At 34.6% G+C, this 72,089-nt stretch overlaps 4 protein-coding genes across 5 annotated transcripts in view; 1 reads left to right on the top strand and 3 right to left on the bottom strand.

Annotated features, from left to right (window-relative positions):
- Positions 1-16,022: 16,022 nt before the first annotated feature.
- On the bottom strand, positions 16,023-28,952 carry LOC128212441 (N-acetyl-D-glucosamine kinase-like). The gene is made up of 9 exons (XM_052917903.1): positions 28,864-28,952; positions 26,731-26,815; positions 25,499-25,597; positions 24,370-24,511; positions 23,278-23,501; positions 22,245-22,332; positions 20,754-20,851; positions 19,149-19,227; positions 16,023-18,480 (listed from the first exon to the last, which is right to left on the bottom strand). The coding sequence occupies exons 1-9, from the start codon at positions 28,896-28,898 to the stop codon at positions 18,302-18,304; spliced, it is 1,029 nt and encodes a 342-aa protein (XP_052773863.1). The 5' UTR covers positions 28,899-28,952; the 3' UTR covers positions 16,023-18,301.
- Positions 28,953-30,359: 1,407 nt separating this feature from the next.
- LOC128211685 (galactocerebrosidase-like) lies at positions 30,360-47,586 on the top strand. The gene is made up of 18 exons (XM_052916700.1): positions 30,360-30,506; positions 34,741-34,809; positions 35,164-35,227; positions 36,657-36,745; positions 37,642-37,809; positions 38,353-38,391; positions 38,598-38,737; positions 39,577-39,694; positions 40,043-40,080; positions 40,719-40,843; positions 41,096-41,235; positions 41,795-41,884; positions 43,031-43,120; positions 43,382-43,523; positions 43,973-44,147; positions 44,936-45,105; positions 45,765-45,844; positions 46,646-47,586. Exons 1-18 carry the CDS (start codon positions 30,378-30,380, stop codon positions 46,784-46,786), a joined length of 2,007 nt encoding a protein of 668 aa, XP_052772660.1. The 5' UTR covers positions 30,360-30,377; the 3' UTR covers positions 46,787-47,586.
- A 2,102-nt stretch (positions 47,587-49,688) lies between these two features.
- On the bottom strand, positions 49,689-63,754 carry LOC128212353 (uncharacterized). 2 transcript variants are annotated; one of them, XM_052917759.1, is made up of 7 exons: positions 63,700-63,754; positions 60,487-60,592; positions 59,593-59,752; positions 58,338-58,403; positions 56,717-57,692; positions 54,148-55,867; positions 49,689-53,064 (listed from the first exon to the last, which is right to left on the bottom strand). In XM_052917759.1, the coding sequence occupies exons 2-6, from the start codon at positions 60,568-60,570 to the stop codon at positions 54,163-54,165; spliced, it is 2,991 nt and encodes a 996-aa protein (XP_052773719.1). In that variant the 5' UTR covers positions 60,571-60,592; positions 63,700-63,754; the 3' UTR covers positions 49,689-53,064; positions 54,148-54,162. The 2 variants fall into 2 exon arrangements, with proteins under 2 accessions (XP_052773719.1, XP_052773720.1); XM_052917760.1 differs by lacking the exon at positions 58,338-58,403.
- A 1,519-nt stretch (positions 63,755-65,273) lies between these two features.
- The window catches only part of LOC128210328 (uncharacterized), a 13,267-nt gene continuing 6,451 nt past the window's right edge, over positions 65,274-72,089 (bottom strand). Inside the window, exons 6-8 of the mRNA XM_052914605.1 lie at positions 69,605-69,813; positions 69,180-69,363; positions 65,274-68,924 (exon numbers count right to left, since the gene is read on the bottom strand). Of these exons, the coding sequence (XP_052770565.1) occupies positions 65,918-68,924; positions 69,180-69,363; positions 69,605-69,813 (3,400 nt within the window). The 3' untranslated portion in view covers positions 65,274-65,917. The remainder of the gene's footprint in view (positions 68,925-69,179; positions 69,364-69,604; positions 69,814-72,089) is intronic.

The raw sequence follows: 72,089 nt of genomic DNA, 5'->3' as shown, positions 1-72,089 counted from the left end.
CCCCATCTGGAATATAATATTATATCTATTGAAATACATGAAACCAAAATAAACATTTTCTACTACCCAGGTTTGGTTAAAGAGATCTTGGGAACAATGCTGGTGCCTTTAGCATTTTCACTGTAAGATTTCAGAAACCAACAGAAAGTGCCTATTCATTTCAGTGTATTTCTTTAAAAAAATGACTTATTAATGTAAAGCAGATGTTCGGACTTTCAACAAACTCTAAAAAAAAACGAACAAAAAGAAACATATCTTTGTTGATGTTTTGGTTCTCGAAGCAGACGAATCAAAATCGTCTCCTATTGGAGCTCCTTTCCTTGCATGCTGCCAACCTGAGTAAATTAGAATAATTAACGTTAAGTGGGCAGAACTTGGAAAAGATCAAAGAATCGATTAATCAGCCTTTTTGCAATGTCAATATATTTCATGGCCAAGTAAGCAATCTTCTTCTTCTTCTTCTTTTTCTTTTTGTTCTTCTTCTTCTTTCTCTTCTTTATTATTATTATCTTGCACCATCAACTTTCTTCTTCTTCTTCTTCTTCTTCTTCTTCTTCTTCTTCTTCTTCTTCTTCTTCTTCTTCTTCTTCTTCTTCTTCTTCTACCTGTCACCATCACCTTCCTCTTCTTCTTCATTATCGTCTTCCCTTCTTCTTTTCTTCTTCATCTTTATCCTCATCTTCATCCTCATCAGCCACTTCATCATCATCGTCATTTAAATGCAAGCTTATAATCACCACCCATTACGTATTTAACTCTTGAACAAACACTAACTGGACGCGTTTTTCTCAGTATCATTATCATTATTCATGTATTACCAATTTACATATGGCTTCTAGCACTATTCTAACCAAAATCCTTTCCCGCTATGAGCCATTACCTCAGTGGTGGGTTGCCATCAAAAGTCAGCTCCAATGCAAGCGGCATCTCTTTGGGCGGAACGTTGGACCCCCTTCCGGTACGCCCCATTCCGGTAGGTGGACACTGAAACAATTGAACAGAAACATCAGCACATGTTCTTATATAAAGTTTATATATTCATTAAATCAAGTACCAATATGCTACAACAGAATATTTAACATATGAATAAGAGTCTAAAAATCTCAAATCTAAAACTATGAAGCCCCATCTGGAATATAATATTATATCTATTGAAATACATGAAACCAAAATAAACATTTTCTACTACCCAGGTTTGGTTAAAGAGATCTTGGGAACAATGCTGGTGCCCTTTAGCATTTTCACTGTAAGATTTCAGAAACCAACAGAAAGTGCCTATTCATTTCAGTGTATTTCTTTAAAAAAATGACTTATTAAGTAAAGCAGATGTTCGGACTTTCAACAAACTCTAAAAAAAAACGAACAAAAAGAAACATATCTTTGTTAATGTTTTGGTTCTCGAAGCAGACGAATCAAAATCGTCTCCTATTGGAGCTCCTTTCCTTGCATGCTGCCAACCTGAGTAAATTAGAATAATTAACGTTAAGTGGGCAGAACTTGGAAAAGATCAAAGAATCGATTAATCAGCCTTTTTGCAATGTCAATATATTTCATGGCCAAGTAAGCAATCTTCTTCTTCTTCTTCTTTTTCTTTTTGTTCTTCTTCTTCTTTCTCTTCTTTATTATTATTATCTTGCACCATCAACTTTCTTCTTCTTCTTCTTCTTCTTCTTCTTCTTCTTCTTCTTCTTCTTCTTCTTCTTCTTCTTCTTCTTCTTCTTCTACCTGTCACCATCACCTTCCTCTTCTTCTTCATTATCGTCTTCCCTTCTTCTTTTCTTCTTCATCTTTATCCTCATCTTCATCCTCATCAGCCACTTCATCATCATCGTCATTTAAATGCAAGCTTATAATCACCACCCATTACGTATTTAACTCTTGAACAAACACTAACTGGACGCGTTTTTCTCAGTATCATTATCATTATTCATGTATTACCAATTTACATATGGCTTCTAGCACTATTCTAACCAAAATCCTTTCCCGCTATGAGCCATTACCTCAGTGGTGGGTTGCCATCAAAAGTCAGCTCCAATGCAAGCGGCATCTCTTTGGGCGGAACGTTGGACCCCCTTCCGGTACGCCCCCTTCCGGTAGGTGGACACTGAAACAATTGAACAGAAACATCAGCACATGTTCTTATATAAAGTTTATATATTCATTAAATCAAGTACCAATATGCTACAACAGAATATTTAACATATGAATAAGAGTCTAAAAATCTCAAATCTAAAACTATGAAGCCCCATCTGGAATATAATATTATATCTATTGAAATACATGAAACCAAAATAAACATTTTCTACTACCCAGGTTTGGTTAAAGAGATCTTGGGAACAATGCTGGTGCCCTTTAGCATTTTCACTGTAAGATTTCAGAAACCAACAGAAAGTGCCTATTCATTTCAGTGTATTTCTTTAAAAAAATGACTTATTATGTAAAGCAGATGTTCGGACTTTCAACAAACTCTAAAAAAAAAACGAACAAAAAGAAACATATCTTTGTTGAATGTTTTGGTTCTCGAAGCAGACGAATCAAAATCGTCTCCTATTGGAGCTCCTTTCCTTGCATGCTGCCAACCTGAGTAAATTAGAATAATTAACGTTAAGTGGGCAGAACTTGGAAAAGATCAAAGAATCGATTAATCAGCCTTTTTGCAATGTCAATATATTTCATGGCCAAGTAAGCAATCTTCTTCTTCTTCTTCTTTTTCTTTTTGTTCTTCTTCTTCTTTCTCTTCTTTATTATTATTATCTTGCACCATCAACTTTCTTCTTCTTCTTCTTCTTCTTCTTCTTCTTCTTCTTCTTCTTCTTCTTCTTCTTCTTCTTCTTCTTCTTCTTCTTCTACCTGTCACCATCACCTTCTCTTCTTCTTCATTATCGTCTTCCCTTCTTCTTTTCTTCTTCATCTTTATCCTCATCTTCATCCTCATCAGCCACTTCATCATCATCGTCATTTAAATGCAAGCTTATAATCACCACCCATTACGTATTTAACTCTTGAACAAACACTAACTGGACGCGTTTTTCTCAGTATCATTATCATTATTCATGTATTACCAATTTACATATGGCTTCTAGCACTATTCTAACCAAAATCCTTTCCCGCTATGAGCCATTACCTCAGTGGTGGGTTGCCATCAAAAGTCAGCTCCAATGCAAGCGGCATCTCTTTGGGCGGAACGTTGGACCCCCTTCCGGTACGCCCCCTTCCGGTAGGTGGACACTGAAACAATTGAACAGAAACATCAGCACATGTTCTTATATAAAGTTTATATATTCATTAAATCAAGTACCAATATGCTACAACAGAATATTTAACATATGAATAAGAGTCTAAAAATCTCAAATCTAAAACTATGAAGCCCCATCTGGAATATAATATTATATCTATTGAAATACATGAAACCAAAATAAACATTTTCTACTACCCAGGTTTGGTTAAAGAGATCTTGGGAACAATGCTGGTGCCCTTTAGCATTTTCACTGTAAGATTTCAGAAACCAACAGAAAGTGCCTATTCATTTCAGTGTATTTCTTTAAAAAAATGACTTATTAAGTAAAGCAGATGTTCGGACTTTCAACAAACTCTAAAAAAAAAACGAACAAAAAGAAACATATCTTTGTTGATGTTTTGGTTCTCGAAGCAGACGAATCAAAATCGTCTCCTATTGGAGCTCCTTTCCTTGCATGCTGCCAACCTGAGTAAATTAGAATACTTAACGTTAAGTGGGCAGAACTTGGAAAAGATCAAAGAATCGATTAATCAGCCTTTTTGCAATGTCAATATATTTCATGGCCAAGTAAGCAATCTTCTTCTTCTTCTTCTTTTTGTTCTTCTTCTTCTTTCTCTTCTTTATTATTATTATCTTGCACCATCAACTTTCTTCTTCTTCTTCTTCTTCTTCTTCTTCTTCTTCTTCTTCTTCTTCTTCTTCTTCTTCTTGTTCTTCTTCTTCTTCTTCTTCTACCTGTCACCATCACCTTCCTCTTCTTCTTCATTATCGTCTTCCCTTCTTCTTTTCTTCTTCATCTTTATCCTCATCTTCATCCTCATCAGCCACTTCATCATCATCGTCATTTAAATGCAAGCTTATAATCACCACCCATTACGTATTTAACTCTTGAACAAACACTAACTGGACGCGTTTTTCTCAGTATCATTATCATTATTCATGTATTACCAATTTACATATGGCTTCTAGCACTATTCTAACCAAAATCCTTTCCCGCTATGAGCCATTACCTCAGTGGTGGGTTGCCATCAAAAGTCAGCTCCAATGCAAGCGGCATCTCTTTGGGCGGAACGTTGGACCCCCTTCCGGTACGCCCCCTTCCGGTAGGTGGACACTGAAACAATTGAACAGAAACATCAGCACATGTTCTTATATAAAGTGTATATATTCATTAAATCAAGTACCAATATGCTACAACATAATATTTAACATATGAATAAGAGTCTAAAAATCTCAAATCTAAAACTATGAAGCCCCATCTGGAATATAATATTATATCTATTGAAATACATGAAACCAAAATAAACATTTTCTACTACCCAGGTTTGGTTAAAGAAATCTTGGGAACAATGCTGGTGCCTTTTAGCATTTTCACTGTAAGATTTCAGAAACCAACAGAAAGTGCCTATTCATTTCAGTGTATTTCTTTAAAAAAATGACTTATTAAGTAAAGCAGATGTTCGGACTTTCAACAAACTCTAAAAAAAAACGAACAAAAAGAAACATATCTTTGTTGATGTTTTGGTTCTCGAAGCAGACGAATCAAAATCGTCTCCTATTGGAGCTCCTTTCCTTGCATGCTGCCAACCTGAGTAAATTAGAATAATTAACGTTAAGTGGGCAGAACTTGGAAAAGATCAAAGAATCGATTAATCAGCCTTTTTGCAATGTCAATATATTTCATGGCCAAGTAAGCAATCTTCTTCTTCTTCTTCTTTTTCTTTTTGTTCTTCTTCTTCTTTCTCTTCTTTATTATTATTATCTTGCACCATCAACTTTCTTCTTCTTCTTCTTCTTCTTCTTCTTCTTCTTCTTCTTCTTCTTCTTCTTCTTCTTCTTCTTCTACCTGTCACCATCACCTTCCTCTTCTTCTTCATTATCGTCTTCCCTTCTTCTTTTCTTCTTCATCTTTATCCTCATCTTCATCCTCATCAGCCACTTCATCATCATCGTCATTTAAATGCAAGCTTATAATCACCACCCATTACGTATTTAACTCTTGAACAAACACTAACTGGACGCGTTTTTCTCAGTATCATTATCATTATTCATGTATTACCAATTTACATATGGCTTCTAGCACTATTCTAACCAAAATCCTTTCCCGCTATGAGCCATTACCTCAGTGGTGGGTTGCCATCAAAAGTCAGCTCCAATGCAAGCGGCATCTCTTTGGGCGGAACGTTGGACCCCCTTCCGGTACGCCCCCTTCCGGTAGGTGGACACTGAAACAATTGAACAGAAACATCAGCACATGTTCTTATATAAAGTTTATATATTCATTAAATCAAGTACCAATATGCTACAACAGAATATTTAACATATGAATAAGAGTCTAAAAATCTCAAATCTAAAACTATGAAGCCCCATCTGGAATATAATATTATATCTATTGAAATACATGAAACCAAAATAAACATTTTCTACTACCCAGGTTTGGTTAAAGAGATCTTGGGAACAATGCTGGTGCCCTTTAGCATTTTCACTGTAAGATTTCAGAAACCAACAGAAAGTGCCTATTCATTTCAGTGTATTTCTTTAAAAAAATGACTTTTTATGTAAAGCAGATGTTCGGACTTTCAACAAACTCTAAAAAAAAACGAACAAAAAGAAACATATCTTTGTTAATGTTTTGGTTCTCGAAGCAGACGAATCAAAATCGTCTCCTATTGGAGCTCCTTTCCTTGCATGCTGCCAACCTGAGTAAATTAGAATAATTAACGTTAAGTGGGCAGAACTTGGAAAAGATCAAAGAATCGATTAATCAGCCTTTTTGCAATGTCAATATATTTCATGGCCAAGTAAGCAATCTTCTTCTTCTTCTTCTTTTTCTTTTTGTTCTTCTTCTTCTTTCTCTTCTTTATTATTATTATCTTGCACCATCAACTTTCTTCTTCTTCTTCTTCTTCTTCTTCTTCTTCTTCTTCTTCTTCTTCTTCTTCTTCTTCTTCTACCTGTCACCATCACCTTCCTCTTCTTCTTCATTATCGTCTTCCCTTCTTCTTTTCTTCTTCATCTTTATCCTCATCTTCATCCTCATCAGCCACTTCATCATCATCGTCATTTAAATGCAAGCTTATAATCACCACCCATTACGTATTTAACTCTTGAACAAACACTAACTGGACGCGTTTTTCTCAGTATCATTATCATTATTCATGTATTACCAATTTACATATGGCTTCTAGCACTATTCTAACCAAAATCCTTTCCCGCTATGAGCCATTACCTCAGTGGTGGGTTGCCATCAAAAGTCAGCTCCAATGCAAGCGGCATCTCTTTGGGCGGAACGTTGGACCCCCTTCCGGTACGCCCCCTTCCGGTAGGTGGACACTGAAACAATTGAACAGAAACATCAGCACATGTTCTTATATAAAGTGTATATATTCATTAAATCAAGTACCAATATGCTACAACATAATATTTAACATATGAATAAGAGTCTAAAAATCTCAAATCTAAAACTATGAAGCCCCATCTGGAATATAATATTATATCTATTGAAATACATGAAACCAAAATAAACATTTTCTACTACCCAGGTTTGGTTAAAGAGATCTTGGGAACAATGCTGGTGCCTTTTAGCATTTTCACTGTAAGATTTCAGAAACCAACAGAAAGTGCCTATTCATTTCAGTGTATTTCTTTAAAAAAATGACTTATTAAGTAAAGCAGATGTTCGGACTTTCAACAAACTCTAAAAAAAAACGAACAAAAAGAAACATATCTTTGTTGATGTTTTGGTTCTCGAAGCAGACGAATCAAAATCGTCTCCTATTGGAGCTCCTTTCCTTGCATGCTGCCAACCTGAGTAAATTAGAATAATTAACGTTAAGTGGGCAGAACTTGGAAAAGATCAAAGAATCGATTAATCAGCCTTTTTGCAATGTCAATATATTTCATGGCCAAGTAAGCAATCTTCTTCTTCTTCTTCTTTTTCTTTTTGTTCTTCTTCTTCTTTCTCTTCTTTATTATTATTATCTTGCACCATCAACTTTCTTCTTCTTCTTCTTCTTCTTCTTCTTCTTCTTCTTCTTCTTCTTCTTCTTCTTCTTCTTCTACCTGTCACCATCACCTTCCTCTTCTTCTTCATTATCGTCTTCCCTTCTTCTTTTCTTCTTCATCTTTATCCTCATCTTCATCCTCATCAGCCACTTCATCATCATCGTCATTTAAATGCAAGCTTATAATCACTACCCATTACGTATTTAACTCTTGAACAAACACTAACTGGACGCGTTTGTCTCAGTATCATTATCATTATTCATGTATTACCAATTTACATATGGCTTCTAGCACTATTCTAACCAAAATCCTTTCCCGCTATGAGCCATTACCTCAGTGGTAGGTTGCCATCAAAAGCCAGCTCCAATGCAAGCGGCATCTCTTTGGGCGGAACGTTGGACCCCCTTCCGGTACGCCCCCTTCCGGTAGGTGGACACTGAAACAATTGAACAGAAACATCAGCACATGTTCTTATATAAAGTTTATATATTCATTAAATCAAGTACCAATATGCTACAACATAATATTTAACATATGAATAAGAGTCTAAAAATCTCAAATCTAAAACTATGAAGCCCCATCTGGAATATAATATTATATCTATTGAAATACATGAAACCAAAATAAACATTTTCTACTACCCAGGTTTGGTTAAAGAGATCTTGGGAACAATGCTGGTGCCTTTTAGCATTTTCACTGTAAGATTTCAGAAACCAGCAGAAAGTGCCTATTCATTTCAGTGTATTTCTTTGAAAAAATGACTTATTAAGTAAAGCAGATGTTCGGACTTTCAACAAACTCTAAAAAAAAACGAACAAAAAGAAACATATTTTTGTTGATGTTTTGGTTCTCGAAGCAGACGAATCAAAATCGTCTCCTATTGGAGCTCCTTTCCTTGCATGCTGCCAACCTGAGTAAATTAGAATAATTAACGTTAAGTGGGCAGAACTTGGAAAAGATCAAAGAATCGATTAATCAGCCTTTATGCAATGTCAATATATTTCATGGCCAAGTAAGCAATCTTCTTCTTCTTCTTTTTCTTTTTGTTCTTCTTCTTCTTTCTCTTCTTTATTATTATTATCTTGCACCATCAACTTTCTTCCTCTTCTTCTTCTTCTTCTACCTGTCACCATCACCTTCCTCTTCTTCTTCATTATCGTCTTCCCTTCTTCTTTTCTTCTTCATCTTTATCCTCATCTTCATCCTCATCAGCCACTTCATCATCATCGTCATTTAAATGCAAGCTTATAATCACCACCCATTACGTATATAACTCTTGAACAAACACTAACTGGACGCGTTTTTCTCAGTATCATTATCATTATTCATGTATTACCAATTTTCACATGGCTTCTAGCACTATTCTAACCAAAATCCTTTCCCGCTATGAGCCATTACCTCAGTGGTGGGTTGCCATCAAAAGTCAGCTCCAATGCAAGCGGCATCTCTTTGGGCGGAACGTTGGACCCCCTTCCGGTACGCCCCCTTCCGGTAGGTGGACACTGAAACAATTGAACAGAAACATCAGCACATGTTCTTATATAAAGTTTATATATTCATTAAATCAAGTACCAATATGCTACAAAAGAATATTTAACATATGAATAAGAGTCTAAAAATCTCAAATCTAAAACTATGAAGCCCCATCTGGAATATAATATTATATCTATTGAAATACATGAAACCAAAATAAACATTTTCTACTACCCAGGTTTGGTTAAAGAGATCTTGGGAACAATGCTGGTGCCTTTTAGCATTTTCACTGTAAGATTTCAGAAACCAACAGAAAGTGCCTATTCATTTCAGTGTATTTCTTTAAAAAAATGACTTATTAAGTAAAGCAGATGTTCGGACTTTCAACAAACTCTAAAAAAAAAACGAACAAAAAGAAACATATCTTTGTTGATGTTTTGGTTCTCGAAGCAGACGAATCAAAATCGTCTCCTATTGGAGCTCCTTTCCTTGCATGCTGCCAACCTGAGTAAATTAGAATAATTAACGTTAAGTGGGCAGAACTTGGAAAAGATCAAAGAATCGATTAATCAGCCTTTATGCAATGTCAATATATTTCATGGCCAAGTAAGCAATCTTCTTCTTCTTCTTTTTCTTTTTGTTCTTCTTCTTCTTCCTTCTCTTCTTTATTATTATTATCTTGCACCATCAACTTTCTTCCTCTTCTTCTTCTTCTTCTTCTTCTTCTTCTTCTTCTTCTTCTTCTTCTTCTACCTGTCACCATCACCTTCCTCTTCTTCATTATCGTCTTCCCTTCTTCTTTTCTTCTTCATCTTTATCCTCATCTTCATCCTCATCAGCCACTTCATCATCATCGTCATTTAAATGCAAGCTTATAATCACCACCCATTACGTATATAACTCTTGAACAAACACTAACTGGACGCGTTTTTCTCAGTATCATTATCATTATTCATGTATTACCAATTTACACATGGCTTCTAGCACTATTCTAACCAAAATCCTTTCCCGCTATGAGCCATTACCTCAGTGGTGGGTTGCCATCAAAAGTCAGCTCCAATGCAAGCGGCATCTCTTTGGGCGGAACGTTGGACCCCCTTCCGGTACGCCCCCTTCCGGTAGGTGGACACTGAAACAATTGAACAGAAACATCAGCACATGTTCTTATATAAAGTTTATATATTCATTAAATCAAGTACCAATATGCTACAAAAGAATATTTAACATATGAATAAGAGTCTAAAAATCTCAAATCTAAAACTATGAAGCCCCATCTGGAATATAATATTATATCTATTGAAATACATGAAACCAAAATAAACATTTTCTACTACCCAGGTTTGGTTAAAGAGATCTTGGGAACAATGCTGGTGCCTTTTAGCATTTTCACTGTAAGATTTCAGAAACCAACAGAAAGTGCCTATTCATTTCAGTGTATTTCTTTAAAAAAATGACTTATTAAGTAAAGCAGATGTTCGGACTTTCAACAAACTCTAAAAAAAAACGAACAAAAAGAAACATATCTTTGTTGATGTTTTGGTTCTCGAAGCAGACGAATCAAAATCGTCTCCTATTGGAGCTCCTTTCCTTGCATGCTGCCAACCTGAGTAAATTAGAATAATTAACGTTAAGTGGGCAGAACTTGGAAAAGATCAAAGAATCGATTAATCAGCCTTTTTGCAATGTCAATATATTTCATGGCCAAGTAAGCAATCTTCTTCTTCTTCTTCTTCTTCTTCTTCTTCTTCTTCTTCTTCTTCTTCTTCTTCTTCACCCTCATTATTATCATCATCGTCTTCACCTGTCATAATCTTCATTTAGCATAATCTTCATCTGTCCTAATCATATTCTTCATCATCATCATTAGCTGTAGCAGCAGCAGAAGGAGCAGCAGCACCATCAGTATCATCAGCAGCAGCACCACCACCAGGATCAGAAGCATTCTCTTTTTTTCATCCACATCTTCATCCTTTTCCTCACCCTCCTCGTCATCATTATTCTCCGAATGCAAGACCATAATCACCATCCATAAAATATTTAACCATTGAACTCTCACTTACTTTACGCATTTTACTAATCACTTTTTATCACTATTATCCTTTTTTAACAATATATGTATATAATTAAGTTTTTAAGACCTATTCTTACCTCATCCAGTCCCGCTATGAGCCATCGCCTCATTGGTGGTGTGGTGGTGGGGGGGGGGGGGGGGTCATCGGAAGCGAACTCCACTGCAATGGGCATCTCTTCGGGTGGATGTTTGTACCCTTCCGGTACAGTGGACGCTGAAACATTTTAACAGAAGCAGCACCAAATGTGCAAATGTAAAGTATATGTATAATAAAATCAAGTTAAATAATAATAATACAAACAAACATTAAACAAATGAATAAAAGTGCTTATATACTAGTATTATCCAAAAGAATGAAAATATCAGGGTTTTTTAAGCCTTCCCATGTGATGAATATATCATTAATAACATCCAACTTTAAAAAAGAAGACTCATCCAAAATACAATACTATATTTATTGAAATACACGAAAACTAAATAAACACTTTCTACTACACGGGTTCGGTTAAAGAGATCTTGGGAACAATGCTGGTGCCTTTAACATGTTCACTGTAAGATTTCAAAAACCAACAGAAAATGCCTATTCATTCATGTGTATTTCTTATGAAAAGAAAAGTTGACTTATTGATTGAAACAGATTTTCGGACTTTCAACAAATTCTAAAAAAGCGAGCAAAATGATACAAAACCTTGTTGATTGTGTTGTCCACAGCAGCAGAGGAAGCGAACCCCAGAGCTAGTAAAGCCGCATCTCGCCAACCTGAGTAAAGTAAATCAGATTCATTAACTTTGAATTAAAAAAGCGACACATAGAGCTGCACTCTTACAGATAGAACGTTTTGACAACTGTTTGTCTTTGAACGAGCAAATTTATGCGAATATGGATGGAAACCAGCTGACTATAAATGCGATCGCAGATATTTACATTTAAGTTAAAAAAAAATGATGCTTTATGCATAATGCAAATAATACAAAAGTTGTCAAAACAGTAAATCTGTGAGTTTGCAGCATTAAGATCGGAACAAAATCCATGTCTAGCTTTCCGCATAAATTACAACCTGAAAAATTAGTACAAAATCAATCGATTTAAACAATAAAAAGGTGTGTCTCTTTTCTTCTACGAAAATTCACCCGGTTTGTATTTTTACGGAATCTTTTTGAATCAGTCCGAAAGTTAGAAAAGTCCAGCAGAAAATATTTAATCTCTGACATATTCATGATTTTTTTTCTGTGGTCTTTAACCAAATTCAAAGAGTAACGGCTATGATTTATGTTCATTACTCAGTCTTTAAAACAGTCATTCAAATTAAAAGAAAGAAAATAAACAAGCGACTGGCAACTGTAAAACATTTCAAGACACAACATTTAATCACAAGAAAACATAACGTTGACCTGCCAGCGTTAACCAATTCAGCGTCTCACCAAATTGAGTAGAAATACATGACCCTATGCTCGAAAAGGAATTAGCTTCAAACATCCAATTTCCACGTGCAATGATTTTTCCATAATATTTACAATACAAATTCACTTTTTTCAATACAGTGCCAGATTATGTTTAGTTCTATAGAGCACCCGTTTCTTCTCTTTCATTCAATTTTAATAACCTATTGATATTTGAACACGAGCACTCTTTTTTCTGTATTAACATCCGGATCTTGGTCAACGGAGGGGCAGGGGAGATAACTGTTGCATTGAGCCTAATAGAGAGTGCATCCTAGACCACATACGGGTACTTGACAGTTTGTTATAACCTACATTTACTGTATTACTTTTCAAAATAATAATTTGCATTTCAAATTGCATAAGCCTTTGATAAAATAATATCAGTAACCTCAATGAAACGAAGTCCGCTTCAGAAAATGTATGCACCAATGTGCAATATCATATTTATAACAACATGTATACACGGAAATGAATCAAATATTTTCTGACACTCGGGTTAGAGGTCTTTGGAAAGATGCTAAGATGTATCTGTTCTGATAAGTAAAAGGGCCACTTCTGGCATATATCTACGAGGGGAGGGGTTCTAGTAGGGCTGTGGGAGAGATTTTTAAAGCCCTCGACTGTAGATGCGCGCACAACACTTTCTTCCAGGTGGTTCCAATTTCCAAGTGTTTCCAAAAAAAAAATGAGTGTAAATACTGTTCAGTGTGAGCAAAAGGAATGTTACATGAACGTGTGTTATTTGAAACACGTCTATCTATTATATTAGAAGTTAAATAATCCGTGTATGCCTTTACTTTTATGCAGCGCTTATTTGATTGTTTAGTCAGATATAGAGATCAGGGTCACTGCTGTCTTAGACCAAAAGAAAATGCAGTTTGCTTATCGTATATTTCTCCAAGATCATGAAACATAAAATGACTTAATTAGTGAAACATGCGTTTTGAATTATTTTTTATCCCAAATAACGTGCAAAAACGTTTTAATTATAATACTTTAGCCGTGAATTAAAATGCAAAAGAGATTTGGCTTTCCGAGCAAATTCTAATTGACAATGTGGTAAACCTGGAAACACTTTGGCACGGCGGTCTGGTTCTAACCCACACACTACATAATACTAAAAAAGGAAAATGTGAGCAAAACTAATATTACCTGTAAACCATTGTGACGTCATAAATCAGTACAGTGGGGTTGGCAACTTTACTTGGGGTGTGTGGGTAGTTTTGTGCCAGTACGCGGGTGATTATGTTTGATCCTGCGAGGTTTTCTTGCGATGGTGACGCAATGGACGTTCATACGTTCCACTTCGGATAACAATTCATGTTTATATATTCCCATTAGTCGTAATATCAAGAATCATAATGCATTTAAAACACACTTTAATACCTATGAACAGAAACGTGTGTCCTGATGACAGCCATTATAAAACATCCGTCTTGTATCGCTCCTGCCTTCACCTGACCAATATACATGCAATGCTGACCACGTGACACTTCATTCACTCAAACCTAAATATATACAAGTCGAGGGGCTAAAATTCATTGTTCAAATACAATGTAATATCATTACACGTTCTATTGTGTTGTTATACTTTAATTGAGAGTGTGTACTGGCACGGATTACTTAAATTATAACCAGCTCTAGTGGATGCTGTCCTGGTGGGGCGTTGTTAGAATATGCATATATTGTATTTGTATTCTAGTGGATGCTGTCCTGGTGGGGCGTTGTTAGAATATGCATATATTTTATTTGTATTCTAGTTGATGCTGTCCTGGTGGGACGTTGTTAGAATATGCATATATTGTATTTGTATTCTACTGGAGGCTGTCCTGGTGGGGCGTTGTTAGAATATGCATATATTGTATTTGTATTCTAGCGGAGGCTGTCCTGGTGGGGCGTTGTTAGAATATGCTAATATTGTATTTGTATTCTTGTGGATGCTCTCCTGTTGGGGCGTTGTTAATGCATACATTATATGCGTATTCTAGTCGGTGCTGTCCTGGTGGGGCGTATACATAATTATATTTTATTTGTATTAAAATGGGTACCGTATGGGTTGGGCGTAATTTAAGTATACATGAAATTTGTATTATCGTCGGTGCTGTACTCGTGGGGCGTTGTTTAAGTATGCATACATTGTATTTGTATTCTAGTGGGTGCTGTCCTGTTTTGGCGTTGTTAAGTTATACATTATAATTGTATTTTAGTGGGCACCGTCTTGGTGGGGCGTAGTTAAAGCATGCATACATTGTATTTGTATTCTAGTGAGTACCGTCTTGGTGGGGCATAGTTCAATATGCATTTTTTAAATTGTAGACAAGTGGGTATTGTCCTGATGGGACTTAGTTAAAATATGCATACCTTACATTTGTATTCTAGTGGGTACCGTCTTGGTGGGGCGTTGTTAAAGTATGCATATATTGTATTTGTATTCTTGTGGATGCTGTCCTGATGTGGCGTTGTAGAGTATGCTTACATTTAATCTATATTCTATCGGATACTTTCCTGGTGGGGCGTTGTTAAAGTATGAATACATTGTATTTGTATTTTAGTCGGTGCTGTCCTGGTGGGGCGTAAACATACATTATATTTGTATTCTAGTGGGTACTGTCTGGGTTGGGCGTACTTAAAGTATGCATAAATTGTATTTGTATACTCGTCGTTGCTGTCCTCGTGGGTCGTCGTTAAAGTTTGCATACATTATATTTGTATTCTAGTGGGTGCTGTCCTGTTTTGGCGTTGTTAACGTATCATACATTATACTTGTATTCTAGTGGAAACCGTCTTGGTGGCGCCAAGTTAAAGTATCAAACATAATACTTGTATTCTAGTGGATACCGTCTTGGTGGGGCGTTGTTAAGGTATCATACATTATACTTGTATTCTAGTGGATGCCGTCTTGGTGGGGCATTATATTCGTATTCTAGTCGGTGCTGTCCTGGTAGGACCTTGTTAAAGTACGCATACATCATGATATTTGTATTCTATCGGGTACCGTCTTGGTGGGGCGTAGTTAAAATATTCATTTTTTTTTAAATTGTATTCTAGTGGGTGCTGTCCTGTTTGGGCGTTGTTAAAGTATGCATTATTATATTTGAATTCTTAGGCTAGGGACTCTGTCTTTGTTGGGCATTGTTAATGTATGCATACATAATATTACTATTCTAGGGGATGCTGTCCTGTTTGGGCGTAGTTAAAGTCGTCATGTATTATATGTGACACAGTTGCTCCTTTAAGTGTTCAGTACATTTATAATGCATGTTTTACTTATATTCAGAAATAATGAATACATGTTGAAATCAATGGGTTTTATGAAGTAAACAGAGTTTAATTTGAGAGAAAGGTGCAGAAAACACGGTATTTCTACTTTCTGAGACGATAGTAAATCGCAGTAAAATTTTTAGCACTCACCAATCATTTAATATTTTTGCTTTTTAATAAACGGTTGCAATTTTGGTATCAGAATTATTTTTTTAATAATTGCATTAGTTAGTAGGTTTAACAGTCAAAACCGATGTTTGTTATACATGTGACTCTGTTGATTTTGAATAAGAGTGTCACTTTAAATGTACATGTACACATTTTAAAATTCTTATTAATGCCAGGAACCTATAAATCGGTCCGTGTTATTTACCTCTTTTGTCAAAAAATAATTTTACTGACGATTCTTTGTATTTCCTTTAAAATTCGCTCTCTGAGTCTGAGACCACTGCCAACATGGGCACTGGGAACATCAGTCTTGTATGGTAGTAGGATTTCTAAGAAAATGCAAAAAATTAAAAATCATAAGACGCCATTTTTATCTTTATTATTGTCCGCATTCCCTTCAAGTACAATGATCTAAAATGATCTGATTATAGTGTAACACAAAATCACATTCCAGAAGCAAACAAACACGAACACCACGTGTATTGCAATAGGCATTGAACGCTTCAATAAAACGTATCAATAAAGTACATGAACAAGTAAATACAATGTAGGCCATCATCGACCACAATAATACAATGCACCATTTCCACATATACAAAACATATGCCACATATCTGTCCAGCAGACAACAATTTATCAGCTTAAGACACTACAACACAAGAGGTTGCCAACTCTGGTCTGTTAAACTTAAGTCAATCAAGGGGCGTAACTCATCAGTCAATCAATGAGCAATTCATCAGTCAATCAATGAGCAATTCATCAGTCAATCAAGGGGCGTAATTCATCAGTTAATCAAGGGGCGTAACTCATCAGTCAATCAAGGGACGTAATTCATCAGTCAATCAAGGGCGTAATTCATTAGTCAATCAAGGGGCGTAATTCAGCAGTCAATCAAGGGGCGTAATTCATAAGTCGATCACGGGGCGTAACTCATCAGTCAATCAAGGGGCGTAATTCATAAGTCAATCAAGGGACGTAATTCATCAGTCAATCAAGGGCGTAATTCATAAGTCGATCACGGGGCGTAACTCATCAGTCAATCAAAGGGCGTAACTCATCAGTCAATCAAGGGGCATAATTCATCAGTCAATCAAGGGACGTAATTCATCAGTCAACCAAGGGGCGTAATTCATCAGTCAATCGCGGGGCGTCAGTCAATCAAGGGGCGTAATTCATCAGTCAATCAAGGAATGTAATTCATCAGTCAATGGGCTTGTCAACACAAGGTTAAAGTTCTTTGCATATCAGCACTATTAACGACATCAACAACACCAAGTCTGTGACGATAACTCTTTTGCTTAATTTTAAACAGTATGCATTTATAAATATTTACTAAAACCTTTGCAGTAAATAATAGCTGTCAGTTTCCTAGACATGAATGATAGTTAGAAACTAAACCAATCTATCAATTACGGTACCCTAAATCTTTGAAAGGTTATGAACCCTCTTGCACATGAAATATACTTTTAAATACATTATATATATAACCAGTTATTTCCTCAAGACAAAAATTATCTAAATCAACACCGTTTTTCCATTTTTAAGAGACAAGGGTGAATATTGAATGCAATATAAAAGAAAATGTTGCACAATGAAACGTGATCAAACATAATTTATTCAAGATGCATTCGAGCAAAACAAACTGACAACAACCACCTGATTGCTTGATTCTATGATAAAATGTCTACGAAAGTTTTCTCACAAACTCTTGCACAATAATTAATGCAACATTCAGTAAAAAACAAATAAATTTCAATCCACTTATATTTTTTTTTGCCGATAATAATTAAGACAACAGTTGAAATAATTACATGTTCTCATGAAACAACATTACATCACAAATTTAAAGGCTGTCTGTAGACATACAGTTACACAATTAAAGGGAACTATCCCTGTTTTTACTGTGAGTTACAGCAGGAAATACCAAAACTAAGACTTACATCAGTATCATGAATTAGCTGGGTTTTTTTTTATTTTAACCTTTTATAGTAGATTTATCCAGAAAATTTTATCCCCCGCCGAACCGAAGGTTTCGGGAGGGGATATTGTTTTAGCATTGTCAGTCCGTCCATTATTTTGTCCGTCCATCCATAACCATATCTTGGTAGGCATTGATCAGAAAATGTTCCAACTTGGTCAGAATGTTTCCCTTGATCAGATCTCGACTACTTGTAAAAGTGGGTCACATGGGGTCAAAAACTAGGTCACTATGTCAAATCTTAGAAATATCTTTGGAACAAACAAGAGGCATCATACATGGTCAAATATTCATGAAACTTATTTAAAATGTTTTCCTTAATAAGCTCTTGGACATATATAAAATGGGTCACATATGATCGAAAATAAGGTCACTAGGTCAAATCTTAATAAAAATCTTGTTTATTAATTAATTAATCTTATTTCAAGTTTTAAATCAAATATATTTTATCAGGGTCCCACAAAGGATGCCGTGGTCATGTTGTTGTGCATCTAGTGGGAAATTATTGTATTCATTGTTTTTATTAGATATATTAAGAAGAAAAAACGGGGACATTTCCCTTTAAGTATACAAATAAAATGCATGTTAATTTTTTTTTTCTGGAAGTATTCTTATCATAATAACAACTGTTGGTCAGGAGGAAATTTCTGCAATTGGAAACATCATCACATTTTTCCATGAAAGAAGATCTCAGCATTTGCACTGTAGTCCAGTGGCAGTTTAAATCCAACAGCCCGGGCCCCGAGGCTAGCCGCTCCAACACTGGCCGCCTGTTTTAGCCTCTGTAACGTAACCTCGCGTATTCTTCTTCCTGGCCGTTCTGCTGTCAACACCTCCAGAAAGCCTAGCGAAGTTGAAACGCTTATAAATCAATTGGAAATGACATTCCAAGTTCAAATTCCTTAATTACATATGACAACTTAGCCAACATTAAAAAGGAGGCTTTTGAGTATGTTAAAACCATAGAGACATGTATGTGTATGTCCTTAATCGGGCCATGATGACAAACAGTCTCATGTCCAAGTCTAGACTCAGACTCAGACTCAGACTCAGAAATGAACTTTTATTAAATTTCACTTTTATAGGAAAATAAATGTGAAAATTGATACAATTTCGAATAGTAATAAAATTCAGGGGATTTTCTCAACAAAACTCACCAAAAAAAAAGAAGCAACGAAATAGAGATTTGCAGCTTTGCCACTTTAGTCTGAACTCAGAATGTTCGTAATCATGGCCCGAGAAATTGCTTTCACTAGTGTCCTGAGTTTGAGTTTCACACTCGAGATATGATAATGCAAATCTTACTTTTATTGCAAATTTACTATATTAAACTGAAGCAATGGTGCAAAAATAGATGAACATTTTCTAAATATCAGATTTTACCATTAACACACATAAACATCCATTTATAAATTGTTTATAATGAAACTTTCACAAATCAAAATAAGAGAAGTAATTGTATTAAAAAGTACTCCAGGATATTTTTGTTAACTAATATATCATCAAACTAACCTGGTTTAAGGAACTGCCAACTTTTCCATACCGAGCCTACAGTCACAACATGGAGTCCACCCTCTCCCTCAAGTAGACTCTACAATGTTTAAAATTTAAGCTTAATCACCTTGATAATAATGGTGTCAAAAAGAGAAGAAAAAAATGAATTTAAAACAAAACAAGAGCTGTCGTAAGACAGCACGCTCGACAACGCCGCTTTGACTTAGAAGTGAATACAATAACGATGTAATATTACCAAGGTTGGTCTGTTTATGTCAAACCTAACTAAAATTATTTGATACATAATGTGACTTTGATGCTGCCCTCCCCAAAGCCCGCCCGAACAATGATGCAAGTCATTCAAATAACTTGATTTCTCAAATATGCCTTTCAAAAGAAATTAAAATAAAATATAAAAAAAAAATCAAAAAAATCAAGGGCCATAATTTGTATTAAGGGTTAAAATGGAGTTATGTTTCTTGTTGTAAGATGGTTGTAAATAATTACTTAGTGCATTGAATGAAAGGTATAGAAGTTTTTTTATTAAAATCCCAACTTGCCATTAACTTTAACATGCCCTAAAACTTTAACCTTAGTCAATCAGGGGCCATAACTTGTATTAAGGATAATATAGAGTTATGTTACCTCATTGTGTGATGGTTCTGAACAACTGTGTGAAGTATTTAGTCAATTGTAAGAAGGGTATAGAAGTTGTTAATAAATATCCCAACCTGCCCTAAAACTTTAACCTAAGTTCCATAGTCAATCAGGGACCATAATCTGTGTAATGGATAATATGGAGTTATCTAACCTCATCATGTGATGGCCCTGAACAACTGTGTGAAGTTTTAAGTCAATAGAATGAAGGGTATTGGACTTATAAGTGAAAATCCCAACTTGCCCTAAAACTTTAACCGGACGCCGATGTTGACGCTGGGGCGAGTAGAATAGCCCTCCTTATTCTTCGACTAGTCGAGCTAAAAATTACATTTGCATTGTCCTTTGTACAGATAAAACTTGAGGTTCATATTGTATAAAGGGAAGAAGTTCTGTTATACATGTAATAGTAAATTTCAATATTGCGCTACAATTGGATTAGTGTGTGAAGTCATTTAACTAATGATATTTAACATTACAATAATCAGCTATTCTTTTAAACAAACGTATGTTGTCGGTTACATTTCTTTAAGAATAAAAACTCAAATGCAGAAGATACTGCTAATCTTTAACCATAATGGATAATTATTTAAAATGTAAATATAAGTATTGATCACATTTTTTCTTACGTTTATGCTTTATGAACGCAGTAGGGCATGCGAGCCCTCGCTTACCCTACTGCGTTCATACACCATAAACGCAAGAATAAATATGATTAATCCTTAACTGTTCCACAGGTATTGTGCAAATGCTTCTTCTATTACCATTTTTCTTCATTGATCAAATGACAAACCATTACAAAAGCAAATATATAAAAATTTGATAAATGTCTTAAGGTATTCTCGTAAAACGTTTATTTTTTTGTAAATGATTTGCATTTAATAACGTACCTTTAATACATGTATAGGTTATACTCAGATTTATGATACATGTTTAAGTTGAAATTTCTAGCATGGGATAGAGTACCTGTGCGATAGCTGGTTCCACTGCTACAATATGGCGGGCAAGAACTTTTCCTGCTTCCTTGAACACATGTTGACAAAGCTGGTCCCCGTCTTCTGCTCCTGTGGGTTATACATATATAATTAATGTCTTTGTCAATGAAATTTGCATAAATTTTTAATGTTACAACAAAGAAAACCCATACCTTGAATAGTAATATGAAGCGATGGTCGGAGCTAACAAGATTTAAAGGTAACCATAATCAAACATGGGCAATGTATTCAGTGATTTATCTTGGATTTTTTTTCACCGCCTGTTCCTTTCATATTGGGAAAAAACCGGTTTTGATCGATCAGATTTTTTTATATCATATTTTACATGGTTTTTTTCTTTCATATGATAAAATAATTGAGTGTGAGCATTTCTGCATTTTATGGGGAATAGGTAATGTGGAGGGGTCATGAAATACTAAACACAAACTTATGGTATATTGTACCTTTAAATCCTTGTAAAATCATAGGCTTTCTGAGATGTACACAGACTGTCCAGCGCTTTTTGGCAAGAAATAAGAGCTAATTTTAGGGATAAAAAAATTAATTTTAGGGCTTATTTAGGGCTAAAATTAGGAATTTAAGGCCTAATGTGGTGGTTGTAAACATCATAATGGACTTACGTCTGCGAAATTAACATGATATAAGTACAGGACATACACCAGGCCCCAATATCACAAAAATACTCAAGTTAAGTCTCAATCTTAATCTCAACTCAATTTACCAAATAAAAGCATCGTTTTGTTCAAAATCTTGTATGTTTTTATACTTTTTGAATATATATTTTCTCATAGAATATGTTATTGAAAGATGTTGACAATACTTAAAAGAAAACTAATTTTAGAGCAAAAAATATACTTGAGTAATTGTTAAAAGACAATGAATTGTACTCAAGTACATTTTTGGCTGTAGAATATTTTTCCCTTAGAATCTAGACCAAAGATTTTCATCAACCTCTACAATAATAGATGTGATTTTAAAATGTGTTAAATCATACTTATTTTTTTTTCAATAAATGTTGATGTTTTATTGTAAAATAAGTTGAGATTGAGTCTGAGATTTGTATTTTCGTGATATTGGGGCCAGGGTTCCATTGTCTCAGCTTTAATTGGCTCTAGCCTTTATAATTAAATCTTTGCCACAACATGCACAACGTCACAACCAATAAACAAGCCTGACATGCCTGACATGGATATACTCTGAATAAGAACTGTAAACTACATTAAAGACATATTTAACATGAAATAGTGAGTGTACTATTAGATTGTATTTTCAAAACTGTTGAGGCAATAAGAGAAGAAAAATTAAAAAAAGTAGGAATTGACATAATGGCTTTTTTAGGAATTCCCTTTGAATTTTGAGTTTTATTAGGAATTTTAGCAAAACTGAAAAAAGAGAGGAATTTTTAGGATTTTTAGGGCTGCTGGACAGCCTGTGTACAGAAATAAAGATATAAATAATTTACCTTTTGCCAAATGCTTGCACATCCCTGCTACATTTGACTTGTCAAACTTGGAATACATGTGGTCAAGCATGCCCACTTTATCTGAGATCTGAAAAGATAAATGTAGCATTTGCAAATACAGTAAACCATTGGATTGTATCGCAAAATTTAAGGTCTACAAGGTTACTGGGAAAAGAAAACCACATATGGTTTGTGTGAACATTCTCATTCATCAGATGTTTGACAATGATAAATGAATCATCACTCTGGTGTAAAAAATCTCCTATATCATAATTATTTAAAATTGCTGTGACAGAATAATAAGTACATAATAACAATTGATGAAATAAAACTAGAGCGCCATGTGTTGAAAACTGACCCTAATCTGGGTTTTGTTTTTTTCAATTCAAAACGGGGTAAAACTAAAAAAAAAAAAAAGCTAGATGTATGGGCATTACTATACATGTGCATATTCTCTCTTGAAACATATGTACCAAGTTTCATTTAAGTACTTGAATGCTTTATGAGGCATGGCCAAGGTCAGGTTTTGCATTACAACACATACAACGACACCTGGTCTGTTATAATATCTCTACTTTTTTTAATATGGCAGAAATTTTTTAAAACAAAATCCATCTCTTATAATGCAGTTACTTGCAAAGCAAGACTGATATTTATAAACATTGGTAAACCTCTTATTAAGGTACTGTATAGGTTGATGACCAAAATACTTAATTTTAATTTTAAAACATTAATATATTTAACTCATTCGACTTAAATAATCGAAATTTTCAAACAAACAAGATATGCCCTTGACAAAACTTTAAGCTAAGTATGAAAATTAACAAAGGGCAATAATTCAATTTCAAGTTGATACCACTAATAGTTCACAAGATATGCCCTGGACAAGTGAAAACTGGACGCGACCACCGCCACAGCCGCCAACAAAAGTAACCCCTATATGTCTCCTAGTCAGGCGACACAAAAAGTAAATAATTTGTGTATAGATTAAAACGTTTATTGCATAAACCTATAGTGTGACCCTTTAAAATACCTTAAAGTAGTCTTTCATGATATCCCTGACTTTTTCAACACTGTTGGGACAGATGTTTAAATTGTCATCATGGTCAAAGAGAGTCTTGAGCGCCAGCTGGGTGATCCAGTACGCCGACCCCTCATCGCCAAGGAGATGACCCCATCCACCACACCGTTTAGAAGTGTTGTCAGGGTTGATCAATTGACAGTTAGAGCCAGTGCCAGCAATTAGCACAATACCACCTGGGGAGAAATTATCAAAATAATCTATCCATTTAAAAAACATATCACTAGTTGCAGTGACCTTACTGAACAAAACCCGGCACGATTCTAACTCTTTGTTGACCACTTGAATAAGCATTTATTTATATTGCATGTTGTTCTCTTGTCAGCACTCGGTCATATACATGCTGAGTTGACCATTACAAACTAATATGTTTTTAAAGATTGCCAAGTCTTAGAATATATGTGTGTAAAGATCTCCCAACAAAACCAATTGCTTTTTCTTTCCATTTTTTAAAAAGTTTAAAAGATGCACTCGTATCAATGTTATTTCCCTCAGTCAATGTATCAAACAATACAAGAAAATGTACTTGATCATTGTCAATAAATATAAGAACAGCAGACAATTTTATAAAAGAGATTAATTCTTTGCTTTTTTTAGGTTGTCTGGTTAGCGCAGCGGTTAGCGCACTCGCTTCTCACCAAGGCGACCCGGGTTCGATTCCCGGCCTGGGCGCATGTGAGTTTGGTTAGTGGTCACCAAGCCGGACAAGTGGGTTTTCTCCCGGTACTCCGATTTCCCCACAACACAAGACCACACTCTTGCGCAACATCATGCCAACGAGAGTGATTAATATAAGTTGTAATAGCTTGTTTCACAATCGTTGTAAAATTAAATAAAGTTTAAACTTATTCTTTGCTTTGGTCAAAGTTAGCCCAAAAAAGTATTGATTGGTCAATATATATATTCAATAATGACGAATTTTGACTATTTACCAATCAAAATCATTTAAATGTGCCAGATCCAAAGATAACATAAACAAATTTTATACAATTGGTTGCTCTTCTCTCAAAAACTGTTAAGACATTCTCATATATTAGCACTAACCAGCCGGTGTGGCAGTGAAAAGAGCCCCCCATGTGTCACTGGCGATATAAACCTCTTCACAGTCCCCGCCATATTGTGATTTGATCTGGGCTATCAGCTGTTTCTGACTTTCTTCCTCATCAGCTCCACTCATTGACAAACCCTGTTGAAGAATATTTTTTTTATATAAATATGCATTTTTGAAAGGAAATAAATCAAGACACACTTGTAACAAGTGCACAAACACCTACGTGCACACATGCAAATGCACACTCAAATACTGCAGTATGGCCACAAGGTGTAATTACTATACATGTATTCAGTGTACATTCTAGAAAACATGAGAAATTTTCTCACTACTATTAAAGCTGCACTCTCACAGATATAACATTTTTACAACTTTTTTTATTTTTTGTCTTGAAAAGAGCAAATTTTTGCGTAAATATCTGCAAACCAATGATATAAGATTGTTGACAAAAATCAGATCTTAGATTTTCATATTTCCGTTCGAAAATAATGTTTTATGGCATAAAACATCAACTTTTGAACTTAAATATAAAAATCTGCGATCTTATTTTTTTGTCAGCAGTCTTGTATAACTGGTTTCCATGGCATTTCGCAAAAATTGGCTTGTTCCAAGACAAAAAAAAAAAAGTTGTCAAAACGTTCAATCTGTGAGACGGCAGCTTTAACAATTAGGTAGGATTTTCAAATATATGTGCGGGCAACATCAAACACCTCCTTAGAATTATTGAATATGACTTAATGGTTACAGATCTTTTTACTTGTATTTATCAATGGACAAGTTTTGAAATACAAAATCTGATTCATTTCTTTGACATGATGTGATTTTGTCGTATGCACTTCATTTTCATGCACACCAAACCGATTAAAACCAGTTCTTTAATCATAAAGGTTTTAAATAAAAAAAGTAATGATTCAATCATATAAACAACAAAAATATACATCTTCATGTTCTTTGTACACTTTCATGTACATGTCTGTGTAAAAAAATACTTAAGTTTATAAAGGCGAAACTATAATGCCAAATTGCAATGTTTACTGTGACTCAAATTTTTATCTTTAAGAAGCATTATCTCAACACCCACTAAATCACAGCATATTTGTATCTCCATAACAGAGTGGTTACCAAAGCTTTCAATCTAGTATCAGCAGGAAGTTTAGCAGTCTGTTTTGCCGTCTCCACCATTTTGTGTATTCGTTTGCAACATTCATCTTGTCCTATGAGCTGCAAAGCAGAAATATATCTTTTTTCAATGTAATGTAAGTGTAAATATATATCTCAATTTGCAGTGGTTGTAATTACCACAAGCTCATTAGCCATGCAATCGTCAGATGTCTGGTAAAATGCTTTTTGAGTTTGTTTTAAGCTTGAATTTTATATAGCAGGTCTTGTTGAACTTATTGGATGCCAAACACTGAGGTGTCAAGTTCTTATTTCATTGAATGATAAGCCACCTTTTTTATTTCCATTTTCATTTTAGTTGATATAATTTTATGTATCATGCAATTCATTTTTTTGTAGTTGTATACAAATTTTTGATTGCTTAGCCTTTTCTCAACAAATATAAGTAATTTAAGTTAACTTCTCTGAAAAATTCAATCTTGAAAAATTGTTTACCATTCTACATGTACTGAATAGATGTACATGTATAATAAAAAGATTTACAGCTTAAATTTATTAAGAATAAATATTCAAAACCGAAAGAAACTGTACATTATTGCTATGTATCAATTATTTCAAGAACAAATCAAAGTCTTAAAAAAATATTTTGATTTGCAACAATCAAAAGTTTTGATTGAAGCAAATTCAAATATTTTTTCTAGGGCCTAAAAAAAAAAATTGTTTGGTTAGGGTTACATCCTTAAAAAAAATAGGTAGGGTAGGTAGGCTTTTTATTTTTTTTTATTTTTTTTTTTTATTAGGTTTTATATAAGAAAATAATTTTCATCATTGGAGAATGGTGTTAAAGCTATCTTCTGTATATAAGCATTTAAGGTTTAAACTTAATATTAAAAAGCAATTTAAAAAAAAAACGAGATTTTTTTTTTATTTATTTTTTTTTTCTTCTTTTTTTTTCAAACTGACTATAAAAACGGTAGGGTCGGCGCCTATTCCGTAGGTAGGGTCGGGTAACCCGAACCAAATGTATTTTTTTTTTAGGCCTAGGCTTGAATCTCTCTTTAAAAAAAAAAACAGGTTGAAAAAAATGGCAAGTTTTATAAAAGCAAGCCTGAACCCTGAACAATCCAATTATTATGATCTCTCAGAATGAGCTTAGTCAATTTTAAATGGTATGCAAAAAATGATTGTTAAACTAATAAAATGTATGTATACAATAATTATGTACATGTACTCACCCACTGGTTGGTACATTCCCCCTTGCTCCATGCCAGGATCTGCCCATCTGACCGGTACAACACAAACTTGGACTGGGTAGCACCCCTAAAACAAATAAAAACATTTTCAATCATTGCTTACAGTAATTTCAATCATTGCTTACAGTAATAAATACCTGCAATACCCCCAAAAAACATTGACAACTTTCCAGTTTTTGTACAAAAAGTAAAAAGAGTTTAGGAACACAGATTAACCAACACCGAGTCAATAACCATGATTGTAGTTGACAGCACATCAAAACCATAGGAGACAACACTGCCATTATTCGATATATCACCACCATTCAATACCCTAATAACTAAATCTCTACTCTAGCAGTGTGTGTATACCATGTGATAAATTACGTCATAAATGCTACGTCGGAAAGCAACATTTTGCTTCGATTGAAGACAAGATTAAACAAAGATAGCTTTCCTATTTCTTTACCAAATTAAATGAAACGTAGCGCAGTCTATGCCACTTACGGAGCCCCGCATTCGGTCTTTTACCAAAGTTTGATAGAGAGTTTAGTTTCTTAAAAAACTTCGACAAACCTTTTCACAATATGGCCGTCTGACCGAGCACTGTCAAAACATTGTTTTGGAAACAGGTTTGTCGAAGTGTTTGGTGAAACTAATCACCTTATCAAACTCCGGTAATAAAACAAAGGCAGGGCTATTTAAGGGACAAAGACTGCCCTCTGTTCCATTTAAAATTGTGTAGTAAAAGAAAAGTTATCTTTGATTTAAGTCTTTTTAAGAAAATATTGCCTTCTGACGTAGCATATATGACGTAATTTATCATGTGGTATACACACACTGTCTAATCATGTGTAGTTATATCTTCAACAAATCATGGATGTGTTAGTATATTTATCATCAAAATAGGAACCTTATGTGTATAACATATCACATTCACGTAAAATATGCAGACATGTACATGTACAGTATATTTAATATACATGGATCATAAAAATACTTTTTTAAATGTCAAATAAAAATGTTAATATTTTCCTCTTAATTTAAGAATTGGGCAGGGCATGTTGTTATGATTACAGAATTATAATATAGTATTAAAAACTACATTTCTAATTTTTGTTATTTACCACTAGTTATACATGAACGGGTAGGTGTCAGGACATTACAGATCATGGACTTTGAGACCTAGGGAAATAAGCCTTCTATAAGTTACCCCCCCCCCCCCCAAAAAAAACCCCATGTATTTGTACACAACCTCTGTTAATTGATCTTAATCTTATTGCCTAATTGTCTTATCAGATCTTCAATCTGAGTATCCTGCTGTGCAGTTTTCGATGATGTATTATAAAAATGGACCCTAAATGGCACTGAGCCAATGAAGAATACACAGGAAATTGGCCCCTACTGTGACACCAGTGCAATTAACAGGAGATGCACAGCAGGGGATTATCATCCCAGACATTCCTAAACTAGGCCTTTAACAGACCAGACATAAAAGAACATATTTGGGGACATTACGGAGCATGATTTATGATTTTACTTACAGTTTGTTTTAATTTTATAACATACCATTGTAGAGGGACACTGCTGTACAGAACATGCTTGTAAATAAGATGAATCATAAACATATTTACAGTATGCAAACTTTTTTTACAAATGACTTAACATTATAATATGGTCCATTATGTCTGGTCTGTAATTCGTTCAATGTACATGTAATTTAATAAATGGGGGGGGGGGGACAAAAGGGTGTGGCATAATATCACACCATGCCTTTATGGATTTGAGCTGTAAAATCCAAATAAGTGACATATATACTTCCACCTACAAATGTACATGTATGGTTAATTATACATTCAATGCCTAAGATTAATTTACATGTGGGTGGGTCTAGCCACAAAAATGCATGTTAAGGGAACTTTATTAACATTTGGACATTTATTTTGTTCCCTTAACAACAAAGAGTCGCCAAAAAACCGTCAAAGACTCTGAAGCGGCTGTTTATATGGACTAGGGTGGGCGTGGCTCTTTGAAAATGACACATGAACAATTGTAAAAGAAATGAATGTCATCACAAATGGGAAGAACAACTCAAACGAATAAAACAAAATAACGTAATATGTGTGATCATAATACCCTTCTAATCCTCCGTAATAATGAAATTTTGACATCTTCTGCAGCTTGTTGTCGGTGGTACGCTTGGTCCGATTATTTGACTTTCGTAAACAAACATTTAGTCAAAACGTTAATGTAACAAACGGTTTTATTAATGCAGATGGTCCTGAACTGTTTGAGAGTATCTCAATATTCCATTTATATGTTCTTTTTATACTATTTTGAAAAGCAATATATTTGTTTAATCTAGAAAGTAAATAGCTTACATGTAGGTATTTGGTATCACGGACATATATATTAACTATTGTTTGCACCTGAAACTCAATAGCAATCCTACTACCAGCTTGCATTGCATAATAGCTGGAACAAATTTAATCCTACTTCCAGATAATAGTAGAACATAGGCATATAATATCAGGAAATATGTTATTTTTTTGGTCTTAATTATTCCAGAAAACTCCCTTACCCATTAATATACATTTCCCGGGTTTCCCGGTACCATGACGTACGTGCATATATATATATACATTTATAAATATAGGTCTCACTTTGCGTGAGTAATTAGTGATCATTGTGGACAATTACCAGAGAAGCCAAGATAAAAATAATACTACGAAAAAACATGATGTGTTATTCAATATTTATGATAAAATCATAAATGGTATTCCAGTCCAAAGGGGTTCCACTCGAAAGGGGGCAGCACCCTTATCCACCACGGTTGTTGTTTAAGTTGGGGCCCAGATACAATATAGCTGTGAAAGATATCATTTCAATAGATTTGGGTTATACAAAAACATGAGCTATTAGGTAGAACCATTTTACCACATATTTTCACTGTATCAGTATCTCCTTTTGGGTTTGGGTTGTCCTCCCTCATTGCTCAAATTACTGCGTCACGACATTCGTGTTAATTTTTTTATCATGTCAGCGGGTATTTTAATTATGTTTAGTATTTTTGTCCCAGTTTCTGTAAAAACGTATCATGGAAACTTAGTTTAGAAATATATAATGGCTGGAAAGACAACAGGCTGTAAACGCTTGTGCTAGACATTTCCTTTTTGCCTCCTAATGAGTGTCCAACATAATGCAGAAAACGTGTCAAAAAGTTGTTCACAGCCCCAAGCTGCTTATTTGCTGGTGTAAAAACTAATTTGGAAATACACATGCTAAAGTTTCAGAATTGCCCGTACTATCCTTGACATTTCCATTTGTTGACGTCCTTTCACCCGACGGGGCCATGATCAGAAGAATGAAGTTGTTTTAGCACTTTTAGTTCAAATGATGCGATGCACGGGTAACTGGATTATTCAAAGTCTGTATTACAAGTCATTGTGTATAGCAATGTTTAGCCATAATCCACAACAAAGTGGTTTAACAGTTTCGGTTAGTTGAATAGTTGCCACTTATATTGGCTTCTGAAGTTCATACATCACCCAGCTCTTAAACTTTAAACAATGAAGTCAGCTACCGTTTTGCATGGGGACGCTTTGTTTAATTAATTGTGCTCAGTTGCGGAAGCTTCTGAACTATAAACAATGGAACTTATATTTTGTTTAATGCTAATTTCGTTGTGTCATCACTGCCAAGCATCGGAATATTATATTGATGATACTTCTGGTTTAGGGCGTACTTTTGATGGAATCGGGGGATTAAGCGGAGGGGGAGTATGGCCTATTATTTATTATATTCGTACCCAGGTCGTTCGTACCTACCCCTTAGGTATCTGATTCCCGCCATCACAGCATCGTCTTCTTCAATCGTTTGGTTTTGTATTGATCTATATATCCTTCGGACATACGCAGTAACATTTGCTTTCTTCTTTATCTATATTGTAATCTATATTATATGTATATAGTATATGTACATTGTATATTTTATTTCTACAGAATCATTTGATGCTTTAGTTGTATTTGTTTCTAATTTTATATCAATCTTCAAAAAAAAAAAAAATGAGCTTCAAGTGTTAACGCTTTAATTTTTTCCAATTTAATCATTTTAAAAATTTAGCCATAAAATATTGTGTTTACAGTAACTTGGTTTTTTTGGCATGGGATTTACAATTGAGAGTTGTGGTGTGCACAGGGAAACATATAAATGTCTAAATGAAATAAAGTTTCCCTGGTCACTCATTATTCTGGCTATTAAATGGTAAAGTATAAAACTTCCAGATTATACTTTTCTTAGCTTTTTTATGGCATACACAATTAATTTGATTATTCTCTGCTAAAAAATTGATTACTGATTATGTTTTGAGTCTGATTTTGCAACATTAATTAATTAATATGTATATATGAAACTGTCTTGTGAAACTTGCTAAATCTGTCAAATTCCATAATTGGGCAATTTTTGCCTTTTATCAAGCAATATCTAGAAATATATCTGTGCATTGCATTTTTGACAGACCTGGCATGTTTATCTTGTTGAAGTAGATTAAATTGATAGAAAGTAACATTGTATGTATTTCTTTAGACCTTGCGATCAAGGATAACCCGTGAAAGTGCAAGCACTTATTTCCAACGGGGTCCTTTGTTTTTGCTGAAGGGACAGCACGCTGAAGAGACAGTGGTGGGATACAAGGAAGTCCGGGTGCGAGACCCTAGCTCTTTTTCGAAGAGACCCCTTGGTTCTTTTACGTGCTCGGTGTAAAGCACCGATACACGGGGTACAACTTTCCTGGGTTAAACCAGTACTGAGTACACCACTTTTCCAAGCACTACCCTTTAAATGCCAAGCGCCAGGCAAGGGAGCTACTTGTACCAACTTTTAACGTCTTTTGGTATGACGCGGCCAGGGATCGAACCCACGACCTCCCGCTATGTAGGCGGACGCTTATCCACTAGGCCACGGAGACGGAAACATTTGATGCCTTGTTAAAAAAGAAAAGAAAAGGTTTTGACTCACACATGATAGATGCTTTATATGAAACATTCACAGAAACACTTTTAAACCCATACTTATACTGATTCTTCAAATCAAATTTGGAATTTTCTTTATACTATAGTTTTAATGGGGAAAAAGTGTATGATTTTGCATGGGGAATGGGCCTAATTTCGACCCTAAATTGGTCTGATTTTTTTATGGTGGCACTTGCTCTGAATTCTGAAAACTGGTGAATATTAAGTTTCGAAATTTTGCAAACTAGGGATTTCATCAAGCGCATTTTGAAATCATTTTTTCGTATACACATTAGTCGCAAAATGTCAGTCCCTATGTTAAATATAGAAAAACTGATACTAAAGACTAGTAAAAAATTTCATGTTGATAAAAAATATACCATTTATGAGTCATTTTCTAGGTTTGACAAATATGAATCGCTATATTTATGTCTATTTATGTAAAGCATTACTTAACACAGCTGCTGCATGTGCCATATTCAAATACCCAACGTGGGGCATATTGAAAACCATATAGATTATGATACTTCCCTGTGAAACCACAACTATATGATTTGCATAACTGGATATGTAAGCTTATAATTATTCTAATATAAACTAACACACAGGGGTTTGTTTCATTAAAGGGTCTTGCTCATTCATAACTTAGGCAATAATCTTAAATTAGTATAAACATCACAAATGGCAGAGTTTATTTTTTTCTCTCTAATTTGTGTTAATTTTTGTTACTTGTTTCAGGCTAAAGTTAAATCCTCACAAATGTTATTGTATGTACCCTGGTAGTAAAGAAATGAAACTATGACACGAAGATAACTTCAATTTACAATTAAAATCTTTATTGAAATGGGCCCCAGGATAACAGTTTGTATCTGATTCGATTGACATATTACAACTTTACAAGTTTAATATTAGGGTACATCAAAAAGTTCTGTTAAATACGAATTATCTAACATATCAGTGATTTATTTTGGAATTATTTTCACCGCCTGTTCCTTCCGAATTGGGAATTTTGTTCAACTTTGGGAAAAATACAAAAACTACATACTAAAATAATATAAAAGCAAATGTACATGGTTTTACTTTTTTTATGCATACATCACGCTGCAAAAGATGTAGTATTGTCAAGATTTTGTTTATTTTCTAATAAATGTATTGCCTTTTTTATTCATTCACAGGATCTGTATTCAATTAATTGGGAAAATATCATGAATTTTTGGGAAGAATGAACACTTTTTCGCTAGGGGAAACAGCCTTTAGAAGGCAGTAAATTGCACCAAAAAAATCACTGCATATATATAATTTCCCTATTTTACTCAAACCTCCATTGAAACATGTTTGTCAAGCCTTTTTCCACAAAACACAAAACCTTGGTAGAAATTGATGTAGTTTAGTTATGGAAAAGTTATTTAATTTTGAAGTTATGTATCTTTTATTCAGAGGGCAATATTATGTGTAATAAGATAAGAACTTTAGTCTTTAAATTGAGAAATCAAATTTCATTAGAGTGTCAATTCAATCATGTCTTTTAGGTGTTGTTTGGTATAAACGGACCTTTATATAAAAAAACAATTATGATGACGATTAATAAAAAAAATAAGTAACGATGTTTAATGCTGGTCAATATAAACAATTAAAGATGACGACCGTTATGGACAGCAAAAACTTTCTGTAAAGAAGATGGCGATAAAGGTTTTTATGCATTATAAATGCTTTTGAGTTAAGGAGTTCAGATAGGAGTGCATTTATTATTCTAACTAAGAATTTGGGTGTACTAAAATTGAAAGGACATTTTCCTGTCATTTGGCAATTCCATAGCCCGTTAAGAGAATAGGTGGTGTTATTTCTGGATAAAAAACAACGAAATGGAATCCTGCTAAAACTTCAATAAATTTCACTAGAATTTAAGGTTGTAGATACTTTTTCCTATGTCACAGTTTCAATAATGTGGTTTTGGGATAGCTTTATATTACTAGTAATGTAAAAATAAAGGCGTCAGTGTCTTAAACATATATATACCTTAAAGACAGAGTACTTGGCTAATTTTAAACAATGGTATTAGAAGGAATACAGAAATGATTCTTTAATGAACAGGGGGCATATTTTACGGAGTTACAACTAAATAATTTCAGGTATTCTGGTTTGCATGATCTTTACCATAAATAGAACTTTTTGAAGTATATATAACATCTATCATATATACTCATGACCAGTTTGCCACAACCATTAATTGTCATATAATGTTTCTGCATTGATAGTATGAAGTAGTATGAAGTAAATCTATTTCAACATAAGTTAAATGTTGATGGATGGTCACAGCCTTGGTGTCCTTGTTGACCTTGACATTGGCTGAGACGTTCACACATTGTGAAAAAAAAAATGTAAGCAGTGGAATTTTGTTGACTTGATCCCACGGGGACCGGCAAAAATACCTTAAGCCTCGGGAAATTAGAGTCAAGCAAAAATGCTTACATTCATAAGAAAGAAATCAGTCCTTAACATCCAGATGCCAATGAGGAAATGGAGCCCAGCGAGTTTGAGCCATGGGGTTTGAATGTACATGAAGCATTCATGACCTAATTCATCTGGCTTCAATAATTATGGAATAAATATGCCCATTGTTTATATATCAGAAAAGTGTTATTTCTGTGGCACTCTTTTTTTTAACATATTTTGAATTGTTTAACCTTTATGCATCAGTCAATTGTTACCATGGCCCCCCAGCCAAGCCCTGGTAAAATCCCTGCCCTGGGGGAACAAACTGCTGGTAAAATCCCCGCAAAGACAAATTCACGGCATTCATCCGGCACTGTGGGGCCACCTGAAAGGTAAAAACATGGCCCATTTTCCCGGCTATCCCCTGTATACCCCTGGGATGGGGGATTTACAATTGACTGGTGCATTACCTATGGATTTAGATAATATGAGGAATTTATTTTTAAACAATTCTACTGGATAAAATAAATTTTAAATGTGAAAATAACGATGTTTTTCTTCTATTTTAAAGGCTACCTCCAAGTTGCTGGTCAACTATCCAGAACCACAAAGGACGCAGATACTTGATTTCCTGTTCAAGGTACTGCAGAACAATTGCTAACCATTGGTAGATTAAGATTAATTACATGCTGTCAGATTTGTTTAGCCATGGCCCATGGTTTATTATAAATCAGTGATTTTCAAAAATTTAGATTTTTTAGGGTTGGGTGTAGGGGTTGAGGGGGGATTTATCCAATGTCTGTATTGGAAGATAACTTCAAAGAATTTTTAGACAATTTTTTTGTTTGAGAAACAGCCTTTAGTGAATTTAGTATAATGCACCAAGAAATATCACAAAAAAAACACAGTGAAATAAAAAATGAATTATATTCTATTTAGATTTAATGATATATATACCCGGTAGTTGGTATTTTTTCATGGTTTTGTCTTACAGCCAAATTTTGGAGCATCACTGCAGATACTGAAGGTGGAAATAGGTGGTGATGGCCAAAGTACAGGTAATGCATTTGAGAATCATCATTGTTGTTGTGGTTCGCACCATTGTCATACCTTTACCTCCATCATCATCATCATCATCATCATCATCATCAACATCATCATCATCATCATCATCATCATCATCATCAAACGCAGCATTTTTATCTAGCTCTTCTCATGTACATACAATGTAGTTGCAGTAAAAACACAAATTTATGATATACATAACTAGATGTTCTGTTAAAGATTAATATTTTGATTAAAAATCAACCATGGAAACTGAATGTACTACATACAGACATTTTCATTTACTATGAATAATTTACCATTCTATATGTAAATAACCATTTTACAGTTGATGGCTTTCCTTTATGTGACATGGTATGAATAATTTAGCCAAGCCATAGTAATTGCTTCTGAACTTTACTTAAGCATTATGAAGTATATTATTGATAGGGTTTTTAAATGTATGCATAGAATATTTGCAGTTCTAGTTAACGTGTCCATTTAATGTTAAGTCAACTTTTCAGAAGCAAGCTAAACAATGACTTCTATAATTATAAACTGATGAACTAAATGTAAAATTCTTCTATAATTTAGTTAAATCCATATATAGATTAAAAGTTTAAAACCAATGTTTCCCAAGAAATTCCATATTTGAATGCTTTTATTATTGGTTTTTAATCATTTTAATATGATGTAATAAATATTAATTTTTCAATGTGAGTTTTTAATAGAGGTAAATTTAGATTCTAAAAATGGTTAAAGCTTTAGTAAGCACTTAACGTATAATAAACCTCTAAATTTGTTATTAGCTTTCTGTTTTTTGTTTGTTATGAAAATGCTATAAAACAGCAGTCAGGTATAATCAGAATTAATTATTTTCTATATCCTTGCCATGCCTTTTTCAGTAAGTGTTTTAAGTTGTGCCGATAAAACGAGTCATGACATATTCTGATTTTAGATAAAAACAAATTGAAATATTGTCTTAGCCTTGTTGTTGCTACTGGCGTTGTTTTCATCATGCAATGCCAAAATACTATGATGTCCATAAGTCCATAATGTGAAAACCTTTAAAGATATTGACATGAATCCTGAAACTTGGTACAGTCAAGCTCCTTTGGCTTGAACTCTCAGGGTCAGGTAAAATATCTTGAACCTCGGGATATTCGAGCCAAGCATTAATAATAACATTCATTAGAAACAAAATCGGTTTGTAACATTCAGTTCAAGCCTACAAGGAAGTCGACCCAAACGAATTCGAGCCTACGGGGTTTGACTGAACAGATATTAACAATGACAATACACATGTGAACAGCAAATTCCAAAATAATGTTTCATTGATTGTTAAGTTATGCCCCTTCATAGACTTCAAAAAACAGCAACAAAAATTGGAAGGCATTTGCTTAAGGAATTCTAATAAGTGGTTTCTATCTGATTATTTCATAGATGGCACAGAGGCCTCCCACATGCACTCGAGTGATGATGAGAACTATCAGCGTGGGTATGAGTGGTGGCTAATGGTGGAGGCTAAAAAGGTAATACATACTGTTGCCATGGCTGTCAGTTGTTAATTTGAAGCCATGTGTCATGTATTTAATAATCTATGTTTAACACTAGCAATTGCAATTTTCATGAACCAATAATTATTTTTGGGTCAAAACTAACATAGTTGCTACAGATTTTGACACTGCCTCTTATCTATGGTATAAGTTTTTTTTGCGTAATTGTTCTTCTTTCTGTTTGCCTCCATCCTATACACAATAATATACAGTACTGTAGCTACATACATTAATGGGAACTTAGATATATACATTAAAGGGAATAGACACCAGATGCTGCCAAAATCAGCAAATACATTATTTACACAAAACAAGCCTAGAATGATGAATACGAACTAGTATGAGGCCCGATAATACTTCAATTTACAAGATTAAAAGAATATTTTGTTGCTGTCTCTGTTGAGTTTCCCCTTTTGAAAATAGTGCAAAATGGTCACCCAGTTTATAGTGTGATAAGTACCGGTACATATACATGTACATATACCAACGCTATTTTGTAAATTTTGAATTGGAAAAATATGCAAATACTATGAAAGATACATGTGTCGTAAGCAATGTGATCCACGAGTTAGAAAGATTCAATGCATTGTACACAATGATATCAATTTTATGTAAGTTTTTGACAATTTTCTTTGTTTCTTGCCATTATATCATCTGGTGTCTAGTCTCTTTAATGTAGGTCCATGAAAATACTTTAAAGGCCATGAATAACCAGAAAAAGTATGTTTTAGTAGTTGTCAAAATAAACATGAGCCCTGAAAACCCTGCATTGCAAAAATGCTTTTGGGGCTTCTTTAAATTCTCAAATTTATATATAGAACATGCATCCGATTGGATTCACAATAATTCTAATTTGTCTTTATCATATTCAGAGGAATCCAGACATAAAGATTTATGGTCTCCCCTGGGCATTTCCCGGCTGGCTGAACAAGAAGGGTCAGAGCAATCCATACACCTACCCTGATGTGACAGCTGGCTATATCATTAGCTGGATTAAGGGTGCAAGCAAATACTATAACATCACTGTCGACTATGTTGGGGTTAGTAGCTAAAGACATGACAACTGAGTCAAGAATCACTTCAGTTGTCATAATGCATCATTAGGTTAAAAGGGTAAATCGTTAATATACTGGTTGATAATTTAAGATAGACTGTTACAATTGTACATAATAGAAATCCTGTCTTTGATCTTGTCTACATAATAACAAAAGAGTTATTTGACCTTAGGATCATGAAACATCAGTTGGAGGTTGAACTTGTTCAATTAATGGCCCATAAAGTTTTAGGGTCAGTAGGGATAATGTCAAGGTTGCAGCAAACATGTTTATGATACCTTTTTATGCACAAAACTCCTAGAAAGGTTTTACCTAGGACCAGTTAAACAGCACTAGATGGTTGCTTTTAACCAATACATGACCCATATTAATTGTAGGTTAAAAGGACAAAGGTCAAGGTCAAAGCCAATGTTTTTTGAAAAACCAAACAATAATGGTTTGACCACTTTTAGTTTTGATGTTGAAGTTGTTTTATGTCTGAAACTTGTCTCAATCTTGTTGTTTTTATGATGTTTTTATGAATTCCAGATTTGGAATGAGAAATATTATGACAAGAATTATATAAAGGTGAGTTTTCTATGACAAGTGTATTTGATAAAGAATGAGGCTGGCAATGGAAATGAACCGGGAAGTTACCATAAGAAAAAAAAACTTTTGCAAAAAGGAAATATTATAAGCTGTTACATGGAAACCATTCAAGATATTTACATGAAACTTGGTACATTTATCATTATGTTATTTAATAATAATAAGGTAATTATCTCCCCTGACAGACTCTTCGTGCCAAGTTAGACAAGAGCGGGTTAACACATGTGAGGATTGTGGCCCCTGATGCCCCCATGGTCAATGACTGGAAGATTTGTGTGGACATTCTTAAAGACCCAGTATTTGCTGAGGCTGTGGATATTGTTGGGTAAGGAGCAGAAACTAAACTAAACACAAGCCCGAGGCAAGTTTGGATATGTAAAATGATTTGGGTTTTTATAATTAAGCACTGTTATGTGCTTGTGGGTTAAATTTGCATTATTATACAAACAAATAGTACTTTGGCTTGTTCAAGAACATCTTAATTTATGATCAAGAAGTGCTATTTTGCACCTGCGTTACAAGTTAGTGTTCTATTACCGGTAGATTGATTTCATTTATCGAGGGTTCTGTTTTGGAAAACGCTTGCAGGCTTCTGAGTTTATTATGTCACTATTTAAAACTTTGTTTACAAATATTATTTTGTATGTTAAAGCGAGCCTATGACCATGGCATATCAAATATCATAATTGCTTGCAGAAATGGTCAAAAAGCAAAAAGGACCTAGCAAACAAATTTAAAATTCACTGATGAGGTTGTTTGTTGGAGCTTCACCATGGGTATGCCCTTGTAACCCATAAAAAGGGCATTAAGAACTGGGGGCTGTTTCATTAAAGAATTTTAGTCCTTCGATTATCTTAAATCTGTATAAATGGCGATACCTCCATTGTTTACTATGACTTACCATTTATTTACAATACTGGCTACAATTCTATCTCAGTAATATGAAGAAAGATAATGAAACAATGACACTACATGTATGATAAATCAAATTTATCACTTATGTTGACTAAGATCTATTTTGAACAGCCCCTGATTCCCACTCAGGAAATGAACCCATGAGGGATTTATAACAGTCAAGTGTTGTCGTTAGTGAGCTAAAAACAAATAAATTAATTTAAATTGTGTAACTCACATGCTTTAAACATGTCTGTTTTTGTTGTGTAGTTGCCACTACCCAGGAACACTCACATCAGAGGTAGCGTTACAGACAGGCAAGCCCCTGTGGTCTTCAGAAGATTACAGTTCCTTTAATGATCTGACAGGGGGAGGATGCTGGGCTAGGGTAAGGCTGATTTTCTTCAGGGATGTTTAGCTATCTTAATGTATTTGTCCCTGTTAGATGTCTGATAATATCTCAATTGTCCACATCACTGTCACATTTGTTTCCTGTTTGTGGATATTTTTTGGACAACTTGTTAACAGCAGAGTCTTCAAGCTTGGTACTCACATTTGTCATGGTCAGTAGATGACCCCTATCAATTTTTCGGGGTCAGTAGGTTGAAGGTCAAGGTCATCAAACTGACATGCTATCAAAATGCCTTCAAGGTCAAGGTCACACATAAATATGAGTCATTGGTTACTTTTTGGGTTGTCTTTGTAACTTTAATGAGATTATTTTGTTTTCTTTCAGATATTGAACCAGAATTATGTCAACGGCAATATTACATCGTAAGTTCTCAAGAGGCCTTAATAAGTTTTATGACCATATAATACTTTGATGGGCAATTGCAATGTATAAATCATAATATTATGATGTTAATTATGATATAGCTATGGACATTGTGGTAACTTACACTTCAGTGAGCTATGAGGTTGAAAATACTTGTTCTTTCATTTCAAGTACTTGACAGTAAACTCAGGTGGTTTTGATAAGATATTTATCAAATTTGTCCTCCATCTTAAGTGTAAAAATCTTTTCCTTTAAACTTGTTATAAAAGGATTTAATACTTTTTTCTAAATTCTTGCTGTATGAATCGAGGAAGGTGGGTGAGCAAATTTCAAAAAATCTTAAAAATGCAATCAATGCATTTACTTACATTTCCCAACTATTACAATTTAGTGAAATCTTCTTCTGCTGAGAAAGCTATTAAAGTTATCGACAATGTACTGTTGTATAAAAGAAAAGCTGATGATTGTAATGTTGTATACCATTGGTTAACTGACATCATGCTAATCCAATCAGAGCACAATATTAAAATAAACAATGATGTCATAACCCATTGATGTTTGCACAATATGAACAACAAGTTTTATTAATATAATATACTAGTCAACTGTAAATATTTCTTGTTTTGAAACTGTAAAGGACAATATCCTGGAATTTGATTGCGGCATACTACGACAGTCTGCCGTACACAAGAGATGGACTGATGACAGCTATGAGTCCTTGGAGTGGTCATTACGTCGTCAGTAGTCCAATTTGGATGACAGGTACTTGAACTGTTACATGAGGTGTAGAAAAAAAAAACATTTTTGTTTTTTATTAATCTAGCAATAATTGACTGGCTTGTCCAATTATTTCCAGTGATCAATTATGATTTTTTGGCTGATTTTCAATCTGGTTCAATGAATTGTGGAAAGAGAGTTTGTTTTTATTGATCGTTAATTGTACTTGCTTTTCTGATTATTCCTGATGATTATTAATTTTTTTTAGCCAATTTCCCTTATATTTGTATATTCCAGCACATACTACGCAGTTCACAAAGATTGGCTGGTCTTATCTTCACCATGGCAAAGGGGCGGGACATCTTGACCTTGGGGGCAGCTACGTGACCTTGACCAGCCAAGATAGGAAACAGCTTACCATTGTCATGGAAACCATGGTTTGTTCATCTAGTTTTCATCTCTTTTCCTATACATTTCATATACAAAATGTACTTACCTACTGCAAAGTTTCTACAAAAATAATATTTTTGTCAGAGATTCAATGTCCAATCTCTGTCTGAGTTAATGTTTCTTCGTGATAACTGAAAAAAGTGGTGCTATTTTTAGACCTGGAATAACCCTGGGAAAACCCCAAACCAATGACATAAAAGATACATTTTGCTTTTAAGAAAGCTTTATTATGTTGTGGACCAATGAGAAGCTGTCTAATTATAGGTCATTAGGTCATATAATAATTGATGTTATTTGTTTCTGTATCTTGAAAAAATTAATGCAAAATTCTAACATCATAAATTGATAGATGTAGAGCAAGTAAATATATGGATATCGGCATCATCATCAGGACACCAGTACTTGGTTCTTCCCAGGAATTGGACACAAAGTTATTTATATACCGGTACTTATAATATAAGTGTCTTCGCAATTATGTAAATTATAAAATAAAGAAACAATCATTGTTAACTTTATTAAGATGGGAATTTTGTATTTACCTTTCAGACCCATGATCACTCCACGTGTGTTCGCCCAAAACTGCCTGAATACAACGTCACCAAGCAGGATGTTACCTTTGTACTGAAGGGATCTTTTGTAAGGATATCTTTCAATTCTCTTTTTTTAAATGGTGCTACATGGTTTCCACAGAAAACGACTAAAAAAAGGTCTGAAATTCTAAATTGGCTTTAAAGAAAAAACAAGTTCATTAACATTTATGTCTTGGACCTGGTTTATAGGTCTGTGGTTATATAAATATTGTAGCTTATAAGGTAACATAATTATTCCCCAACAAACAAAAGTTGAAGGTGGCTATATTGAAAGTGTTGGTTGGTTGGTTGGGGTTGGTTGGTTGAGGTTGGGTTGGTTGGTTGGGGTTGGTTGGTTGGTTGGGTTGGTTGGTTGGTTGGTTGTTGGGTTGGTCGATTACACAGTCTGTTACAAAAAGTTTGTTGAGCGAAATTTATGCTTGCACAGTTTTTAATGGATTGTTTTCAATCTTTGTATAATCACCATGACTTTTTGTAATGCTTAATATATTTTTGTGAGTAACTATCAATTTGTTCAAGAGTTATGTGCCCTTAATCTAATTTTCACTTCTTGGCTATATAGCGGTTTGAGGACCAAAGATCTTCTACAGTTTTAGAGCATGGTTCTGAAACCTTATACACAGGATCCTCTGTAAGTCTTCTCATGCCTAACATCTATATTTTTCCACAGTTGCAGCAGTCATTCAAGAGTTATGTGCATGTGTTCACAAAATCACTGGCATCATGGTACTTGGAGAGCAAAATATTTCTATGGTTTTAAGACAGATTGTACCTAGTTTGGTACACTGTTATCATGAAGTGTACTAGTACCTGGCTCCAATTTCTTGAAACTTCTAAGTCTCTTTTAACATGATTAAGCTAAGCTCTTTATTTTTGTTTTTTCTATAATTTGTGTAATATATACTTCTATATAAGACATTAATAGACTTTAAATAGAAATTCTCTTTATGAAAATCACGATAAACCATTTTTTATTTATCAAAATTAAATCTAAGTATGTATTTTGGCTACTAGTAATTGAAATAAGTTTCTTAAGACTGTTGAGCTTAAGAATTTTCGTGAAATTTAGGCCTGGTGAATATATGTTGATTCATGAGTAACATGTCCATGTCAAAGCAGCGTGTGGGCGTAGTCATCTCTTTAGTGATAGCTCTATTTATTTAAATTAATTTGAAAACTTGTTGTACTGTAGGTTGGCATAAGGACCATGCAGATGTGGAGATCACAGTTTGTGGCAGGGACAGACAACTCTGTGTTCTTCAGGAGGGAGGCTGATGTTCAGGTGCTTATCAACATAGTTGGATAGTCTCAAAAAATGAAAAGTTTCTTTTTCCGCCCTTCAAGCAAGTGCAATGTTTTTAATTTGAAATCAGTTCATATCTTTAAATTAATATTTCAATAATGCCTTAATGTCTACATAAATGTGTAATATCTTTATTTTACACTTTGGCATAATCTCTTTGAAATATATCTCTATTCATAATATCTGGTTTAACAAGTTGTGCTTATTATATAAAACATTACATGTTTTTCTGTTTCATAGGTTGTTAATGGTAGGGTCAAGCTTTCACTAAACCCAGATGAAGTGGTAACCTTGACAACAGTAACCACTGGCAACCATGGAAACTATCCAGCCCCACCCCCTTCAAAGGATTTTCCATTGCCTTACACAGAGGACTTTGAACGTGATTCCAATATACTATATATATTTCTTTTTAACTGCAGAAATAACATTTTGAGATACTTTCATTAGCTTTTATTGTTGAATCTGAAAATCTTATTTAATAAATCTCGATAGTTAGACTGACCCGTATCGATCAAGCTGAAAGATTCATCCAGCTGGTTGATTGGTGCAGCTGGTTGATTGCTCCAGCTGATTGATTGATTGATCCAGCTGATTAATTAATCAAGCTGATTGATTGATTAATCCAGCTGGTTAATTGATCCAGCTGATTCGTCATTAATATCTTCAATTTATTTTATTTTTGTTAATTTTCAATATTCTTTAGCTATGCCCCCAAACTGCTTACAGTATGCAGAGTTATAAACATATAATTATGTCATTGAAAACTGAATCAAAATTGCTAGACATATTGCCCATATGTTAAATTTCTGTAACATGTCAAATTTACAGGATATAATGAGAATGAGGAGCCATACAATTTTGCCCAGCAGACAGGGTCATTTGAGGTTGTTATGGCTGGTTCCCATGGCAACGTGATGAGACAGATGGTTACACAAACACCGATATACTGGTGCTCGGCTGAGAAGTTAGATATGGCCGTAAACTTCATTGGGAGTCAAAATTGGTAAACCTCTCTCACAGCTGCATGTTACTACAGGCCCCAAATTTTCGAAACTTCTTAAGCTTAACAGGCTTAAGTCGCTTATTTCAATTAGCCATAATACATACTGAAAATGGATTTTGATAAATGAGAAATGGTTTATCCTGATAATCATACAGATTATTCCTACATAATTTCTAAAAATTCTTGAAGAAGTAAATATAACACATTTTATAGAACAACAAAAATAGTGAGATTAGCTTAATCCTGTTATAAGGGACTTAGGAAGTTTCGAGAAATTGGGGCCAGATCATGTTATTTGTTTTCATGTCAATAGAAAATGGTACTTAAAAGTTTGAAGAAAATATCAGTGTTAAAAAGCCCCTGGTTTTGTTTAATTAACCATGTCTGTTTTTGGAAAGAAATAAACGTTGAGGTATTGTCTTAGCCTTCGTGTCATAGTTGTCATGCAAACACCTTAAGCTAATGACTTTTACACAAAGAACGTTTCAACTATTTCAATGAAACTTTATACACATGCTACCATGAATAAAATTCCAGCAAGGCCCATATATTTGGCTTGCATAAGTGTTAAAATGGGTATCTTTTTCAACTTTAAAACAAAAGGCGAGCATTGTCATTGCTTCTGTTGAGTTCTTTGTCACTCAGCATTTGGAACTTATTGCTGCAATATAGTTATATGCTGCAGGTTTAAAAATTGTTAATCTTATATAGGGACACATGTTTATTTGCCTGCTATTTCGTCTCTAAAACATCCTCTATTATTAAACTTTCAACTTTACACTTTCCAGGTCAAATATCTACGTGCAGACTGATGCCCGGTTGGTCAGCAACCATTCGGCGGACGGGTATTTCATAGCCGCCCGTATAAACCAGGGTGGATGCTGGCTTGGGGCTTCTAAAGGGGTCTTCTTCCATGTATATCCTCAGAAACAAAAGTTCCTCGTCAGCCAGTATATAGGTAATGTCACATGTGTCTGTCACATGACTTGGACACTAAAATATGGCCCTTAAGTCCTTTGATATTGTTTAGATAGTATTAATAAATAAATTCAGTGAAAAAAAATAATCTGTATATATAAATATGATATGCCAACGCGTGACTTATGTCCAACTCATAAGCTATCTCATCACATGTGTATCGTTAAGCAGTTCTTCTTCATTTTCAACATTTTCATTATTTGTCGCAGACAAAGTCCTTCTGCACAGGTGCTTGTTGCCAATGGTAATTCACCCGTTGTAAAATTAATGTTCATTTTCATGTATTTCCTTTTCGATTTATATTGTATAATTTGTATTAATTGTGGTACTGCTTATTTAGGAGTAAAAGTGCATCTTTAACATATGAGAAGCATGTAAACATTAAGAAAAAAAAACATCATAAAAGGGTGAGAGTGGTCTAGTGGCTGAGGTGTCCGCTTTTCACCCAAGAGGATGTTGGTTCAATCTCCAAAATTGTACTTTCAAATAGTCTCTCATAAAGGACATCAGTGATTCATATCTGTTTTCAGCTGTGTCTTCAGTTGCACTCAAATAAATTACTAGTAAAAACAAATGTTAATAATTTCTTTTATAAAATCAATACAACTATTTCAAACGTCTTTAATCTCATCTTTTCAGATAAGATGACAGTGTTAGTAGAGGGGTATACTGGACCAATAGAAGCACTGGGATGGAACACGCTTAGACTCATGGTGAATGTAAGTGATGACAGTTTTGGTCGGTATTCATAAATCCTCTTAAGTGATTTGCTTATGGCTATTCCATTTATACATATAACTCCCAGGGGGAAGGCACAATTTTGCCAACCCCATAGAGAAGCAAATTTACTGTTTGGGGTCCAAATTAGCGAAAAAAGACACCCACGAATATACTATTTTAATAGTTGCCTTCCCCCCTGTGGTTTTGTTTTTCTGGAGTGGCCCTTACTTTGTCATTTTCCTGAGTTTGATATCTCAATGGCCAAGTGAGTTATAACTAATATATTTTATAGTAATTTACGACATGATTTGCTTGAAATTTATCAGAAGTGTTTAAATGTTTTTAAATTAAGAGGCCTTTAGAAGCTGAGTTTGAATAGTTTTACAACTTTTTGGGACAAAATAGTTTTAAGATACTTCAAAAAAGCATTACATAACCATCTAAAAAACATGAAAAAATAATCCTATTTCCATGTCTATTTTTATTAATTCCCAGCAAAAAAAATAGGGATGTCTTAAAAATGTCTGGTTTGTTTGTCCGCAGCGACATGTAACACTTTAGTTTCCATTCAGTAACTTTTAAATGACATGCTTTGTAGTCTTCAAACTTGGTACGCACATTGGCCAAGGTCAATCGATGACCCTTCAGTCCATGATACCTATAGATTTTAGGGTCAGTAGGTCAAAAGTCAAGATGACATTTCGAAGTAAAATGATGAGCGCTCCTGATATGCGACACATTCAATAAGTGGTATTGCAGGAATAAAAGTCATGTCTTTTAAATTGTACATGTATTTTCAGGGCAACATTGCAACAGGAGGAATAAACAACAACTCTTTGTTTAGTGTCACAATACCTACCAAGAATACTCATGGATTTGTGGGGCTTGGAACTAGCTCCTGGGGATATGCAGACTTTGACAATGTTCATATCGAAGGCTGAAAGTTTCTTCAGATAAGAAAAGGAATGATTTTATCAAACATAAATGTAGCTATTTATATATGGGCAACATGTTTACTTAATTGTTGTGTTGACTGCAAACCAATAGAAGACATTACTAAACTACTGTGTCTCAGGCGTTTTCGTTACATTTCAGTTTTCAATAGATAAATTTTCAACAATTTGTTGTTGTCTTCAAACTTGGTATGCAAATTGGTCATGTTCAGTAGATGACCTCTGTCGATTTTGGGGTCAGTAGGTCAAAGGTCAAGTTGACCTTTAGTTGAAAAATGATAGGTGCTCCTTAATGGCAACACATCTGTTTACGGAATTCTAGTTTTAACGGAAGTATAGTTTAAAGTTCAAATTTTGAGAGGTAGTAGAATTATTTTTTTTAAATGGGGCTTATTTCTTAATAAAATATGTTTTCATTGACCTGTTTTATGCATATGCATGGTTACCATGGTAGTGAACAAAATAAGAAGGATATTTAGTCATTTTCAGGTGTATATACCAATAAAGGTGTTGGTATTCTTAAAGTCTTTATCTTAAAGTCTTTATCTTGGAAAGAATATTAATAAATATCATTGCAAGTGATTCTCTAACTTTATGATACTCACTTTTGTTTTGGTATTTTCTTTTATATTTGTACATTCCACATATCTATTTTATTTTTGTTATTTTTTTTTCTGTTTACATACATATTTTTATATATAATTTTACACATATATTAAGCATAAATGATATTCCATGCTTGATATTAGAACATTTTAAGAGGGAAGAAATCCATAAATAAATTTGGTAAAAAATAACATATCTCAGTTTCTTATATGCCAATGACATGTGAATACAAATTGTATTATCAACAGGTAAGCAGACGACCTTTGGTTTGAAGTTGGTGAGTTCAAGGTCAGCAACAAAATTTCATGTGAAGATTTTAAATTGGTATTAAGTTATGGCCAAGATGAAATTTTTTGCATGACTTTTCAAACAATCAAGAGACAATAACTTGAAAATTATTAAAGCCTGAGTTATTGACCTTGATGTAAGTGTGTATATCACGCCTTCCAACATAAATGACGCAACGCCATTGGTCCAGGACTGGTCACGCAGTGACCCCATATTTTTCCATATTGGGTCACCAAATATCGTACCCAAATGACATACATTTTCCGATTTCGATAAATAAATGAAACATTTAACCAGGTTGTTGACGTGATATACGTTACGGGGTTATGGGATATATGGGGCGAAAGGAAACCGTATTGGGGTTCTCTCCCGATATGGTTTCCTGTGCCCCATATGTCCCATACCGGGTCATATACTATCCCCGTAACTTACAATATTGTCCTTGGCAACTTGTTTTTGTTAAGTTTCATTTGAATACCTGGTATCTTAATCATTTTTGCGTTATTGTTTTTGTTTAATTTTAAAAGGTCTGCCTCGCCCTATAATGGCTGCATTATGTCTTGACCCCATCATGTCCCCAAGTGTAACTGAAACATAAGTTTGAGGCCAAAGAGGAAGTTTTACATGCACCTAATTGTGGGATTACCAATTTTCACAAAATGAGTAATTTTGTACCCAAAATGCAGCGAGCTCTGCCATGAATGATGCCTGGACTGGTCCTACAACTAATGTAAGAATGGTAAATTTTAAACGCTGTGCAAGACATTGCGTTTTAAGACTCAGTCTTTTGAGTTATGGCCAAGGTTTCACCCGTTTTGAACTACGACAACAATGCAAAGGACACCAAAGCTATCACAACGCCCAGACTTTATTTTGAACAAGAGGCCCAAAAGGGCCTATGCTCTACTGGCTGGGTTTGTGTGGTCAACATCACTGTTTTCGAAAAAGATTACCAACCCCTTATGGGTATCTGAATACTCAAAACTGAAGAATGTATCATGTTCGCAAGCATTTATTACACAATAGCATTTTTTTTTACTATCAAGGCCATTAATCTAATAATTTCAAGGCCATTAATCTAATAATTTCAAGGCCCATAATCTAGGCATGTATAATCAATTGTTTACTGACACACTGATTTTTTTTTATACTAACAAGGCCCATAATCTAGGCATGCATGGGCGGATTTTCAAAAGGAACCTAGCTCTTATGGATATGTAGATACTGTACAAGTTTCATCGAGATACAAGCAAAACTATAGGTTGTATCGTGTTAACGAGCAATTGTTTACCTGATTTTTATACTATCAAGGGCCATAATCTAGGCATGCATGGGCGGATCTAACTGGTTTTCGAAAGGAACCAAACTCTTATGGATATGTAGATACTGTACAAGTTTCATCGAGATACAATCAAAACTGAAGGCTGTATCGTGTTAATGAGCAATTGTTTACCGACACACTGTTTTTTTATACTATCAAGGCCCATAATCTAGGCATGCATGGGCGGATCTGGCTGGTTTTCGAAAGGAACCAAGCTCTTATAGATATGTAGATAATGTACAAGTTTCATCAAGAAGAAGATACCATCAAAACTGAAGGCTGTATAATGTTCACAAGCCATAATCTAGGCATGCATGGGCGGATCTGGCTGGTTTTCGAAAGGAACCAAGCTCTAATGGATATGTAGATACTGTACAGGTTTCATCAAGATACAATCAAAACTGAAGGCTGTATCGTGTTAACATAAATTGTTTACAGACGCACGGACGAACATACTACGTACACATTACCATCGCATAAGCTCTTTTGGCCTTTGGCCAGTAGAGCTAAAAACAGGTGAATTAGGTGAGCTAACCATATCATACTAACTCATTCATAAATTAAAAAAAAACTGCCTTTCAAAACCTTTACCATAAATAACCTTTTTTGTAGGTAAACATTGTATAAATGGTTTGTTCGGATCTTAAATTGCAAAAATAATAAACAAACACTGAAAATATTTGACATTCTATTTCCCATAGAAAATACAATACTTTCAAATGACTAAGCACATTGTTTACAACATACAATGAATGAAATTTATGATACAGTTATTTACATAAACAAAGTTGAAACATGTATAATGTTTTTAGGAGCTGTACTGTAAATCTTTCAAGTGTGGTCATACACAAAAATATATATTGGAGGGATTGTTCAGAACTTTGTTAAAGTTAACATCGTCATTAAGTTTATCATTATTAACATTGAAATCTTTACATCTCTGAGAATGTTCATTGATTTAGATACATTTGAAATCTGCAGTAATGTTAACAAGAGTTGAGACAACATCTTATGGATACTTGTTTATATTCAAATATTAAAGCTGCACTCTCACATATTGAACATTTTGACAAATTTTTATTTTTTGTCTTGGAACGAGCCAATTTATGAATGCGAAAATCCATCAAAACCAGTTATATAAGAGTGCTGACAAAAAATTAGATCGTAGATTTTTATATTTAAGTTCGAAAATTGATGTTTTATGCATTTTTCTTAAACCTTTCGTAACAGTTTAAGCCATAAAACCTTAAATTTGGAACAGAAATTTGCAAATCTGCGATCTGATCTTTTGTCAGCAGTCTTTTATCATTGGTTTGCAGATATTTACACAAAACTCATTCCAAGACAAAAAACAAAAAAGTTGTAAAAACGGTAAATCTGTGTAAGTGCAGCTTTAATAAGCACATCAGCAAATATTTCATGTTTAAAAGTTAACCATGAGGTCATTAATCACTTTGTTAACTGAAACAAAAATCTTACCAACTCACCCACATGAAAATCTGCATTATTGTGATATACACAGGGCTTATAAGCTAGAGGGTTATAAGAGGGTACTGCACCCTGTCCTTTTTTGAAAGCACCCTTCACCCTTCATGGAGACCAGACCCCAATATCACGAAAATACTTAAGTCAAATCTCAAACTCAGTCTCATCACATTTTATCACATAGCATTAAAATTTATTAAAAATCATATATGTGATTTACAGTTTTATAAGCGCATTCTATCATAGAATATAGAAAAAGCATTTTGTTGAATTCCAAGGTAAATATATTCTACAACCAAAAATGTATTCGAGTACAGTTTTGTATTCTTTATAAAATACTTAAGTATATTTTTTGCTCTAGAATAAGTTTTCTTTGAAATATTGACAAAATCTTCTTATCACCACATTCTATGAGATAATATGTTTTCAAAAAGTATAAAACATGCAACATTTTGAAGAATAGTATGCTTTTATATGGTGAATTAATGAGACGGAGTTTGAGATTTGACTTAAGTATATTCGTGATAGTATTGGGGCTTGAACTGTGCACCCTTTTATCCCCCAGCACCCTGTCCTTTTAAAAACCTGGCTAAAACCCTAATACATCTATCAATACATTGGCAATCTTAATAAGAACTGTATTAAAAACAAAAAGCCATTAACCAAACATGTGCCATACAGGTGTATCACACTATCTTCAAAGGATTCGAACAGATTTTGAGTTGGAAACAATTTATTGTAACTATTTTGAAATTGAGTGATTTTTTTTGTTTAACGAACAAACAGCATCAATCTGAAATTCATTTTAGGTAAGGTTTTAGTTTAAGAGTTATGAAAGGGAGCTGCACCCTGCCCTTGTTTTGAAGAGCCCTTTTTCCCATATGGAGACCAACATCCTCCTGCACCCTCCTACCTTCATAGAATTAAATACTTACGACTGTCGAATAGTTCTGTTGTTTTGACTAATACTTATAATATGATTATAAATTCTTACAAACTTGACATAATCTGCAGTTGATCAAAAATATTACTTCATTTTAACACAATTTCTAACACTAAAATTTGGTAAAATTCAAAATGTTCCATTTCTTGACAGCCCAAATCAATAGGCACTTTTCTACTTTACACACCCTGTCCCTCTTCTGCAGCACCCTGTCTTTTTAAAACCTGGCTTAAACCCTTTCTGAGGAGAATTTTGTAAATCTTAATAATTAAAAAAAATTCAATAGCATAAATAACGCCCTTTGGCAAAATAGAGCACTTTATGGAATTTTTAATAATTATTTACAATAGAACACTAATTTTAAACTTATAAGATATGTTATCATTGTAACAAGAGTTTTGTTCAGGGCTATTCCAGTAAATCATATAACCTACGGGGGGAAGGCAATTATTTAAATAGTATATGGGTGGGTGTCTTTTTCCGCGAATTTGGACCCCAAAAGGGTAAATTTGCTTCTGTAGGGGGGTGGTATAATTTAAAAGTGCCTCCCCCCCCCCCGGGGGGTTTATATGTTTAAATGGAATAGCAATGACATTATATTGTCATTTCTCAAAATCAAATATAAATCACACTCAATGCTTGTAATAAAAATAGAAATTGTTCCACAAGAAGCTTAAATTCTGTACCAGACTGGAAAGTGGTACACTCGCTGTACATACATTTACTCCATAAAAGGCCGTTTTTATTATAAATCAATCTGCCTGGTATGTTGTTGATTTTGACATACATCAGTGAGAAAAAAACATGTACCGTAGTTTAAATGAAGGCTTCTCTTGATAATGCCCAATGTGAATCATGAATACTGTAACTTTAGCTTTGAATTAAACTAAAAAAGGAAAATGTTTGTTTCCAGTGTCATTCAGACCTACCCATTCGGGTAGATATGCCACCAATTGTTTTTTAAAGCCGCACTCTCACAGATTTACCATTTTTACAACTTTTTTTTTTAGAAAAATGCATAAAACATCAATTTTCGAAAAAAATAAATAAAACTCTGTGATCTAATTTTTTGTCAGCAGTCTTATATAACTGGTTTCCATGGATTTTCGTAAAAAATTGGCTTGTTCCAAAACAAAAAATAAAAAAGTTGTCAAAATGCTCAATCTGTGAGAGTTCAGCTTTAAAAGGCAAAATGTTTCTTGAGATTTTTTCTATTACCACAAACTTTAAATTATATGCTTAAGATTGTTTATTCAATCTCTATTAGCATCATTGATATTGTAAAAAGCCAAAAACAACTTTTAAAAGAAAAAATCAAATGGAGTTAAAAAAAATACAGTAGGTTCGGAAACCAGAAACAAACAATTGCTTTAATGTCTTAACAGTCTGCCAGTGCATTTCAATTTCATATATACCACTCAAAACAAATATACACAGTGTTGAATTCCAATTGTTTGGACTTGTATCATTAGGATATATATACAAGTATATCAAGACTTTGGAATGGAAAGTAACTACATCTGGTAATGCACAGCCCACGTAGGCCTACTCCTTATCCCCCAATTGAAGCTTGGTGCCAAGTTCTTTGGGAGTATGTTAGCATATGTTTCATCTCGCTCCAATCTGAAAAGAAATCAAAAGAAGGATGTACAGTAAATTGATGCATTTTTATTTTTATTTTAATGCATTATTATTTTTCAATCATTGATTGCCATTATCAAAACAAAAAAGCTGCTTTAAGCGTATGATTTCTGTACAGATAAAAAAATATTAGCGATATTATAGGTGTGTTTTTTCTTTTTAACTGATTAATTTGTGGCCACATTGTTATTAATTAAAAACAAGAGAAGCCACAGAATGCCATATCCCCCGCCAAATTAAGAACTGTATCAACTTCGCCTTATGACAAAGGATACAAAAATGTAACATTTGATATTCACAAAGGGCAGTAACAAAAAAAAATCTGCAACCAGAGTTATGGTTTCTGTTCAATGCACTTCTCCTAAATGTGATCTATCCATATTATTATAATATGAAGTTTGAAGGCAATCCCTCAAAGGCTTTTCAAGCAATGCTCTAGACAAAAAATAAAGTTCTAAGAAAATTAACGAAGGGCAATTAACTAAAAGAAAACTGCAGCCAGAGTATAATAATTGCTTCATTTGCATAGCTCTTCTTCTCATTGAGATATATCTGTATATAACGCCTAAAGTTAATACCTCAAATACTTTGCAAGTTATGCACCGAACAGTATAGCCCTCCTCCCCCACACACACTTTTGGCAGGAAATAAAAACCATTTTTCATGAGAATATCTTAGTGCCATTTTTCATGTCAACATCTTTGTACCAAATTTCATGTCAACATCTTAGTATGAAATTTCATGTGAATATCTTAGTACCAAATTTCATGTGAATATCTTAGTACCAAATTTCATATAAATACCTTAGTACCAAATTTCATGTGAATCTCTGAGAACCATGAGAATATCTTTAATAGTACAAAATTTCATGTGAACATCTTAGTACCAAATTTCATGTGAACATCTTAGTACCAAATTTCAGGTGAATATCTTGAAATTATTTTTATGTTAATCCAAGGCTTACAACTAAGTTTATGCAAATAAAAACACCATGGCTAGTAAAATACCCCCACCCCAAGCCTAAACAAACTTATATATATAATTGAAGGTCATAGCACCACTCACCTTTTCTGAATAAGCTCAGGTGTGTTTCTCCATATGTTCTACCATGTGTTCCGACAATGTCCCCTCATCTGAAAACTCCTTAAAGCAGATCCCACATTTCCATGGATCGTCCAAACTTCCTTTGGAATCCTCCTGCTCTTCACTCACTCCAATTTCCCCCTGATTGTCCAGAGAACCACCCTCCTCTTTTTCTTGAGAGTCTCCCCCCACAACTGGAATTTCCCCTGACTGTCCTTCACTCACACTGTGACTGAGTGATGATGAGTCCCCTTGACTTTCAAACTCAGACTGACTACACTTTTGAGACCTTTGTTGAGTTATGTACTCATTAAAAATGTTCAAGTTGTAATCTGGGTGCACCTTTTTCAAGTGTTTTGTTAATGGCCCTTTTGTAGCAAACTCTTTCTCACACTCTGGACATTTTATTTTTTTAGTAAATTTCGCAGGTGTACCATCTACTTTTCCAGTATTTTCATTACCAATATTATGCACCTTCAGCATGTGTCTTTTCACATTTGCTGCACTTGCAAACTTCTTATGACAAAGTTCACACACAGTATCATCCATACACTCAAGAGTATCGTTCCCACTAGGAATTTTTTCAGCTACCAATAATTCAGCACTTAATTTCTCAGCTGTGAAGCTCATTTCCCCACCATAACCCTGTTCTTCAGAAAACTCCCCTTCAGCACCTGTACACTCCCCTTCTTCAAATTCTTCCCCTTCTTCACCATATTCTCCACCCTCTTCATCAAATTCCCCTTCCTCCAAAAATTCCCCCTCCATTCCTCCTCCTGTATAATCTTGAGTTTCCCCCATGTAATTTTCAAATTCTTCAGGGTCTTCACCTTCCTCTTCCCCTTCTTCATCATCATCCATTTCTAGTTCATGAGTTTCTAAATGCTGTTTAGCCTCTGTTTTTCTCACAATTTTATTACAAATCTGACATCGAGCCATTACACCCATAAGCATGAAGTTTTCTAAATGATCTTCCTCTTGGGGGAACCCCATACCACCCTGTCCAAACTGTCCAAATACAGCACCATGATTAACCTGCTCTGTGTCCATTTCAGAATATTCCTCTTCTTCTTCGTCCTCATAACCCTCTTCATAATCCTTGTCCTCTTCCACATGATAACCCATTCCCATATGGAAACCTTCATTATCTCCCTCACCCATTTGGCCCATCTGATTTACTTCTCGACTTGTTCCCATTTGGTTTTTCTTTCCAATTTCGGCCATTTGGTTTACATTTCCAATTTGGCCTAACAGGTTTACTTTACCCATTTGGCCTATTTCATTTTGTTTTACTTGCCTCATTTTTCTTAATGTTTCTCTGTCTTCTTCATCTAGATCTTCTTCATTAAACTCTTCATCTTCATCATATTCCTCATCATCTTCCTCATAATCTTCACCTTCAGCGAAGGCGTTAAACTCAGCCTGTAGACCTTGTAAATCTTCTGGACCCTGAATGTTGCCAAGTCTCTGTACCGCCCTAACATTTGACATGTTTTCTAATTGCTGGCCATGCGTTTTAGCCTGTGGAACAGGTTTCCCATCTTTTGAGTCTGTTGGATATTCAACAACCCAGGACAATTTGGATGAAAGTTGGCCCAACTTGGCTTGCAGTTGTTTTTCTTCCTCAGACATGTTTTCAAAATGCTTTTGTTTGGTCATTCTAATAAGTGTCTCTGTGTCTATGTTTTCAATGTCTTCAAGGCTAAAAAAGTTAAAAAATTGTGTTAATGATAATAAGGAACATCTAATAAATGCAGCTATCACTCAAAAGACATACATTGTAAGTACCCATAAGTGAACCAGAAAAACTCTTGAAATAAACATATATTTAAGACTTAAAACAAAGATGACTTTCTTTTACTACATTTTAAATGAAACAAAGGGCAGTCAAAACAGCCCCGCCTACATTGTATTACCAGAGTTTGATAAGGTGATTATATTTTCAAAATTAATGTTTTGACAATGCTCTGTCAGACGGCTGTTTTGTAAAAAGGTTGGTCTAAGTGTTTTAAGAAACTAAACTCTAAATCAAACTCTGGTAAAAGACCAAAGGTGGGGCTTCCTAAGGGGTGTAGACTGTGCTATGTTTCATTTAAAATGACAAAGAAAAAACGATGAAGAAGTTATCTTTGTATAAAGTCTCGAAGCAAAATGTTGCCTTCCGACGTAGCATTTATGGTGCAGTTTGTTACGCGGTATACACACACTGTGTACAAGTTCTTTACAGATAAGTCCTGTTTTTTTATGTTTTGTCTCTAGGAACATTTGTACCAGGTTTCATCTGAATACTCCAAAACATTTTTTTCCTCTATGGCCATGTTTAAGTCATTGCAAAATGATAATGACAATGTCACCAAAGTCTATGAAAATATCATGACTGTTTACCAAGAAAGGCAGACAAGCAAAAAAGTGAGCTGTAAAACCTTAATTCTCAGCCTTATTATTTATAAAATAAAACATATTTAAATCATTGAAGATTTATAAGACATGTAATATAACAAGATGAAACATGGACCAGTAAATAAAAGACTGATCAGAATTTTCAACTCACTTGTCCAAAGTGGTTTTCTGGCCTGTTTTTGAGGTCTGCGCACAGCTGCTATCTGGCTGCTGAGGTTTGGATTGCAGCTGCCCACCTTTTAAGAGTTTGCTTTCAGTTTTGAGTTCTACTTTTGTTTGTTTATTTGGAGTTGTAGCACCTACATTCTGAGACATATTAGCAACTTGTTTAGTGTCAATTGCACCATCTTTCTTAACACTTGGCGCCGAGCTTGGACCAGGGTTCGGCGACAGTTGCTGGGGCCTCATTTCAGGCATAGATACTATTGTAGACAGTTTACTAGCCTGGCTGGCAGGCTGCCCAGTGTTTGGTCCAAATCCTGCTGGTCCTTTTGACGCAATCGTGTTCGCTTTCTGTAGTAAATTAGGTAAGTTTTTATTGTCAATAATTCTCATTTCTTCCTCTTCATCATCATCATCTACAGGAGAATTTGGTTTATATTGTTTGAGAAATTTCTGAAATTCTGCACCAGAAATCCGCTCTTCAGTAAAACCACCTGATCGAGAGACAACTTTTGTAGTTTTCAGTGACTTTGATTGCTCCTTTTGACCCATAATCTGTTGTTGTTGCTGCTGCTGTAGTTGTTGTTGTTGGTGCTGCTGCTGCAGTTGTTGTTGTTGTGATTGTTTGGTAATTGGCTGGGCTGCAGTCTTTGCCTGAGGACTAGTCAAGGATGATGCCGTACTTGAAGGATTGCCAGTGACTTTCAACTGAGAAGTTATCGGAACTGCTTTTAGCTGTGTCATTGGTTCTACTTTTCTTCGCTTTGAATCTTGAACACTTCCCTGAGACATTAAGTTTAACGTCTCCTGGTTCTTTGGAAAAGAAGTATTTTCTAGTGGACGCTTTCCGGTGACTGTCTGTTGTTGTGGCATTATGTTCCCACGACCTTGACCCACATTTGGAGTAATCATGTGACCAGCACTCATGGCAGACCGCTGTGGGGTGGATGTTGGTATTCTTGCATCTGGAAAAAAAAGACTCTCATTCACTACAGAAAACTCGTTATTTGTGTAAACTTGCACCTTGAGGCCACATTTAATAAAGAATTTTTGGCCTTACCCAAATGACTCGTAACAATAGCCTCTCTAGTGGTGATAAAATAAAGAAATAGGCTTCCTACTATCCCATCCCTCAAAATGTTGTCAATACAGCCAAACTAACAAACTATTTATTAAATGTGGACTTCCATCAAATATTACAAAATTAATGTTGAAAGTACATACATGTATAGAGGATTATTGTTTGTTTCATTTTAAGATATGCAATACATTTCATCGAGTGAGAATTTCAGCAAGCCCAGAAAGTATTTACATGTAACCAGTGCAGGGCTTGTGCTTATTTTGATCACTAACACAGAATAATAGCAATATGTCCCAATAGCTCCAATGAACAAGTCTTAGGAGCAGTTCAAGAGCAGTTCAAGAGCAATTCAAGTGCAATTCAAGAGCAATTAAAAGTCCAATTCCAATTGAAGACCAATTCCAGTCCTAGACCAATTGAAGACCAATCAATTCAATTTCTATTCTATCGAGCAGACGCCAATCTCTGTGCAGATTAATGTTTTTTGAAAGCTTTCTATGACACAAGAACAAATATCACAAAGACATACTAATTGCTGCTTGTGGGGGTTTCCCCTGCATTGAAGCATTGGCAGTCTGCTGTTGACTAAGTCCTCCTAAAACAAATGGCATAATAGGTAACAATGCATACATGCCATATTTTTTGGAGACCATTCAGGGGGATTTGTTCAAAAGGCTGAAAATTCAGGGGGATTTTGGTTGTATTCAGGGGGATTTTTTAGCAGGTCTAAGTTGGCGAAATTTTAAAGTATTTTTAGACGCAAGTATGAAAAAATGTATCCACATATCGTTTGCTGTGAAAACCTCTTATCTTTTTCATTATACAGAATTATCTTATTTCATGATTTATCATATTCTTATGATACACTGTCATGTCATACTGTAATGCACTTGCAGAACAAAATATATCATTGGAAAAATATGTTTTCGAGACAATTAAATTAAATTTGCCTTCCTCCAAAGTCTTTTAAAAAATTGTGCTTAATTCTATCAGCGTGATGACTTTCAGACAATAAGAGAATAGAATAAATATTATTAATTTCTTCCTTCCAAAATAGTAATATTTCTTTGCCTTTGATAATTACTACAAATTAATTGATCACTTGTTGTAAAAGTTTCCTTTTGGCATTTCACCCTTGTGGAGTTGTTTCTTTACATTCAGTTTCACTCACATACTGTGGTTTCACTTAGTTTGTCATAATTGCCTGAGGTAAAAAAAAATTATTTTTTTTTAAATTCCGGGGGATTTTTATCTCCCGCCGGGAGACCGGGGGGATGGATCGAAATTCCGGGGGATTTTTCCTCCCGCCGGGGGAAATGGCATGTATGTAACAAACACAGCTTCAAACACAGGACTGTCTCTTAGATCAAGGTGAATGGGACTGGGGCCCTTCAGAAGGGGAAATTATGTTGTCAAAAAAGGCGTAATAACTGAAATGCTGTGTTTTATATACAACAACATACACATTAATAATCACTGGTTTCTAGTGATGACAAATTGCAGTCAAAAAAGGATATATCTACACCTAGACTATTTTTTTTGCAACAAGACAAAAGAGGAATATTGAAACAGAATTTGGGGAAATATATTTTCCTTTTTTTACATTGTAGCTAGGGAATTGAGTCAAATTTCAGCCCCTTAATTACATGTACTAGAAATATAGCCCTGAAATATATATCAGGGATGATAGAAAACCAAAAATCTTACTATATATATATACTTAAGTGATTGCTTCTCAATGTGTTTGCTTCAGAGTACACCCATAATATAAGGCATTGACTTACCCCCAGAGACATAGTTTAAAAACTTGTCCTGCAGTGTGGCTATATCCATGGAATTAACGAAGCTCTCAGCCTTTGATGATGCCAGATGGCCGGCACAGCCTTCATTGGCACAGGCAGTCAGCACAACAGTCTCTTCCCCTGCTTCCGCAAGGCGGGTCAACTAGAGAAAAAATATTGAATTGTAGATGGAATTAACAAAGATCTCAGCCTTGAAGGATGCCTGATGGCAAGCACAGCCTTCATTGGCACAGGAAGTCAACACAACAGTCTGGTCTTCTGCTTCCATGAGGCGGGAGAACTAGAATGAAGGATTATCCATGGAATTAACTAAGCACTCAGCCTTCAAGGATGCCAGATAACCGTACCAGCCCAGCATTTATTCTGCTAGAAAAGTCAACTAGAAGAAATAATTATCCATTGAATTAACAAAGCTCCCAGGTGGTCAACACAACAGCCTCTTCTACTGCCTCAGATCAACTAGAAAAAAATAATGACAGTAGAGACATATAAGTAATGTTTGCAAAATTGAACAGTACCTGGTAAATATTTAGGAATATGCAACAACTAATCATAACAAATGTCTCAAATATATTAACAGACAGTTATTCTAGACATTAGCATTTTATCAAACAGGTCAGTGGTTTTTTTCACTTTAAGGGATAGTGGCAAGGAGGCGATAAGGTGGTATCATGACTTTGTGATCTGATATTTATATATTAAATATAGGTACTTTATAGGACATAGAGATATAAAAATTGGTCAGCCCCTTTTTTTGTGTGTTTTAGCCTGAACCCTACATGTACCCAAATCCTTCAAGATTATAATTTCCATTTAAGAAATGTAAGGGACAAAATATAGCAATTTAGTTTTTGGACCAATTATACAGGTACCTACCAGAGATTGTATCTCAACTTTGAGGACAACTTTGAGGGCCATATTGAATTCCTCACTGTCCCATTCTTCTCCAACGAACGACATTGTGGCTACACACGAGGTGAAACTGTAACGACACAGAAATGAATAATTATGCATATACATTTTTATAACATTCTACCCTAACCAAAGGAAGTGAGGAGACTTATTACTGCATTATCATTACACTATTTATCTATGTGTTTCATGCCATTTTTTACTTAAATATACGAGTTTGGTAAGAGTCTGGGCATGGAATACAGGAAATACCAAAAATTGAGATGAAACACACCACATTTTCCCCATAAAAAATAGCTAAAAAAAAAACAGTCTGTTATTTACAGACCAGTGTCATTTTTAGTAAAGTGTAAAGCTAGTTCAAATAATGTGTTTAAGATTTTAAATATGGCAAATCCTTCAAGTACAAATTGTTGAAGCCATTTTCAGCCAGATATCTCGATGGGGATTCTGGGTTATAGCAAATTACAGTGTGCAAAATTAATGGTAGCCCGATTGTGTGAGGCGATGAACAATTACCCCAGCTAAAAATCATTTAGGATTGCCCAACTGGAAAAGAAATCATCAGGCTTGATGATTAAAAAACTGTCGGTTCAATGTTTACTTTGACACCATAAACAGAATTCCGGGTAATTAGTCATTGGTATGTATGCTTTCTGATGCAGTGATCTCCATGTTGGCAATTCTTTTATGATTCAAAATATTTATCATATTTCAAACTGTCAATACTCTTTTTGATTAAGTGAATTATTGCAGTTGGGCTGGGTTATTCTTCAAACAAACTATGAGTTACTAAAATATGTTAATAGATGTAAGTTAAATCCTGTTACTAACACAACAAGCAGCACATCTTTTTGACTTTCGGTTCAGCCAAGCCCGAGTAAAACCACTGCCCTGCAGAAACGAACTGATGGTAAAATCCCCGTAAAATGTTCCTGCACCCCAGGGCCCCTAAGTAAGGCACATTCCCCGCTATATTTGGCGAGAATACAAAACCGCCCATTTCCCTGGCTATCCCCGCTATACACCCGGACCTTGGGGGCCGTGGTTACAATTGACAGGTGCATAAAAAGGTTAGTTTTGCACACTGAAATTATGTCTATCAATAATATCATAAAAACAAGCTAAATTACCCTTAGATGTTATTTCATATCAGTTCCTTGCACAAAAAAGTAAATATCCAAATTTTGAGTTTAAGGTATTTTTTATACCTTAACCCTTTAGCGCATAGACAAGTGGCCAGATTACACCTTCCAGTCAATAGCCATCTTACTGATAAGCAGTCCTTATCTGTATAGGTACTTTTCAAGATATTTGAAAATAAGCAAATGAATACAGCAGTATGACCTTAAAATCAATACTACTCCAAATAATTGTTTCCAAATCTTTTTTATGTGAATACATTTTATATAGATAATTAAATTATCTAATAAATGGTGTCAATGATGAAATATTAAATTATTCTATTTTATCTGTGAATGAATTTCCAAGATGGAATTGTAACATTTCTTTGAAATGTCATAATTGCATTAAATCAAAGGGTAATAAAATGCTGGGATCGATCTAAATTTTATTACCCCTATCATAAAAAAGACCCATCTGGATTAAAAAGCCGACAATTGATGTTCTTGTGTATAATACACAGAAATGTGGCAGGAATATCCGGTGATATCCAGCTGAGAGATGCAGTCCAGAGTGTCTGTTTAACTTACTTACCACCAAATAAAAAAATTTACAAAAAGAAAGCCGATAAATGTTTTCCAAGTAATGAATAAAAAGATCTTAATCATCAAACGCTTGCACAAATGTTGTTTACTTGACCTATTTTACGACTGGAACCATGCTGGCCATCGATTAGCTCAGCAGAAAATTTACTCATCATTTTCTCAGCTACTTATTGTCTCTATTGTTTGTAACACAAACTATTATCTACAAATAATTATAATCTTTATTTATTTTAATGGTAAATTAAACTGACATAATATATTCAATGATTTACGCATCAATGTTTTGGGGGAAATTCTATACTGTACAGTACTGCCATTCCTCGAGGTTTTGTTACATCACAGTGGGATCTCACACCTGTGATTGGCAGTATAAATAATAACCTTCAAGTTTTAGCAGGCGACATTTTCGAGGGAAAATCAATACACAAAAGGTTAAGCTTCAGCTTTATAAACATCCGGGATATTGTTTACAAAAAGAAAGATGCAAAATTGAAGTATTGAAATGACCCTATTGAAATATGCGGGAGATGCGTATACATCCAGTAGTGGATAGGGTCGGCCAGATGCGTTTACATCTGCTAATGAGCTATGTCGGCCTCGTATACATGCTCTAAAGGGTTAATGTCAAAACATGACAAAAACATATACATAAAGCAGACAATGTATGCATTATATATAAAACTGTTGTCTATTTCATTATTTGAAGCTTTCGTTGTTTACCGAATCTCATTTAATTTAATCCAGGTGGCCCAGCAGTGCTGAATGAATGCAGCGATTTTGTCTTTGCGCCTAGGTTCCCTGGCGGGGCTATTTCGACAGGGATTTTACCAGCAGTTAGTTCCCGCAGGACGAAAATTTAAGCTGGGCTTGGCTGGTCAGAAAAGTCAAAGTCCCAGCTATTCCACCGACCTGGGGGGAGCTGTGGTTACAATTGACTGGTACATAATGCAAAATTCTTCAATAATTACATGATAAAATGTGAATAATACTGCTTTACTCTATTTCAAGCATAAAATACTTATCTAAATAAAACTTATTTTACAATATTTTTCAAAACCCCCGTTTTATGACAAACCTGTTAAGGCATAAAAAGAATCCTGTTTTTAAAGTCTTGTTATTTTAGAATCTGTGTATTGTGTAAAGCTCTGTGCTAACATTTGGTGGTCTTGTGTTTGAACTGGAGTTACTTTAGATTTTAACGTGTTTATTGATACTGTACAATCTATTTGTCAAAACAATAATTTGACTCATTGTATTTGATCAGTATTGTAATGCTAAAATTATTTGCAAATTTATCATACAAAATATTGTTTAGAAATATTGTTGAAAATAGACATTATCAACAAATCTACCGATGGAATGCAATGGGGGTAAAAATAATAAAAGACTGAAATTTAAAACAGGGGAAAGGAAACAGTTAATTAAGCAAGCAGATTGAAGAAAAACGTACATGAAAGACAATTAAAAAGTGCAGAGGTACGCCATTTTCAATTTGTCGAAGTTTGAAGATCACTCAAGAAGGATAACCGTATTCAGGTTACAGGCCACTAATATTGTACAAAAGGTGTATTTTCCGGTCTCCATTATAAAAAGAGGAATAACACCGGTAACATATTTACTTTCATTAAGAACGTAATAAAAGGTATCTACCCGATTAATTAGACCATGGAATACATTTTATTTATGCCCAGGCGCGTTTTTGAAAAGAGTAAACAATTATTTATTTTTTTCATTTTCTGTTTGCATCTTTCCCCTTATATGAAGATGTTGAATAAATAAATAGTTTTCTTCTGCCCCCATGTTTATAAAGAAGTTGACAATTTTAAATACGTTCTACATATAATATCCACATGATTTAATAAGTAGACCGGTGGTGAAATGACATATTTTCTTAACAATTAAGATATCATTATTTTAAATATTTTAAAAGATTGCTAAATTAATGTATGTGTAACGTGCGACGTCAACAAACACCAGCAGATCCCTTCAGAGAAAAGCATGCTCGACCTTGAAGGGGTCCACTGGTCTTTATATTCTCTAAATTCTCTATCAACACAGAACCCGGGCTTTGCTAATTTGCATATTATTATTACCATACAAGTAAACATACGTACTATGAACATACCTCCGTTTATAACGGAATGTTATACTTTGAACGCATATCCGTTACATATGTAATAAAACGTCGCGTTTTTATTTCACATTTCGCCTCGCCACTTTGCACATTTTCCCCCAGCAACTTGGCGCATCTTCTCAATGTCGCATCATCACACAAACACATGGCTCATTTCCAATCGGAAACAACCTAAGTTGTGTGCTGGTACATCCGTAGTAGTAGTTTGTAAACTGATTTTAAATACAAATATCAATGTATAGTGTTTTAGCGCGTATTTTGTTTTATTAAGTTCAAATTGATTGTCATTGAAGTGTATGATTGCATAAATAATTAAGATTCCAAGAGCAAAGTCCTTATTTATACGTTTGAATTATATTGAAATCACTACGCGACCTACATGCAGCATAGTTAAACGTAAATAATTCTGACATTGTAAACCGTCCATGTCAGGGGCGGTTCAAGGATTCGACGTAAGAGGGGGCGTAACATAGGGACCGTATCTTTTTGATTTGAGACACTCCCTCAGAATATAAATTTATATGGTTTAAAGTGTTGGTAGGGGGTTTGGTACTCCCCCGGGAAAAAAATATTGTCCCAAATATTGCATTTTGGGCGATTTTATTACGTTTTTATTACCTTTTCATTTAAGACGAATGGCCGATTGTTGAGAACTTTGTTAAAGTTAACAACGTTGTGAATGTCGTCGTTGTTAACTTTCAAATCGTGATTGCGCTAGAAGTTTAATTGATACACATGTTATCCGCATCATTTTCTAACAAGATTATAGACAACTGTTTCAGCTGTACTAGTTTTATTTAAATATAAGAGAAAATCGTCAACAACTTCACGTTGAAAGTTATTTGCGTTTTGGTTTCTGTTTTAACATATCGTATTGAGCTAAGGTGACAATTACATTTTACAATTATTATCCATGACTGAAACGGTAGAAAAAACCGTGATATAGTTCCTCCCCTCCTATTTGGTTTAAGCGATTTAATTGCGAAAGGAAGTTGACTTTTTATTATTTCAAGCATGGTATATGTTAATGCGAGTTCATAATTCTGGTTTAACATTGCTTTGTAAGGCTAACATTTTCTATTATCATTTCAGAGAGACACAGCAAGCACATTTTTTTTTTAGATATGATAACTAAACACAAAAAACCTCCGCTTTACTTGCCTCACACACGTGAAAGGGAAAATAAACGCTGACATATGTTTAGATATACATTATATATTTTAATTTTAACACACAAACGCATTGGAATTTTTTCTCACTCCTTATCTCGTGCATTGGAACATGCCCAAACGGCGTATAAACACACTAAAAGCTAGGTCAATGACCATCAACAGTTTTCTCATTAAATTGTGTTCATATTAAACATTCCCACATCACACACATAAATTAGATACATGACAACAAATGTATTTATGCAATCAACACAGTTAGCGTATACTTCTACTACTAGAAACTTGACATATGTAATATAACACTGAATGTAACAATATCGACGTCATGGTACTTTTAATGTGAAGCCCGATTTGTTCAATAACTAATTTGCAACTTCTACCGTAACGTTATATTTTCCGACGGAATGGTTATGAACCGAGCTAACGTTAGTTTTGGTATTACTGTGTTTGCTCTTGGCAGATAACACCCTTTCCTTTTTAACTTTTGTCACTAACATTTTGTCTTTCTGTTTTCGTTGACCATTGTATCCATAAAGCTCCTTTTCATCATTCAAATCTTTTCCACCGACGACTTCCCAAAACCGTTTGATTTTTCGTTTTTCATCCTTTAATTTTGTTTCATCTACTTCTGGTTTCTTTCTATCAACAATGTCTATATCCAGTCTGATATTGTCTCGAATCGAAAAGTCATTTGGATCGATTACATTAGGATTCATAATTGGTCCACTGCGGATTTTATTCAGATCGCGTTTTCTTAATTTGTTGTGCTTTTGATTGATAGTGGGATCAAACGATACTTTCTTATCAGCAAGCTTTGTTGTCGATAAAAGATCCATGGCTATATAAGTATCAGTTTCGATTCGTGGTATGTTTGGAAACTTATACCGCCTGTTTTTCAACAGTACGGGCTGGTCAACGACAGGCTTTTCTCGAAGAAAATCGCCACCCAAGTTGCTCATGGTGATTGTTTTGTAATTCTTCTTTGGCGGTCTGTAAGTCTTCCGTTTTGGTTGTACCACGTCTTGCGATTGAGTGCTCTTTACATTATCGTCCACAGTGACAATCTTAGCTGGCGTCGATGTATTTACATCAATTGCAATGTCAACTTCCTTAAACGAACTGTTTACACTGCCATTGATATCATTGTTGGCGACATCAGATGAAACATTTTCAGGTTCTTCATTTTCTTCAACGGTTTCTTTCTTTTCGCCCAGTATTTCGTTTGTATCCTTATAACCATTGCTGGTGTTTTGTGATTCGCTGTCCATATTGTCAATTTCATTTGCTCTCTGGTGTTCAGCATTCCCATTTCCGTTGTCATCATTATTTTCATCAGCTTCTTTGGTAGTTTCATTGGCATACATATTTCGCTCTTCTTCCATGATATGTAACAAATCATTGTCAGAAGTACCCTTTAATTTTGTTGCCTCTTTTTCGTTTTCCACATTGTCTGTATTTTCCTTAACTTGTTCCATAACTGATCCCGTCTTATCAATTTTCTGCACATCATCGTTATTGTTGATATCCGATTGATCGTTTTCAACGCTATCAACTTTAATTTCTGTGAATTCTTGTCTATCAGTTGGCTTGACAACTTCATATCTTGGTTCACTCGAGTGTTTATTTTCTTTATTGTAGCTATTTGACAAAGCGCGTGGCATTTGTACGACTGCATCAACTGTGTAATGTTTAACATCATCATCAGTCTGTCTAGCATACGGAGCCGGAGGCAAGCTGTCCTCTTGATTGACAGGATATCCGAAATACTGCGATGGTTCAGAGTACGGGTATGGTTCTCTATTGTAGTTGTATGCGGTAGGGTTTTGGATAGGGTACGGCTCGATCTGTTTAGGGTTTGGATAACTGTAATTTTCCACATATTGAGAAAATTTGAGCTCCCTCGGATAGTTGTTCTGAGGGATGTCCGTTAATTTTCTGCTCACTTTATATTCCTCTAAATTGCTATCACCGCTATACTGATTGACTGCTCCCTGTGAAGACACTCTTTTAAGACTTGATTTTAATGGTTTTCTATGCCTTTCATATTCACTATCTGAAAAGTCACCTCTGTTTTGCATATTGTTCATGTATGAATTGTCATATTTGTTATTCTCTTTTTCAGCATGCATCATGTCCATAAAACGACCATTCCTTTGCATCTGACTCTTTTTACTTTTTGTATAGCTGTGATTAAGGTCGTCATCATTGTTGATTGCCTTCTCCTCTCTTTCTTTAATACGCGTTTCTCGTTCCTTTGCTAAATAGTCCATATCCATCATATACTCATCTTCTCTCTCAGTGTCAATGACATGTTTCTGACTTTTCCTTCTGGTAAGAGCACGTTGATCACTTCTTGCCGTAATCGCATAGTCCGTTTCCGTTTTATAGTCCTGCACATCGACTCTATTTGCACGTTCAAACTCATCATTTAAATTTCTGACATCGTTTGTTGGCCTGTACCGGTCTTTTGTGCCTCTTGTGAAAAAGCGTTCTGTTTCTTTCAAGAACCGTTCCTTTTCCATTCGCTCATCATCGGTCATTTCGTCAGCATCTTCTTGTATTCGCTGTTGTCGAATTCGCTGTCTCTCAGTTTCGAACCCTTTCAGAAGAGATTCGCTTAAATATCCGTTATTTATATTGCCGCTACTTTTTGATCTCACCACTCTACCCGAGTCGTTATTTTTTGAGCGAGTGGATTCATATCTTTGCTTCTTTTCGAACTTTTCTTGATATGACTCTGCTTTCGATTTTTGATAAATGAAATCTGAAGATCGTTGAAATATTCGCCGTTTACTGCGTTTTCTCTGTTCTCTTTCTTTTTTCATCAACTGTGCAATTCTTTGGTCCTTTTCGTCAATCACTGCACCTGTAATGTCCATTTCACTCTCTTTTGTTGGGATAGGATCAAGCTGCTTGTGCTTTCTTTTCTGGACGTCCTCAACTCTCTGTGATGTTTGTTTTTCTGTCGGATCATCAATATCTTCGTCCACGAGTTGGTTCCACGCATCCTTCAACATTCTGTCATGAGCTTCTAACATACGCGTTGAAAGGTAAGCCGCGGATTTATCTTCCAGTGATTTCGTTTTAGTCTTCTTAACAGCGTCTTGTTTTCTTTTATTGTTCTTTCTGGGATTTCTCTCACCATCTCCTGTATATTCAGCCTTTGTTTCATCGCTAGAAACCTCACGAGTACTAACAACAGGATCTTGCATTTCCGTTTGATTTACTGCACTTTTTTCCTCGGCAGTTGCTATGGTTTTCGAAAGAGATTTAGATACTTTAGCCCTGCTTTCTGGTGATGCTGCTCTCACAGCCTCTGCATGGGATAACACCTCTGATCTTGACAGTGCGTGTGATTCGGCTTCCAGTCTTAAAAAGAGAAATATAACCTAAATCGTCTTCTTCCTATGTTTCAGTCGAAAATGAAATTTAAATGATATAAGGACATGCTTTAAATGATAATTTAGAGACTCACCCTAAGAATCAATAACATAAAATAGATTCCATCAACCAGAATTTCTATATAAAAGAATTTTACGTGCTAGAATGTCACTATGCCTAGCTTAAACGAATTTGTTGGTGCAGAAATTCCTCTGAATAAACAATTTTGATATAATACCATACCTGACTTTAGCATGGGCCCTGGTTCTAAGAGCCTGTGTAATGTACTGGGTCATCACGTGGTTAATATTGACAAGGTGAAGTTCCCGGATGTGCAGATGGCGCCCAGCACTGAGGCACACCTCAATGATATTATCCACCAGTTGCAGACTGGTCTGCTCAACCTCGAAGCGTTCCCGGAGACGACCTGGTTGTAAACATTTTTTTCTCATACAAAACTCTGGAGTGACGAAATAAATAACTGATTTTTTCTTCAATTTGATGTCTTGCGTAAATGCTACCACATCTCGATAAGGAATATTTGGATACAAATATTATACAACATTAATGTAAAATACAAATGACACTACATTACGGTTTTAACAGGACATATTTTTAGCTGAACGCAACAATCAATGATAATGACAAAACCTATTTTGGCTACTTACTTGTTCCGATCAGCGGCATAGCTAACACATTGATGCCATGTTTATTAGCAGACGCTAGGACATGGGTGTTGATCTTATCTAGACGAGTAAGGTTCTTCTGGCTTGCGGTATACACAGGCTTCGCGACCACCGCGTGCAAGACAGTCTCTAACGGAAGATCCCCACCCTCTGTCACCAGCACCTCGCCGTCTTGGAGAGTCCGCGTGCCTCTGTGGAAGATTGGCAACTTAATGAAAGCATCTTCATACACAAAATGGAAGGGGTGTACATTGGCTTATTATGAAAGAGCACATGTATCTACTCGCAATTGGGCCAACAGCTACATATAGTTCAACGTTTTCGCGTTGATTAACAAAGCAAACCAAAACTATGTCATCGATCTACATCAGTGTGTGTTTACCACTAGTCCAAATAATTGTACGTTGACGGATTTTTTTTAGATTTTTGATATGTCAAATCCTTCACGTACAAATTGTTTAGTATCAAAAGTGGGTAGTTGTTCCGATCAGGATTCCGGGTTAAAGCATATAGCGTCTATAAAATATCATAAAAACAAGAAATGTTACCAGATAATGTTATTTTATATTAGTTCCGTATACAATTTTTTTTATCCAACTTATAAATATGAGTTTGACGGCTTTTTTCATTTCATTCTGTCAAAACATAACGATATATACATGAAGGGCACCTGCAAGGCTTCAGGGCACAGTTTTAAATCGCTCGGAACATTTCGTCCATGGCCGAGTTGTTACGATTGTATAACGAGGTCTAATCTCGAAGCTTTGTCGGAGGAGGCTGAGTTATTACAATTGTATCGAGTTGTTCCCCTTCGCATAATTGTTGTCTGTGTCAGTCAACTTTCGTTTTATTGGAAAGGTAAACAACTTGTATATGGTTCAGAGGTATGGGCTATGGAGGATCTTAAGATGTATATGGTTCAGAGGTATGGGCTATGGAGGATATTAAGATATTAGACCAATTTCAGTTAAAATATTGTAAACTCATTTTAAATTTAAAACAGTGTACCCCTAATTGTATGATTTATGGTGAACTTGGTTTAAAACCAATTTCTATACAAGCTAAAACTAGGCTTTTGACCTTTTGGAGTAAAATAGTAAATTCTGCTGATGTGAGCAGCAGCAAAATTAGTCATTTATTGTATAATACTGCATATTCTTTGCACAATGATGTTACCTCTGGCTTAAAGTTCCCATGGCTTTCCTTTGTTAAGAATTCTTTAAATGATTTAGGATTAAGTATGTACTTTGATTTGCAACAGGTTAATAGTGTTATTGTTTTTAAAAATATGGTTAAAAACAGATTATCTGACCAATTTATTCAAAATTGGTATAGTATTGTTTCAAATTCACCAAAATGTCAAATGTATAAAGTATACAAAAAAGTTTTTGGGTTTGAAAGCTATATTGATATACTACCCAAGAATCTTTCATTGTATTTGCTTAAATTTAGAATTATGAATCACAAATTTCCTATTGAAGTAGGGCGTGGTCAAAATGTTGAGAGATTTTGTAGAACATGTCATTTGTGTAGTGGTAATAGTTTAGGTGATGAATTTCATTACTTGTTTGAATGTCAACATTTTTCAGACGATAGAAAGAAAAATATTTAATTGTACTTTTGTCGTAACCCTAATTGTATTAAGTTAGATCAATTAATGAACAGTAAAAACAAAAAAGAACTTATTAAACTGGCTATATTTTGTAAATCCCTTTTATCTAATGTCAAATAGTCATTCTCCTTTAAAAACAATACGACTTATTTGTCTTAGTATTTCCTATTATAGGAAACTGTATGTAATATATGTCCACTTTGTTTATATATATATGTTTAATTAATTGTTTGTTAAAGCGTTATTGTTCTGATCACATGGTTGTAATAACCCATGATCTAAATAAATCTTGAAATCTTGAAATCTTGAAATCTTTAATGCATTAAATGCTTGTTTAGTGCAAAATAACATTTCACTTACATGGTAAAATATTAATATAACTCTTTATGATCAATTTCAACCATAAAGTACTTCACTTAAAACAATTTCAATATTTTTAAAACACCCCCGTTTTTTACCACGTGATAAATTACGTCATATATGCTACGTCGGAAGGCAAACATTTGCTTAAAATGAAGACTTAAATCAAAGATAACTCTTCATTTACAACACCATTTTAAATGAAACAAAGGGCAGTCTACGTGGCTATAAGAGCCCCGCATTTGTGTTATTTCTAAAATTTGATGAGGTCATTAGTTTCATCAAACACTTCGACAAACCTATTTTGACAGTGCTCCGTCAGACGGCCGTATTGTGAAAAGGTTTGTTGAAGTGTTTTAAGAACCTAACTTTCAATCAAACTCTGGTAAAAGACTGAAGGCGGGATTGCATAAGCGGCCTCAGACTGCGCTATGTTTCATTTAAAATGGTGAGGTAAGAGTGAAGTTATCCGTGTTTAAAGTCTTCATTCGAAGC

This window comes from Mya arenaria, chromosome 12, assembly GCF_026914265.1.
Source record: "Mya arenaria isolate MELC-2E11 chromosome 12, ASM2691426v1".
In the NCBI taxonomy this organism is placed as follows: domain Eukaryota; kingdom Metazoa; phylum Mollusca; class Bivalvia; order Myida; family Myidae; genus Mya; species Mya arenaria.
This window is presented reverse-complemented; position numbering and strand designations above follow the sequence as displayed.

Bases quoted from the DNA above. Each gene is read 5' to 3' on its own strand.
- LOC128212441 (XM_052917903.1), bottom strand. From the start codon at position 28,898: ATGTCAAAATTTCATTATTACGGAGGATTAGAAGG. The intron at 24,512-25,498 runs GTAACCACTCTG...ATTCTTCAACAG, and splicing joins ATACTAGATTGAAAGCTTTG to GGTTTGTCAATGAGTGGAGC. The intron at 22,333-23,277 runs GTATTTTAAAGG...TTATCTTTTCAG, and splicing joins TCATGAAAGACTACTTTAAG to ATCTCAGATAAAGTGGGCAT.
- LOC128212353 (XM_052917759.1), bottom strand. From the start codon at position 60,570: ATGTCGTTCGTTGGAGAAGAATGGGACAGTGAGGAATTCAATATGGCC. The intron at 58,404-59,592 runs GTAAGTCAATGC...CATTTGTTTTAG, and splicing joins TTTAAACTATGTCTCTGGGG to GAGGACTTAGTCAACAGCAG. The intron at 55,868-56,716 runs GTGAGTTGAAAA...TAACTTTTTTAG, and splicing joins CAGAAAACCACTTTGGACAA to CCTTGAAGACATTGAAAACA.
- LOC128211685 (XM_052916700.1), top strand. From the start codon at position 30,378: ATGGAACTTATATTTTGTTTAATGCTAATTTCGTTGTGTCATCACTGC. The intron at 38,392-38,597 runs GTGAGTTTTCTA...CTCCCCTGACAG, and splicing joins ATGACAAGAATTATATAAAG to ACTCTTCGTGCCAAGTTAGA. The intron at 40,844-41,095 runs GTACTTGAACTG...TGTATATTCCAG, and splicing joins TAGTCCAATTTGGATGACAG to CACATACTACGCAGTTCACA.